This window comes from Pistacia vera, unplaced genomic scaffold (assembly GCF_008641045.1).
Source record: "Pistacia vera cultivar Batoury unplaced genomic scaffold, PisVer_v2 Contig581, whole genome shotgun sequence".
Lineage (NCBI taxonomy): Eukaryota > Viridiplantae > Streptophyta > Magnoliopsida > Sapindales > Anacardiaceae > Pistacia > Pistacia vera.
Window position 1 is genome coordinate 683,213 of NW_022196425.1, and position 69,024 is coordinate 752,236.

General features: G+C 33.9%; 9 protein-coding genes and 1 non-coding gene across 16 annotated transcripts; 4 read left to right on the plus strand and 6 right to left on the minus strand.

The window, feature by feature from the left end:
* Positions 1-7,957: 7,957 nt before the first annotated feature.
* On the minus strand, positions 7,958-8,689 carry LOC116109477. Its single transcript, XM_031395688.1, has 2 exons — positions 8,438-8,689; positions 7,958-8,354 (listed from the first exon to the last, which is right to left on the minus strand). The coding sequence occupies exons 1-2, from the start codon at positions 8,557-8,559 to the stop codon at positions 8,033-8,035; spliced, it is 444 nt and encodes a 147-aa protein (XP_031251548.1). The 5' UTR covers positions 8,560-8,689; the 3' UTR covers positions 7,958-8,032.
* Positions 8,690-17,795: 9,106 nt separating this feature from the next.
* LOC116109476 (11S globulin seed storage protein Jug r 4-like) lies at positions 17,796-19,700 on the minus strand. Its single transcript, XM_031395687.1, has 4 exons — positions 19,397-19,700; positions 19,056-19,309; positions 18,483-18,965; positions 17,796-18,409 (listed from the first exon to the last, which is right to left on the minus strand). The coding sequence occupies exons 1-4, from the start codon at positions 19,686-19,688 to the stop codon at positions 18,017-18,019; spliced, it is 1,422 nt and encodes a 473-aa protein (XP_031251547.1). The 5' UTR covers positions 19,689-19,700; the 3' UTR covers positions 17,796-18,016.
* A 760-nt stretch (positions 19,701-20,460) lies between these two features.
* TRNAR-CCG lies at positions 20,461-20,533 on the minus strand. Its single transcript has one exon. It is a non-coding gene; the product is annotated as a tRNA-Arg (tRNA).
* Positions 20,534-25,644: 5,111 nt separating this feature from the next.
* LOC116109484 (structural maintenance of chromosomes protein 1) lies at positions 25,645-35,806 on the minus strand. Its single transcript, XM_031395696.1, has 18 exons — positions 35,369-35,806; positions 34,717-34,953; positions 34,330-34,563; positions 33,596-33,834; positions 32,034-32,300; positions 31,588-31,858; positions 30,967-31,091; positions 30,429-30,538; positions 30,233-30,340; positions 30,029-30,168; positions 29,437-29,526; positions 29,137-29,345; positions 28,252-28,421; positions 27,818-27,927; positions 27,322-27,701; positions 26,638-26,889; positions 25,904-26,131; positions 25,645-25,810 (listed from the first exon to the last, which is right to left on the minus strand). The coding sequence occupies exons 1-18, from the start codon at positions 35,804-35,806 to the stop codon at positions 25,762-25,764; spliced, it is 3,657 nt and encodes a 1,218-aa protein (XP_031251556.1). The 3' UTR covers positions 25,645-25,761.
* Positions 35,807-37,391: 1,585 nt separating this feature from the next.
* LOC116109500 (TOM1-like protein 2) lies at positions 37,392-40,577 on the minus strand. The gene is made up of 4 exons (XM_031395715.1): positions 40,482-40,577; positions 39,604-40,136; positions 38,654-38,929; positions 37,392-38,147 (listed from the first exon to the last, which is right to left on the minus strand). Exons 2-4 carry the CDS (start codon positions 40,087-40,089, stop codon positions 37,593-37,595), a joined length of 1,317 nt encoding a protein of 438 aa, XP_031251575.1. The 5' UTR covers positions 40,090-40,136; positions 40,482-40,577; the 3' UTR covers positions 37,392-37,592.
* Positions 40,578-42,376: 1,799 nt separating this feature from the next.
* On the minus strand, positions 42,377-45,350 carry LOC116109544 (TOM1-like protein 2). Its single transcript, XM_031395771.1, has 4 exons — positions 45,266-45,350; positions 44,388-44,920; positions 43,438-43,713; positions 42,377-42,931 (listed from the first exon to the last, which is right to left on the minus strand). The coding sequence occupies exons 2-4, from the start codon at positions 44,871-44,873 to the stop codon at positions 42,377-42,379; spliced, it is 1,317 nt and encodes a 438-aa protein (XP_031251631.1). The 5' UTR covers positions 44,874-44,920; positions 45,266-45,350.
* Positions 45,351-49,471: 4,121 nt separating this feature from the next.
* LOC116109547 lies at positions 49,472-52,713 on the plus strand. 3 transcript variants are annotated; one of them, XM_031395775.1, is made up of 6 exons: positions 49,472-49,628; positions 50,917-51,089; positions 51,278-51,461; positions 52,067-52,173; positions 52,265-52,377; positions 52,463-52,713. In XM_031395775.1, exons 1-5 carry the CDS (start codon positions 49,557-49,559, stop codon positions 52,344-52,346), a joined length of 618 nt encoding a protein of 205 aa, XP_031251635.1. In that variant the 5' UTR covers positions 49,472-49,556; the 3' UTR covers positions 52,347-52,377; positions 52,463-52,713. The 3 variants fall into 3 exon arrangements, with proteins under 3 accessions (XP_031251635.1, XP_031251634.1, XP_031251636.1); XM_031395774.1 differs by having other exon boundaries at positions 52,265-52,713; XM_031395776.1 differs by having other exon boundaries at positions 49,476-49,628; positions 50,983-51,089; positions 52,265-52,713.
* A 3,421-nt stretch (positions 52,714-56,134) lies between these two features.
* Positions 56,135-58,810, plus strand: LOC116109502 (rho-N domain-containing protein 1, chloroplastic-like). The gene is made up of 2 exons (XM_031395717.1): positions 56,135-56,249; positions 57,380-58,810. Exons 1-2 carry the CDS (start codon positions 56,210-56,212, stop codon positions 58,573-58,575), a joined length of 1,236 nt encoding a protein of 411 aa, XP_031251577.1. The 5' UTR covers positions 56,135-56,209; the 3' UTR covers positions 58,576-58,810.
* Positions 58,811-59,363: 553 nt separating this feature from the next.
* On the plus strand, positions 59,364-63,280 carry LOC116109508 (putative E3 ubiquitin-protein ligase XBAT34). 4 transcript variants are annotated; one of them, XM_031395728.1, is made up of 9 exons: positions 59,364-59,665; positions 59,776-59,890; positions 59,989-60,069; positions 60,284-60,372; positions 60,486-60,577; positions 60,878-60,959; positions 61,670-61,772; positions 62,195-62,280; positions 62,391-63,279. In XM_031395728.1, exons 1-9 carry the CDS (start codon positions 59,528-59,530, stop codon positions 63,090-63,092), a joined length of 1,488 nt encoding a protein of 495 aa, XP_031251588.1. In that variant the 5' UTR covers positions 59,364-59,527; the 3' UTR covers positions 63,093-63,279. The 4 variants fall into 4 exon arrangements, with proteins under 4 accessions (XP_031251588.1, XP_031251589.1, XP_031251590.1 ...); XM_031395729.1 differs by having other exon boundaries at positions 59,365-59,665; positions 62,397-63,278; XM_031395730.1 differs by having other exon boundaries at positions 59,554-59,695.
* An 828-nt stretch (positions 63,281-64,108) lies between these two features.
* Positions 64,109-66,586, plus strand: LOC116109511 (probable E3 ubiquitin-protein ligase XBOS34). Of its 2 annotated transcripts, none has more exons than XM_031395733.1 (4): positions 64,109-64,267; positions 64,978-65,080; positions 65,503-65,588; positions 65,699-66,586. In XM_031395733.1, exons 1-4 carry the CDS (start codon positions 64,250-64,252, stop codon positions 66,398-66,400), a joined length of 909 nt encoding a protein of 302 aa, XP_031251593.1. In that variant the 5' UTR covers positions 64,109-64,249; the 3' UTR covers positions 66,401-66,586. The 2 variants fall into 2 exon arrangements, with proteins under 2 accessions (XP_031251593.1, XP_031251594.1); XM_031395734.1 differs by having other exon boundaries at positions 65,705-66,585.
* Positions 66,587-69,024: the final 2,438 nt, after the last annotated feature.

The following is a 69,024-nucleotide window of genomic DNA, read 5'->3' on the forward strand; positions in this document are numbered from 1 at the left end:
AAAATATTACAATTAAAAAAAACACAAATATATCAAAATTCAACTCATAAATTGGGTTTTTTAAACAATTTCTACTAACTCAATAGAATTCAACTCATAAATCAATGAAAACTCATCAAATTCAACTCTAAATATCAAACAATTAACCAATATTCAAAATTAAACCAAAACCCCAAATCTCTACAACTTAGAGTTTCATCAATTCTTTAAATCATTCAAAATTTATTCAATAACTAATCAAAATTTATCATATCCAACTTAAAACAACAACTAATTAACATATTCTTCAATATAAACAAAATTAAATCAAAACTCATATCAAAATTTTGAAATTTAATTTTCTAATTTCAAACCTATTTATGAAACTAAACAAAAACTCATAACTCATGATCTTTCATCAATTAAAAAAGCTACAATAAAATAATTTTAAGTAAAAAAAAATAAAAATAAAATGAGCATCATCTTATCTTGTAATCCAAAATAGTAGTCTTTCTTGAATATCCAACCAAATGAAAAATATAATATGAGAGGAAATGAAGAAGAGAAAAAAGTTAAAAAAATGTGAATTAATAATTTATTTTATAAGGTAAGCGTTAAGTTAAATAGAGTTAAAATTATAAAATTTATAAAACATAATGACTTTTTTGAAAATTTTAAAAAGTTAAGTGGGTTCTCTGTATGTCACTGGATATAAGGGTAAATAAAATAAAAAGAAAATCATGTGGAAAGAGTGTGAAGGTGAATTAACATGATTTTGAGGATGTTATGGTCCTTTCATGAGATGCATCATATGTATTTTGTTACCATTTACCAACACCTCACTCTTGATCGTGAATATTCATATGAAAGGATGGAAATAATTTCATTTAATTTAATGACCTATTATTAATACGAATTAATATGATATTCTTTTCAGACTTTTTTGGTATCAAATATATGTATGAATACGTATAACTAAAGAATTAATGTCTATTAGGATTTAATAATTATATACAGTATTTGATATTTGTAGAATTAATGTCGATGATATGTTATGAGAAAGTTTTCTAACATATTTGAAGCAATGAAGAGCAATGTTTTAAGACCCAACCTGGGATGAAACTCAACAAAGTTGCCCGATCCTAGGTTGTCCAATTTAACCGGTTTAGATGGTCAAACTGAGTGACAAAACTTTTAAAATTCAGCAAATACACCCCTAAAAATTATGGGTAAGTCCTTATAGGTTTGAAATTTAGTAAACACACTCAAAATACAAATCGGTCGGCGACTAGTTAGCGACAACAACACCCCAATCATTAGGGGTGGAAACAAAAATTCAAAAACTATACCGAACCAAAAATTCATTTTGTTTCGAAACTAGTTCAGTTTCGGTTTGGGGAATGGGAAAAACAAAATTTCCTATTCGGTTTCGATTCACCAGTTTTTGCAAACTGGTTTTCCAAGATCTAGCCGAAATCGATTCAATTTTGGTCAAATCTCACCGACGCCGGCATCAACAACCTTCCTCATCACCCCGAAAATACTTCTCTCTTCCTCCTTGCCAAAACCCACCTCACCCCACCCCCGTTAGCCTTGCTAATCGCCGGCAAAAGCCAGTTGTTGTTGTCACCGATTTTTTTCGATTTCTGGTCAATTCACTCATCGAAAATCAATCATGTTGCCACCATTGCACTCATCGGCACTTTCTCTTCAAAAGCCCCAATATCCCGGCCTTCAATTGTTCGTCGATCATCATCCCAAATTCTGAGGTTTTGGGTGAATAAGACAAATGTTAACCCGGGTCGATGAAGCTTCCAAGCTAGGTTTTTAAACAGTGATGAAGAGGCGAGGGTAGATAGATTTCACTCATAAATCACCACTGATTTAAAAGGGGGAAGGGGGGGTGGGAGGCGGCGTTTAAAAGCATCAATGTTTATAAAAAAGCAAACGTAGAGTAAATTATACGAACTCATCTCTACTTTTTCCGTAGAATTCTCATGAACTAAGAGGGGACATTAATTACAAAAACACCTTATAAAATCGGATACTCACTTTGCAAGAATCTAGCAAACTTGCCAAGACACAAACCAATGGTTTATGGACCCAAATCCAAAAAATAAGCTGAGGTGAAATGAGCATATATTGATGCCAGAAGCATTAGACCAGCAAATGTACATGATTCATATTGATGCCACATCTCATTTTTTTTCCAAGCATTTCTCAAGGCAAATAGCAAACATATCAAGTTCTCACATCTGGTTGAACTATATTTTGAGCTCCAAAACAACTTATTTGCTTGGCAACAAATAAAGCACCTTTCAAGAAAAAAAAAAAAAAATTGTAAAAAAGTATGAAATTAAAAAAAACATTTCAAGTTTCAAAAAACAAGTATCTTTCATTTGGAATAATTTCACAAAACAAAGAATATAACAAGAAAACAAAACAAAAAGACAAATCTTCACATTGCAATAAACCCAGAGATCTTTTCATACCAATCTTCACCATTTCAAATATTTTTTGTACAAATGATAGACAACAATATACAATGTTATGTAAAAAGAAAGATACTACAGATTAACAAATCATTCTACTGAAGTTGTTAGGGAATAATAAAGCTTAGCCTTCACTAGATGATAGTGTTGTCTATTATTACAAGGTATCAGAGTGAATCACAATAAATGTCTAAAAAGTTCAAATCGTTGTGATCTTTGGAACAAATAAAACTTAACCATCCCAAGAAAAATATTAAAAGAGCCACTCATAAATCACCACTGACAAAAAACAGAGCTTAAAAGCATCAACATTTATACAAAAGCATGCAGAGAGTAAATTATATGAACCCATCTCTACTTTTTCGTAGAATTCTCGTGAACTAAAAGGGGACATTAATTACAAAAGCACCTTATAGAATCGAGTACTCACATTGCAATAAACTAGAAAACTTGCCAAGACACAAAACCAAAATCCAAAAAACAAGGGGAGGTGAAATGGGTATATTTTGATGCCACAAGCATTTGACCAGTAAATATACATAATTCGTATTGATGCCATAGCTTAATTTTTTTTTCAGAGAATTTCTCAAGGCAAAATAGCAAACATAGCAAGTTTTCACATTTGGTTGAACTATATTTTGAGCTCCAAAACGACTCATTTGCTTGACATCAAATAAAGCATCTTCCTAGAAAAAAAAAATTAAAAATGGTATAAAAGTATGAGATTAAGAAACATTTCAAGTTCCGAAAACCATTACTTTCATTCGGACTAATTTCACAAACTAAAGAATATAATAAGAAAACAAAACAAAGGGACAAATTTTGACATTGCAATAAACCCAAAGGTCTCTTCATACCAATCTTCACCATTTCAAATACATTTCCACCAAAGTACCAAAAAAAAAAAAAAAAAACCATTTCAATCATTAACTTTGCTACTAACTTAACTTTTCACTCACAACTTAGCGTTTAGCAAAAAATATATATATATTTTCACGTAAGAAAGTAATAGGCATCAAAGTGAATCACAATAATGACTAAAAAAGTTCAAATCGTTGTGATCTTTAGAAAAAATCAAAAAGTTAACCATCCGAAGAAAAAATATTGAAAGAGCCGAGGGTAGATGGATTCTACTTATAAATCATCATTGACTAGAGGTGGGCAGGGACCGGTCCCTTGCGGGCTCAAGTTTATAATTAAATAAAGACTTTTCAATTCAATTGAAAAAACTATGGTCTTCAACTAATGTTGGAGTTGCCTATTATTTTAAGCATTAATGGGTCACAATTTAATGGGCGGTCCCTTGCGGGCCCAGGTTTATAATTAAATAAAAACTTTTCAATTCAATTGAAAAAACTATGGTCTTCAACCTAATGTTGGAGTTGCCTATTATTTTCAGTATTAATGGGTCACAATTTAATGGGCCCACAAGGGACCGGTCCCTGCCCACCTCTACCATTGACCAACAAAACAAGGCTTAAGAGCATCAATGCTTATAGAAAAGCAAGCCGAGAGTAAATTATATGAACCCATCTCTACTTTTCCGTAGAATTCTCATGAACTAAGAGGGGGCATTAATTACAAAAGAACCATATAGAATGCGAATACTCAATTTGCAATAAACTAGCAAACTTGCCAAGACACAAAACCAATGGTTTATGGATCCAAATCCAAAAAACAAGCTGAGGTGCAATGAATAAATTTTTACCAGCAAATACAGATGATTCATATTGATGCGGCAACTCATTTTTTTTCTGAGCATTTCTCAAAGCAAAATAGCAAACATAGCAAGTTCTCACATCTGGTTGAATTATATTTTGAGCTCCAAAGCAACTCATTTGCTTGGCATCAAATAAAGCATTTTTCAAGAAAACAAAAATAAAAACGTTATAAAAGTATGGAATTAAGAAACATTTCAAGTCCCAAAAAACAGTATCTTTCATTTGGAATAATTTCACAAACCTAAGAATATAATAAGAAAACAAAACAAATAGACAAATATTCACATTGTAATATACCCTAGAGGTCTTTTCATACCAATCTTCACCATTTCAAATACATCTCCAGCAAAATACAAAAAAATAGAAAAACCATTTAAATCATCAACTTTGTTGCTAACTTTACTTTTCTCCCACAGCTTAGCGCTCAACAAAAAATATATTTCCATGTAAGAAAGTAATAGACATCAAAGTGAATCACAATCAAGTCTAAAAGAATTCAAGTTGTTGTGATCTTTAGATGAAATAAAAAATTTAACCATCCCAAGAAAAATATTGAAAGAGCCGAAGATAGATAGATTTCACTCATAAATCACAACTGACCAATAAAACATGACTTAAGAGCATCAACACTTATAGAAAAGCAAGCCGAGAGTAAATTATATGTACCGATCTCTACTTTTTCGTAGAATTCTCATGAATTAAAAGGGGACATTAATTACAAAAGAACCATATAGAATGCGAAAACTCAATTTGCAATAAACTAGAAAACTTGCCAAGACACAAAACCAATGGTTTATGGATCCCGGATCCAAATCCAAAAAACAAGTTGAGGTGAAATGAATATATTTTTACCAGCAAATGCAGATTATCCATATTGACACGACAACTCATTTTTTTTCGAGCATTTCTCAAAGCAAAATAGCAAACATAGCAAGTTCTCACATCTAGTTGAACTATATTTTGAGCTCTAAAACAACTCATTTGCTTGGCATCAAATAAATCAGCTTTCAAGAAAATAAGAATAAAAAATGGTATAAAAGTATGAAATTAAGAAACATTTCAAGTTCCGAAAAACATTAAATTACATTTAGAATAATTTCACAAACCAAATAATAAAATAAGAAAACAAAACAAAAGGACAAATCTTCACATTGCAATAAACCTAGAGGTCTTTTCATACCAATCTTCACCATTTCAAATACATCTCTAGCAAAGTACAAAAAACAAAAAAAAACAAAATTCACTTCAATCATCAACTTTACTGCTAACTTTACTTTTCACCCACAACTTAGTGTTCGGCAAAAAAAACATTTCCACATAAGAAAGTAATAGGTATCAGAGTGAATCACAATCAATGTCTAAAAAATTTCTAATCGTTGTGATCCTTAGAACAAGTAAAAAACTTAACCATCCCATGAAAAATATTAAAAGATCTGTGGGTAGATAGATTCTACTCATAAATTACCACTAACCAACAAAACAAGGCTTAAAAGCATCAACGCTTATAGAAAAGCAAGCCTAGAGTAAATTATATGAACTCTTCTCTATTTTTTCTGTAGAATTCTCATGAATTAAGAGGGAATATTAATAACAAAAGCACCTTGTAGAATTGAATACTCACTTCGCAACAAACTAGAAAACTTGCCAAGATACAAACCAATGATTGATGGACCCAAATCCAAAAAACAAACTGAGATGAAATGAGTATATTCTGACCAGCAAATATAGATAATTCATATTGATGCCACAACTCATATTTTTTTTCGAGCATTTCTCAAGGCGAAATAGAAAACATAGCTAGTTCTCACATCTGGTTGAACTATATTTTGAGCTCCAAAACAACTCAATTGCTTAGCATCAAATAAAGCATCTTTCAAGAAAATAAAAATAAAAATGGTATAAAGTATGGAATTAAGAAACATTTCAAGTTCCAAAAAAATATATTAATACGAATTAATATGATATTCTTTCAGACTTTTTTGGTATCAAATTATGTATGAATAGGTATAGCTAAAGAATTAATGTCTATTAGGATTTAATAATTATATACAGTATTTGATATTTGTGAATTAATGTCGATGATATGTTATGAGAAAGTTTTCTAACATATATGAAGCGATGAAGAGCAATGTTTTAAGACCCAACCTAGGATGAAACTCAAAAAAGTTGCCAATCCCAGATTGTCGATTTACTGGGAATAATTTCACAAACCTAAGAAATTTCACAAACCTAAGAATATAATAAGAAAACAAACAAATGGACCAATATTCACATTGTAATATACCTAGAGGTCTTTTCATACCAATCTTCACCATTTCAAATACATCTCCAGCAAAATACAAAAAAATAGAAAACATTTAAATCATCAACTTTGTTGCTAACTTACTTTTCACCCACAGCTTAGCGTTCAACAAAAAAATATATTTTCACGTAAGAAATAATAGCATCAAAGTGAATCACAATCAAGTCTAAAGAATTCAAGTTGTTTGTACTTTAGATGAAATAAAAAACTTAACCATCCCAAGAAAAATATTGAAAGAGCCGAAGTAGATAGATTCTACTCATAAATCACAACTGACCACAAAACATGACTTAAGAGCATCACGCTTATAAAAAGCAAGCCGAGAGTAAATTATATGTACCGATCTCTACTTTTCTGTAGAATTCTCATGAATTAAAAGGGGACATTAATTACAAAAGAACCATAAGAATGCGAAAACTAATTTGCAATAAACTAGAAAAACTTGCCAAGAACACAAACCAATGGTTTATGGATCTCAGATCCAAATCCAAAAAACAAGCTGAGGTGAAGTGAATATATTTTTACCAGCAAATGCAGATTATCCATATTGACACGAAACATTTTTTTTCGAGCATTCTCAAAGCAAAATAGCAAACATAGCAAGTTCTCACATCTAGTTAACTATATTTTGAGCTCTAAACAAACTCATTTGCTTGGCATCAAATAAAGCAGCTTTCAAGAAAAAGAATAAAAAATGGTATAAAAGTATGAAATTAGAAACATTTCAAGTTCCGAAAACATTACATACATTTAGAATAATTTCACAAACCAAATATAAAATAGAAAACAAAACAAAAGGACAAATCTTCACATTGCAATAAACCTAGAGGTCTTTTCATACCAATCTTCACCATTTCAAATACATCTCTAGCAAGTACAAAAAAAAAAAAAAAAAAAAAAAAAAAAAAAAAAAAAAAAATTCACTTCAATCATCAACTTTGTGCTAACTTACTTTTCACCCACAACTTAGTGTTCAGCAAAAAAAACATTTTCACATAAGAAAGTAATAGGCATCAGAGTGAATCACAATCAATGTCTAAAAAAGTTCTAATGTTGTGATCTTTAGAATAAATAAAAAACTTAACCATCCCATGAAAAATATTAAAAGAGCTGCTAGTACAAGATTCACTTATAATTACACTAAACAAACAACATAAATTACCACTAACCAACAAAACAGGGTTAAAAGCATCAACGTTATAGAAAAGCAAGCCGAGAGTAAATTATATGAACCCATCTCTTCTTTTTCTGTAGAATTCTCATGATTAAGAGGGAATTGTAATGTTATACATTAGAAATTTTATTAGTTAACACATGAATGAGGTTGAAAATTTTGAAATAAAAATTGAGAGGTATAAGATTACTTAAGATATGCTTTTGCTTTTCATTAGTTTGAGAGCCTCTTAAGTCCAGAAATCTTTATATGATATACTGGGAAGTCTTTTGGAAATTTTGGCACGAATAAAAACACTAGTAAATCCATAACATAAACTTAAGTATTTCATATAGTTTTTGATATAAAAACTGAAGGGCACTAATTAATTACAAGCCTGATTGGCCATTGAAAACTTGAGAGCCAGTTGAGTTGCAGCCTCCTCTGAAACTAAAGCCTGAATAACCAAAGTCTTCACTTCCCAACCAGAATAAGGATACCCTTCTCTCGCATACGAGTTAAGCAACGCTGCACTCGCCTCCTTCACCAACCCACCAAACCCATTTTCATCATCGTTCCTACTCGTAGCTTCCAAAAGAGTCAGATCAGATCTGTACCGTTCGTAAACTCTTGATCCAAATACCTTCGATAAGGTTGATGTGTGTGGGACCATCCTCGGCCACGACTCTCTCCTACTACTCCAGTACCTGTAGATATAAAAGATCAAGAGAATCCTGGTTAAATCGGCTGAATAATGGAATTGACATTGTCAAAGAGATGTTAGTCTTACTGGGGAGTGCATCTTCCTCTGGTTCTTGTGTAGAGAAAGCCAGGCCTTGACGTTGTGGAGGGGGTTGCCGCAAAGCAAATAAGAAAGATTAGGAAAATGATGAAGAGTTGAGACCTTTCCATTGTTTTTAGGTTGCTTCTGGAACTAAACTATCATTTTCTGGGTGGGGTTAGTGATATCTGATTCTGAGATCTGAGTTGCCTTATGTCGGTTTTAAAATATAGCTGCTTCACTCTGAGTAGAGCAATGTCCTTTTTCTCTTCTTGACCTGGTTTAGATTTTCGAGCCAAGTGTTTTTGAATTGGAAGTATTTTAATTGGACATTATTACCCTTTAGTCAAAAATATTTTCAGAAAGATAATAATAATTATGATGTGCCTAAATCTAGTATAATTTAAGTTGTAAAAGATTATATATAGATATAAGGGCTTCGTTTGGTTGGATTTTGGGAATACTACTTTTAGTATTCTCAAAAAAGTTAAACAGTAAAACATCCAAAAACTCACAATATTATTCAATTTTATTCAACATTTTTTAAACTCCCTAAATTTGTTAATTCAATTAAATACCCCTAAATATTTTTAATATTTTTGTTACGGTGACTCCGGCCACCCTCCGGCGGTGGTGGCCGGCTGTCCGTATTTAAGGGTGGATTGGGGGTGTTTTAGTTAACTTTTAATGTTTTATTATAAGGGGTGTTTTGTAAAAAAATAAATATAGGGGGTATTTTATAATTTATAAATCCTACATCGTGCCCAATTCAACTTTTTTTTAACTTTTTTTCAAAAAACTTTTCCCAAAAACACAAAATTGTGAACCAAGCGGAGCCAAGGTAGTCAGGATTATGAGTCAGTGGTTTAAAATATCAAAATTGATAAATTTACAATACAATATATATATATAGTACTTATATTTAACGAATACAATTAAAATGAAACTTAAAAAAAACACAAATATATCAAAATTCAACTCATAAATTGAGTTTTTCAAACAATTTCCACTAACTCAATAGAATTCAACTCATAAATCAATGAAAACTCATCAAATTCAACTCTAAATATCAAAAAATTAACTAATAGTCAAAATTAAATCAAAACCCCAAATTTCTACAACTTAAAGTTTCATCAATTCTTTAAATCATTCAAAATTAATTCAATAACTAACCAAAATTTATCAGACCTAACTTAAAACAACAACTAATTAACCTATTCCTCAATATAAACAAGATTAAATCAAAACTCACATCAAAATTTAGGAATTTAATTTTCTAATTTCAAACCTATTTATAAAACTAAACAAAAACTCATAACTCATGATCTTTCATCAATTAAAAAAGCTAAAATAAAATAATTTTAAGTAAAAAAATAAAAATAAAATGAGCATCATCTTATCTTGTAATCCAAAATAGTAGTCTTTCTTGAATATCCAATCAAATAAAAAATATAACATGAGAGAAAATGAGAGGGAATGAAAAAGAGGAGAAAGTTAAAAAAATGTTAATTAATAATTTATTTTGTAAGGTAAACATTAAGTTAAATGGAGTTAAAATTATAAAATTTATAAAACATAATTACTTTTTTGAAAATTTTAAAAAGTTAAAAGTGGGTTCTCTCTATGTCACTGGATATAAGGGTAAATAAAATAAAAAGAAAATCACGTGGAAAGAGTGTGAGGGTGAATTAACATGATTTTGAGGATGTTATGGTCCTTTCATGAGATGCATCATATGTATTTTGTTACCATTTACCAACACCTCACTCTTGATCGTGAATATTCATATGGAAGGATGGAAATAATTTCATTTAATTTAATGACCTATTATTAATACGAATTAATATGATATTCTTTTCAGACTTTTTTGGTATCAAATATATGTATGAATAGGTATAGCTAAAGAATTAATGTCTATTAGGATTTAATAATTATATACAGTATTTGATATTTGTAGAATTAATGTCGATGATATGTTATGAGAAAGTTTTCTAACATATATGAAGCGATGAAGAGCAATGTTTTAAGACCCAACCTAGGATGAAACTCAACAAAGTTGCCCAATCCCAGATTGTCCGATTTAACTGGGAATAATTTCACAAACCTAAGAATAATTTCACAAACCTAAGAATATAATAAGAAAACAAAACAAATGGACAAATATTCACATTGTAATATACCCTAGAGGTCTTTTCATACCAATCTTCACCATTTCAAATACATCTCCAGCAAAATACAAAAAAATAGAAAAATCATTTAAATCATCAACTTTGTTGCTAACTTTACTTTTCACCCACAGCTTAGCGTTCAACAAAAAAATATATTTTCACGTAAGAAAATAATAGGCATCAAAGTGAATCACAATCAAGTCTAAAAGAATTCAAGTTGTTATGATCTTTAGATGAAATAAAAAACTTAACCATCCCAAGAAAAATATTGAAAGAGCCGAAGGTAGATAGATTCTACTCATAAATCACAACTGACCAACAAAACATGACTTAAGAGCATCAACGCTTATAAAAAAGCAAGCCGAGAGTAAATTATATGTACCGATCTCTACTTTTCTGTAGAATTCTCATGAATTAAAAGGGGACATTAATTACAAAAGAACCATAAAGAATGCGAAAACTTAATTTGCAATAAACTAGAAAACTTGCCAAGACACAAAACCAATGGTTTATGGATCTCAGATCCAAATCCAAAAAACAAGCTGAGGTGAAGTGAATATATTTTTACCAGCAAATGCAGATTATCCATATTGACACGACAACTCATTTTTTTTCGAGCATTTCTCAAAGCAAAATAGCAAACATAGCAAGTTCTCACATCTAGTTGAACTATATTTTGAGCTCTAAAACAACTCATTTGCTTGGCATCAAATAAAGCAGCTTTCAAGAAAATAAGAATAAAAAATGGTATAAAAGTATGAAATTAAGAAACATTTCAAGTTCCGAAAAACATTATATTTCATTTAGAATAATTTCACAAACCAAATAATAAAATAAGAAAACAAAACAAAAGGACAAATCTTCACATTGCAATAAACCTAGAGGTCTTTTCATACCAATCTTCACCATTTCAAATACATCTCTAGCAAAGTACAAAAAACAAAAAAAAACAAAATTCACTTCAATCATCAACTTTACTGCTAACTTTACTTTTCACCCACAACTTAGTGTTCGGCAAAAAAAACATTTCCACATAAGAAAGTAATAGGTATCAGAGTGAATCACAATCAATGTCTAAAAAATTTCTAATCGTTGTGATCCTTAGAACAAGTAAAAAACTTAACCATCCCATGAAAAATATTAAAAGATCTGTGGGTAGATAGATTCTACTCATAAATTACCACTAACCAACAAAACAAGGCTTAAAAGCATCAACGCTTATAGAAAAGCAAGCCTAGAGTAAATTATATGAACTCTTCTCTATTTTTTCTGTAGAATTCTCATGAATTAAGAGGGAATATTAATAACAAAAGCACCTTGTAGAATTGAATACTCACTTCGCAACAAACTAGAAAACTTGCCAAGAGACAAACCAATGATTGATGGACCCAAATCCAAAAAACAAACTGAGATGAAATGAGTATATTCTGACCAGCGAATATAGATAATTCATATTGATGCCACAACTCATTTTTTTCTGAGCATTTCTCAAGGCAAAATAGCAAACATAGCAAGTTCTCATATACTATATTTTGAGCTCCAAAACAACTAATTTGCTTGGCATCAAATAATGCAACTTTCAAGAAAATAAAAATAAAAAATGGTATAAAAGTATGAAATTAAGAAAATTTTCAAGTTTCGAAAAACATTATATTTCATTTAGAATAATTTCACAAACCAAAGAATATAATAAGAAAACAAAACAAAAAGACAAATCTTCACATTGCAATAAACCTAGAGGTCTTTTCATACCAATCTTCACCATTTCAAATACATCTCCAACAAAATACAAAAAACAAAAAAACAATTTCCATCATTAACTTTGCTACCGACTTTATGTTTCACTCACTACTTAGCATTCAACAAAAAATATATTTCCACGAAAGAAAGTAATAGGCATCAGAGTAAACACAATCAATGTCTAAAAACGTTCGAATCGTTGTGATATTTAGAACAAATAAAAAACTTAACCATCCCAAGAAAAATATTAAAAGAGCCACGGGTAGATAGATTTCACTTATAAATCACCACTTACCTACAAAACAAGGCTTAAGAGCATCAACACTTATAGAAAAGCCAGCCAAGAGTAAATTATATAAATTCATCTCTACTTTTCCATAGAATTCTCATGAACTAAGAGGGGGCATTAATTACAAAAGTACCTTATAGAATTGGATACTCACTTTGCAATAAAGTAGTAAACTTGCCAAGACACAAACAAATGGTTTATGGACCCAAAAAAAAAATAAGCTAGGGTGAAATGAGTATATTTTGATGCCACAAGCAATCGACCAACAAATATAGATGATTCATATTGATGCCACATCTCATTTTTTTCTGAACATTTCTCAAGGCAAAATAGCAAACATAGCTAGTTCTCACATCTGGTTGAATTATATTTTGAACTCCAAAAAAACTCATTTTGCTTGGCATCAAATAAAGCATCTTTCAAGAAAATAAAAATTAAAAATGGTATAAAAGTATGAAATTAAGAAACATTTCAAGTTTCGAAAAACATTATATTTCATTTAGAATAATTTCACAAACCAAAGAATAAAATAAGAAGACAAAACAAAAGGACAAATCTTCACATTGCAATAAACCTAGAGGTCTTTTCATACCAATCTTCACCATTTCAAATACATCTCTAGCAAAGTACAAAAAAAAAAAAAAAACAAAATTCACTTCAATCATCAACTTTACTGCTAACTTTACTTTTCACCCACAACTTAGTGTTCGGCAAAAAAAACATTTCCACATAAGAAAGTAATAGGTATCAGAGTGAATCACAATCAATGTCTAAAAAATTTCTAATCGTTGTGATCCTTAGAACAAGTAAAAAACTTAACCATCCCATGAAAAATATTAAAAGATCTGTGGGTAGATAGATTCTACTCATAAATTACCACTAACCAACAAAACAAGGCTTAAAAGCATCAACGCTTATAGAAAAGCAAGCCTAGAGTAAATTATATGAACTCTTCTCTATTTTTTCTGTAGAATTCTCATGAATTAAGAGGGAATATTAATAACAAAAGCACCTTGTAGAATTGAATACTCACTTCGCAACAAACTAGAAAACTTGCCAAGAGACAAACCAATGATTGATGGACCCAAATCCAAAAAACAAACTGAGATGAAATGAGTATATTCTGACCAGCAAATATAGATAATTCATATTGATGCCACAACTCATATTTTTTTTCGAGCATTTCTCAAGGCGAAATAGAAAACATAGCTAGTTCTCACATCTGGTTGAACTATATTTTGAGCTCCAAAACAACTCAATTGCTTAGCATCAAATAAAGCATCTTTCAAGAAAATAAAAATAAAAATGGTATAAAGTATGGAATTAAGAAACATTTCAAGTTCCAAAAAAACTGTATCTTTCATTTGGAATAATTTCACAAACCTAAGAATATAATAGGAAAACAAAACGAATGGACAAATCTTCACATTACAATACACCCAGAGGTCTTTTCATACCAATCTGCACAATTTCAAATACATCTCCAGCAAAATACAAAAAAAAAAAAAAAAAATAGAAAAATCATTTAAATCATCAACTTTGCTGCTAACTTTCCTTTTCACCAACAGTTTAGCGTTCAACAAAAAATATATTTCCACGTAAGAAAGTAATAGGCATCAAGTGAATCACAATCAATGTCTAAAAAAATTCAAGTTGTTGTGATCTTTAGATGAAATAAAAAACTTAACCATCCCAAGAAAAATATTAAAAAAGCCGAAGGTAGATAGATTCCACTCATAAATCACGACTGATCAACAAAACATGACTTAAGAGCATCAACGCTTATAGAAAAGCAAGCCGAGAGTAAATTATATGTACTAATCTCTACTTTCCTTAGAATTCTTATGAATTAAAAGGGGACATTAATTACAAAAACACCTTATAGAGCCGAATACTCACTTTGCAATAAACTAGAAAACATGCCAAGACACAAACCAATGGTTTATGGAACCAAATCCAAAAAACAAGCTAAGGTGAAATGAGTAGATTTTGATGCCACAAGCAATTGACCAGAAAATATACATGATTCATATTGATGCCATAACTCATTTTGTTCTGAGCATTTGTCTAAGCAAAATAGCAAACATAGCTTGGTCTCACATCTAGTTGAACTACATTTTGAGCTCCAAAACAACTCATATTCTTGGCATCAAATAAAGCACCTTTCAAGAAAATAAAAATAAAAAATGGTATAAAAGTATGAAATTAAGAAAAATTACAAGTTCCAAAAAATGGTATCTTTCATTTGGAATAATTTCACAAACCAAAGAATATAATAAGAAAATAAAACAAAGGGACAAATCTTCACATTGCAATAAACCCAGAGGTCTTTTCATACCAATCTTCACCATTTCAAATACTTGACTAACAAAATACAAAAAACAAAAAAACCAACTTTTCGCCCACAGCTTAACGTTAACCAAAAATATATTTTCACGTAAGAAAGTAATAGGCATCAGAGTGAATCACAATCAATGTATAAAAAAGTTCAAATCGTTGTGATCTTTAGAAGAAATAAAAAACTTAACTATCCCAAGAAAAATATTGAAAGAGTCGAGGGTAGATAGATTCCACTCATAAATCACCATTGACCAACAAAACAAGGCTTAGGAGCATCAATGCTTATAGAAAAGCAAGTCGAGAGTAAATTATATGAACCCGTCTCTACTTTTCTATAGAATTCTCATGAAATAAGAGGTGATATTAATTACAAAAGCACCTTATAGAATCGAATACTCACTTTGCAATAAACTATAAAACTTGCCAAGACACAAACCAATGGTTTATCGACCCAAATCCAAAAAACAAGTTGAGGTGAAATGGGTATATTTTGATGCCACAAGCAATAGACGAGCAAATATACATGATTCATATTGATGCCACAACTCATTTTTTTCCGAGCATTCCTCAAGACAAAATAGCAAACATAGCTAGTTCTCACATCTGGTTGAACTATATTTTCAGCACCAAAACAACTCATTTGGTTGGCATCAAATAAAGCATCTTTCATGAAAATAAAAATAAAAAATGTTATAAAAGTATGAAATTAAGAAACATTTCAAGTTCTAAAAAACAGTATCTTTCATTTGGAATATTTTCACAAACCAAAGAATATAATAAGAAAACAAAACAAAGCAAAGGGACAATGATTCACACACATTGCAATAAACCCAGAGGGCTTTTCATACCAAACTTCACTATTTCAAATACTTCTCCAGCAAAATACAAAAAACAGAAAAACCATTTCAATTTAGGAAAATTGAAGCGCAAAATTCAGAAAGATTGACACCCTAACACATTAAGATCCAAATTAAATTGCAAGAATAAACACTAATTTTATAAGTAGATACAATTAAAGTATGAAATGTTATAACTCAATAAAATGTATTCATTAGAGGAACTATCATATAAGATAGTTAAAAGAATCAGAAACCTTTTGTACCATTACGGTAAAAAATTACTTTTTGCTTTTCAAAAAAAATTAAAAGCAAAAAGAATCAAAAAGATGGAAACCCTAACAAATTGAAACCACCTTGAATTGCAAGAATAAACCCTAACTTTACCGAAGATATAATTAAAGCATTAAACAGTCATAACCCTAAAATAACCGTAAAGAGCGTTCTGCAATAAGTGAATATCATATAAAAGAGTATGAAGAAGAAAAAAAAATAGAACTTTCACTTTGGTACCATTACGATTCCAAATTACTTTTTGTTTTCAGAAAATCTGAAAACGCATATAAAAAAAGATTGAAACCAAGATTAAATTGCAAGAATAAACACTAACTTGATAAAAACAACGAATTGAAAATGATATCAATTCCTCCTTATCAATGCAAAGTTAGGCAGATTTGAATTGGGACAACGCGGGGTTGGAAAGTCAGGCAGATTTGAATTGGGATAGCGCGGGGTTGGAAAGTCGGGCAGATTTGAAATGGGAAAGAGCCGGATTGGAGGATGGGGCTTTTATAGATGGGTAATATTACATTTACAAAGAATTTTACAAAGATTTTTAGTACAAAAACTTTACAAAGATTTTTAGTACAAAGTGACAGGGAGATAGATGGAAGAATGAATATAATGAGTTTGACTTTTTGTATTCACTCTTCTATTCATCTCCTATCACCTCACTTTGTACAAGAAATCTTTATAAATTTGTTTGTACGTCTAGTATTATTGTTTATAGATTACATGAAACACGCTTCTAAAACGTTTATTAATTTGGCACGTTTTTGAAACGTATTTCTATTTTACGCGTTTTAATAGATTTTAAATTAGACAAATTCTAGGCCTCCTTGATGTTAATTTTGTATTTTGGCTTTGGTAAATTAATGCCATGCTTGATATAAACAATTAATTCAAATAATATTTTTTTAAAATATATGTGTAAGCAAAAGAGTGTAATTTAGTTTGCTTACGTAAAAATAACTAATTCTTAATTTTTATCTACATAAATACAATCAACTTAATAATTTTTAATTTTCTTACAACTTTAATATGTAATATTCCTTTTCTAGATTGATTAGAGAAATTGATTTAGATAACAATTTGGTGGTGCACATGACATAAACTCTCATAAACATTTTACCTTTTGTTTTATTATTCTGCAATTTTTAAAGACTATTTTTAACTGAATTACTGTATATTAAATCATCATATAATTGTTTGATTTACTAAGCTCCTCCTCCTTGATGTTATTCCTGTATTTCGGTATTAGTTAATTTAACCATGTTTGATTTTAAAAAATTAAATAAAAGTAACTAAAATTTTCTTTTAAATATGTTAAGCGAAAAAGTTAAAGTTGGTTGCTCCTAAGTAAATAAATGATCTAATCCTTAATTTTATTTTTTCATGATTGATTGATTTTATGTCATGACAAATTCCAATAAAGATTTTTTACTTCCGAATGCGTGTGCGAGGACTTCAAACAAACTTCAAGTCATGCGAAGTATAAATCATATCCAACAATTACATGCAACATTACAAACTTGATCTTAGATCTTGGTAATAAATATGTAATAGCAAAAATATGACGACACCTAAATGAGATTGACATATATTAGGAACTTGGTAATCTCTATTTGCTTGTTATCAAAATCATAATTTTTGAAGTAAATTTTATTTTCTGACATTTTGCAGACATTAAAAGAGAATTTATGAGAGGAGTAATAAGTAGGAACAGTAGTTTTATTAGACACAACTCATTAAAAGTTCATCCACATAGTAGTAGTAGTTATTTAACTGAACTACATACAAAAGCTCTCTCCTGTCTCCACCCATAGCAGAGATTATCTAAGCTCTCCTTTATTATGCACTACCTACCCCTTCAAAAACCAAAAAACACTAAGTACGTGCATGCATGTCGCTTAACATCACTAGCATTACATCAAATTTAAGCATCGTCCCTCATCTGTTGGCTTGATTGTCCAGATGACAAAGTTGGCTGCTCATTGTTGAACTTGATCTTCCTAGCATCTTCTCTTGAGATCTGGAATGCATTGGCCAGTACCTCCTCTGGCATGGCACGAAGCACCGAGGTGGATCCAGCAAGTGGGCTTATCATGGCCCGGTCATTTGTCTTAAATGAAATCCATTCGAATCTTTGTCCTCTTGCACGTTTCACGACCGCAAAGTTTTGTGGCACCACAAAGATCTGTCCCTCGCTGACTTCCCCGTCGAACACTGTGTTGCCAAAGTTGTCCACTACTTGAACCTGGGCGTTACCCTTGCAGCCGTAGACTATGCTGTGTGCGTTGAAGTTCCAGTGTGGCACCATCAGAGCATTCTGCATCAAAATCAACATATAAGTATGATTCAATTAAGTTAGGTTTGCTAATTCAATTAATTAATTTACTTACGTTTTGGAGCACACCCCTTTCAGCACTGAGTTGGAGCCATTTGAGGATTGGGAGGTTAAGGCTGTTGAGGGAGGTAATACGACCAACTTCTGGGGTGTAAATGTCAGAGCGAGAAGGATCATGAATGTTCTCTTTGAGTTTCATGGTGCAAATGGTCTCTTCAAGACCATTGTCACGTCCCCTTCGGCCTCTTTCATACTCACTTTCCTCTTCACTCTCGAATCCACGCTCGCTCTGTCTCCTTGGTGGCCTGATAACCTGAAGGTCGCCCTTCACTTTAACAATGGCACCTCTGTTGTCCTTCTCGTTTTGGAGCTGCTTTACAAGACGTTGTTCCACTTGGAAAACCTCAGCCAAGATCTTTGTGTCGAAGCCGCAGAAAATGTTGTTGCAAGATTTCTGTTGGCTTTGTCTACGCCCGCGAGATTGCTGTTGTTGCTGCTGCTGGAACTCATCTTCTGGGTTACCAGCCAGATTGAATTTCTACAATAAAGAAAAATCATGAATCCAGTCATTAAGATATTGGTTAGTAATTACTCATTATATATATATATATAAAAATTAATTTCTTACTCTTGGGTACATATCAAGCTGGTTTTGACTGTTTGAAACGTCTAAAAGAGTAACAGTGACGACTGGGGAATTGCCCTCGTTGTAGCACCAGTTTGCAACTCCTGCGGGCAATGCGATGATATCACCTTTACGGAAACGTTGAATCTTTTGGTGCTTATCCTGGAACCTACTACTCTGTCCGTGTTGTTGTCCCTGTTGGGGTGCCTGGTAAGTTTCAGGACATCCTGGAATTAAGGTTCCTGTCATACCCTCACCTGTACGCAAAATCAACAACATAATCATTAAACATCTTCTGAGCAACACAGCAAGTGTTATTAATTCTAGTGACCTGAGTACTTTACCCTCGACAATGTACATAAGTGTAGGAGCATTTGAATATTCTGGCAACCGAAGGCCATTAGGTTGGATGGTATGCCTAGCCACAGCAACACCAGCGCACCTGAATTGCTCATGGTTAGGGTCCCAGGTTTCAACCATACCGGCTTCATACTCAACGCGGTTATCGGGTTCAAGGGCATCGAGCTGATCGATTTGGCACTCATTTTGTTGTTGCCCTTGCTGGCGAGAAGCTAGGCAACCATGGAAGAGAATAAGAAGGCAAACAGAAAGAGAAAGAAGGGAAGGATTAGCCATAGTGAAGAGAAGAGTGAGATTGAATTGGTTGTGTTTGAGATGAAGTAGTCAGTAGGAAGCGTTGGTATTTATACGGAGGAAAAGGTGGTGAAGAAGTGACAAATAAGAGACGGTGTGTAAGGTATTCTCGAGCCATTTTCAGTTTGCATGGCTACATGACTCCCATTGCTTACACCTCACTATCTCAGGCCGGCAGGTGGCTTTTAGCTTTATAGAAGAATACAAAGTGCTCACCTGAAAGGTGAAGAATACAAAACTGATATATGTTTTTATTGGAGATTGTTTTGCTGTTGTTGCAGTGATCAGGTTCCTATTAATGGAGATGTTGATGAAATTCATTAAGTGAATATATGGGGGTGGAATTAATTGCAAATGTATGATTGATTATTAGTTTGTGTTGTTCCGAAGAAGAGATTTAAATGGATTAACTTTAGAAATTCATTGGAATTTAAATGTAGAATTGAAAAGAGGGGTGTAATAGAGTTTGCTTGTTAAAAGACAAAGATCATTTGGAAGTAAGGGGGAGACCCATGTGAATACGTAGAAGTGTGCGACGAACCCAGCATGTTAAATGATTTTGGCGAATTTAGGTTTAACAGTTTTTATATGACAACTGGGTCAATGCATGCACTTTCATTGACATCTGGTACTCAATTTGGCGAATTTAGGGTTTAACATCAATATTGTTGTGCAACAAGAAAGCGAGAGCAAGGGAAGGGTACATATAAATAAAAAAAGGTAATTGGTTTCATTAAAATTCATAACATGCTAACGTTCACGATGGGACTCGAACCCATAATCTCCCGCTCCGGAGGCGAGCGCCTTATCCATTAGGCCACGCGAACCAACCTGTACTTTATTCTCATTATATCAATTAATTGTTTTATCACGAACAAATAAGCAATGAGAAATTTACTGAGCTGAGAAACTCACATGTTTACAATGCTTTCCCTTATAGAAACGAAGTTCGTTATTTTAGCTGTTGCTAAACAGATTGAAAGAAGATCAAAAAAATAAAATAAAATGAAACTAATCCAATTCTCTCATTCTATCAAATCGACGTTTCCATTTTAGCTATAAACCCGTTTTAAATATATTGAATTTAAGACAGTTCCTACTGTTTCAAAAAATGCGTAAGGATGCAACGAAGAAGGCTAAGATATACAAGTGAGTGACAGTGATCATAATAATATGATACACACCTATTTAATTAAGAACCAGAGCTATACCGCAGTTGTGCAGTTTTAGTCTCTAGTCCGTTTCAACAAAAAAAGAAAAGACTATTTATTTAAATAGATGTACATTGGAACAGTAGGTTTGATCTTAAATCTATAGAAAACTCTTTTCTTCTTGAATGTTGCATTGTCAATGGTAATGACTATCTTTCCTGGTTCATTAATGTAAAATGAATTTCTAATACTCTCTTCTCTGTTCCTTTCCCTCCCCTCATGGAGCAGAACCCTGTATGAACCTTCATCATCCGGAATGAACTCCTCTCTATAGCTTACATCCCATCCCACTACCGTTAAATCCCAGATCATGGTCACCCGAGTCTGGAAAAAGAAAAAAATAAGTTTAATTAATCATGTTATGAAAATTGGCATATATAGTAACGTTTACATAGGCACCTCATGGACTGGAATTTGGATGATCCCGACAGAATTTTTTTTGACAATAAGCTCTGACGCTTTATCCTCGGGAAAGAACTCGTCGTCCTTTCTATTGAGACCGCCATATTCAACAGGAAGGTGTTCCGGGCCTATAAAACTGTTTTTTTTTTTTTTAATAATAGAGATAACAAGAAACAAAATTATATAAAATTCGGATGTTGAAAATATAATAGAAATAGTAATCTCACTTGAGAAGGGTCTTGGTAGCGTTTGATGGTGTGGCATATACAAATTTGGTTCTATGTCTTCGAGTTTTGAACGTGGAACTCATCGTATGACACACATAGCACCAAAAGGGTACATTTATGACCATCTGCAAGTGAAAATGGATAATATTATTACAAGCATAAACTTAGAAATAAAAATTTGTTATTACCGATTTCATTATCATCCAATTTGTTAACACTTACGTTTTTATGTATGACATCTGGGTAATTTTCACGAATCATCTTCAAAGCTTTCTTGTCCACTAAACATATCTTCTTGCCAGAACTAGGTGAGTTCTTCAAATCTGTAATATGAACCATAGAGTGTACTCCACCAGATTTGAAGCTTAATTCCTTGAGACCCTTTTCCATGAACTGAACTTTAAGCCTAAAGAACTTCTCATCCTTGTTTTCTGTCTTAAACAATTCAATGTTGTTCAAGGCCGCATAAACATTGAAATACAAAGGGTGACCTTGTCTGTCATGGCAATTCAAGTACATAATATTATCTATATCAGGACCAAAATCCTCTTCCAGGATTGAATCAACATTGTAATCTCTTCTCCATTTCAACGTCTTTCGAAGCATCTCAAATGCCTTTTGGACTTTGAAGCGTTTTGCTTTCAGGAATTTCATTAGGATAATATCTGTTCCTTGATGGCCTTTACTTGGCAACAGAGGCACACCCCAAAGAGTAATGTTTTCGAGTTGTTCTGTCTCCTTTATGGCTTCTATTGGACAAACATCTTTCGTTGATTTCCCAAAAAGAGAATTTCCAAGGATTGCATCTTCAAGTATGCGACGAAATTCGGATAATGCCTTCCTTTCTTTAGCTATTTTTACATCTACATGATTGGGATGAGAATTTTGTTGGTGTCTTACAAAGTAATTGGCTTCACTTTCATCATGGATCCTGTTGTTTCCGTTGTCCATTATGATCCTAGATAGGCATTGTTATTGATTTGGTGAAAGCTCTTCCCCGGTCAGAATTCCGACATATTTAGAGAGGAGATGCCGGAAAACTGAAACCAGGTGGGGAGAGAAACACACGAACAGAGGGAGGGAGAGATTTTCTATTGGGTTATATTTTATATAAGATATTAAGATTTGAGTTAAAAGGAAGCAAGTTATAACCATCAGTTGTTGAGAGCCAAATTTAGAATGAATTTTGTGATGGAAGCGAGTGATAGGTAGATATGAAACTGGTGGTTACTGTGAGGAGGAATATTAGGCAACATTAACTAGTGCTTTTTATTTAATGATATATTTGGTACTTTTATAATAATTCATAGATACATTTTTTAAAAATAGAGACCATTAATTATTTTAAGGGCTATGAGTGGCTATCTCTAGACGCAGGTTTGATCTTAGGGTCTCTAAAAAGTAATTAGAAAAAAAATATATTATTTTATGTATTTGTGGATATTATAATGAATTAATAATATTTATTTTCCCATCAGATGTATAGGTAATACATCATTGCTTTGAGCTTTATTATTTTACAGCACTGTTTTAAAACCCGTTCCGGCCCGACTAGTTTAATCGAGACCCGGAAGCTTCACCGGATCAAGTTTACATTTTTTCTATTCATCCAAAACCCTAGAATTTGGGATGATAATCGATGAACAATTGAAGGTCGGGATGTTAGGGCTTTTGAAGAGAAAGTGTCGGTGAGTGCAATGGTGGCAACAGAGTTGATTTCTAATAAGTAAATCGGCCGGATATCGAAAAAAACTAACAGTGGCAACAATCGCTTTTACCGACGATTGACGAGGCTAACGAGGGTGGGGTGAGGTGGGTTTTGATCAGGAGGAAGAGTGGAGTAGTTGCAGGGTGATGGGGAGGGTTGCCGACGCCAACGTCGGTGAGATCTGGCCTAAAATATCGATGTTGACGTCGATGAGATTTGACCGAAATTAAACTAATATTGACCATATCTTGGGTAGATTTTCAAAGGAATTGGCTCAAGAGACAATTGGGGTTCCATTTGGGGTGTCACCGTCACCAACCAATCATCGACCAATTTGTATTTAGAGTATGTTTGTGAAATTTCAAACCTATAAGGACTTTCTTGTAATTTTTAGGGGTGTATTTACTAAATTTTAAAATTTTTTGTCAGGTTAAACCGGTCAACCGGGTTGGATTTTTAAAACATTGTTTTACAACAACTAATTATGATTGGAATTAATATTGAAATGTTTAATAAAGATCAAATGACTTGCACCCACCCAAAATTTGCCGTAAAGACAATCTAGTATTCAAAAGGTTTGGAAACAACAATTACCCTCTTTTCTTAAGGTTATGTCAATGAAATCTATTAGATGACATGGTATTATTGATATTCTTTCATACTTAAAAGGGTAATTTTGACTTTTTATAGTTTATAAAATCCCTAAATTTTATCTCTCTTCTTTTTTTTTCCTCATCCTTTCTCCGTCTTTTCCCTTTATTTTTTGCTCTTATCTCTTTTGGAGGTATTTGTTTGAGCTTATGAAAATTAGCAAGTGTTTATAAGGCGCATTTGAAATTTTAAGCAATTACGTGTTTGGTTAAAATATTTATAAGTGACTAATAAATAGTTAACGTGTTTGGTAAAATGTGACTTATAAGTATATTTTATTATAAAATGACTAAAAAATATACTATATTAAATAAGGGTACACTATAAAATTTTAAAATTAAACAAAAATAACGTGGTAATATACTTGATCAAACTAATTTATAAGTAGAATGCTTATAAGAAAAAAAAAATACTTAATTTATAAGTTCAAAAAGTTATAAACAAATAATTTTTTTCTTATAAACTTAATTTATAATAAACAAACATATTAACTTAATTTTATCATTCATATGCTAGTTTTACAGCTTGTAAGCTTAGAAGCAACCCATCTCATCCCTTCTCCGCATTTTCTCTTTCTCTTACCTTCTTCTCTTCTTCTCTCCCTTTTCTTTCTTTCTTTCTTTTCTTCGCCCTCTTCTCCTTCCTCCCCTTCTCTCCACCATGTGCCAACCATTTGGCAGCTAGATCTGGTCAAGTGGCGCCCAGATCATGATGACCCGATATGACTGGTCACTAGGCAAGATCCCGACACCGGGATATGGACTAGAGGCTAGCCAGATCAAAGCCTCTCTCCCCTCTCTCTCTCTCCCCTACCTTTTTCTCTCTCCCTCTTCCTCCCAACTTCAAACCGCCAAGCATCCCACGCGGGTTATTTATTTTTTTTTTTTTTTTTGTGTGTGTGTGTGTGGTGTTCGCGGGAATGTTTGAGGAAATGAAACGAATCTGGTTTTTTTTGTTTTTTTTTTTAAGTTTAGAGTTGCGGTTGGTGAATACTCAATGAGGAAAAATTGTTGCTTGAGCCTTGAGGTGGTTTAGTTGACTTTTGGATAGGATCGAGTCAAGACCATTTGGGAGATTTGGTTTGTTGTAGTGTTTGTTTTGGCTTCTTGATTGCGTTATTGCGTAGATCAAGATTTGTTGTTTATTTTGATTTTGATTTTTCAAATTAGAAATGAAGACAAAACAGAGAAGAGAAGAATGAAGAAAGGTGAATAAGAAAAAACACATAAGGATAAGGAGACGAGAGGTGGCAAAGGCGGATCTGTTTGCTATTAGAGTTATTCTGTAATTTTAATTAAAATTAATTAATTATAAAAATAGAATAATGAAAATTCATATTAAAAATAGATGCAAGAATTTTAAATTGTAAGATTTTTTGGCTAAATCAAAATTTATCATTTTATCCTTTGACTAACAGATTTCAATATAAGCTAACAAAGATAATTATCATTTTCAAACAAAAAGCGGATAATTATCATTTTCAAACCTTTTACGTATGGCATTGCCTTTACAGCAAACTTTGGGTACGTGCAAGCTGTTCGGGCATTTAATAAATTAGGTTAGCTAGCAATATAAATAATTAATTACGTAATTAGGTTAGCTAGCATATTTTTAATTGAAAAGTAGATTTGAATTAATAGGGGTTAACAATATTGTATCTTCAAGTTAGAAAAAGCCAATGCAACACTGTCCAATCTAATCTATAATCTAACTAGAGATGGGGAAAGCAGGGGCAAACATTCAGCAATCAAATCCAGCTCCTCAATACTATTAAGAACATCAAATTATTTACATCTAAAGGGTGCAACAAACAGTGGTTATTTACATCAAAAGTCTACTTTCCCACGCCACAGCTCCTAAGATTCCCGGTATTTGGTCAGGTCAAATGTCAGGGTCCTCGAACAGCTGAAGAAAAAAAGACATAATTTTGTTAGCGTGTTAATTTAATCTCAGTAGAATAAGAAAACAATCCATATATGATAATGTGCAAAAGTTCACCTTCTGTCTGAGTCCCTGTAAACCCCAACCAAAGCTTCAGCCTTGTCATAAAAGCTATCTTTCAATGATATCACTATACTCTGAAAACCACTGCCTTCACCATCATCCTGATTGCTCTTCCCTCCTTCACATGATTTTGAACGGATGTATCCAGCTACTTTAGAAACGTTTAAATTATCCAAAGCTGCATCAACTTCATCCAATATAAAAAATGGCGAAGGCTTGTAGCTGAAAACCATCATGCATACAGAAAATAACATCAGATTACGAATAAACAGAGATCAAAATAGCTAATCTCCCCTCATCCTCAAAAATTATCTCATACTTGGCGTCTTTCAGTGATATCACAACACTGATGCAACGGAAATCTTATGGTTATAGATAAGATGCATTTGAGTGAGATGAGAGAGAAAGAGTGCTTAACCATAAAATAACTTGATAACAGCAGGAGAGCCGAAATTTTATTTTCCAAACTGCAGGTATCTCCAATGTTAAGCTAAATAGAAGGAAATAAGGTGATATTTTCCCTAAGTTTGACTAGTTCTTGATCTAGCACAGGCATCTCCTGAATTATTATTATTAGTTGTTTGACAACAGACAACTAGTCCAAACTCATAAACAGAACATAGAGTAGGATGCTAAAATCAGGTGATCCGCACTTCAGTCACAATCAATTGAATATATTCTGCAAATTTTTAAAGAAAAAAAATATTATATAATTATAAAGGACACACCTGTGGATAGAGAAGAGTAATGTAAGTGCTGCAACTGTCTTCTCCCCACCAGAGAGCTGATCCATTTCACGAAAGCGCTTTGTTGGTGGCATAACAGTGTATTTGATGCCATGCAAATAAGGATCATCCTCATTTTCTAAGTTCAAATATGCCATCCCACCCAATGGGTGTGTATTGCTCTTCGTTAGTTGTTTGTATATCCTGTCGATATTACTAGAAATATAGTTGAAAGCTTCCATAAACAATTCATATCTGCATCCACCAAAATGAAGCCATAGGCATTATTGTTCCAACATCACAATGTGATACGCTATTTCCATAGTTCTTGCATTCAAGGTATTGTACAAAGATTTAGTATACATGAACACAGAGATAAAGTTGGAAACACATTAAAGTGCAGATTTTGTTAATTCAGCTGCTTCAGTTGCCATGAACAGGGGCAGAAGTTGAGTTTCCCATGTTTTTTATGTAGAAGCTAATATAATCTACAAAGCTAGTCAAAGAAAGGAACCATAGATTGCATACCAAAATTTCTATCAAGTATTTGTTTCACTCTTTTTAAAACAATTCAAACTTAGAGATTAAAGTCAAACCCCTGCATAATAAAATCTTACTATGTAACTAAATTTTGCAAAGGTCATCATGGTATAGAAAGTTTGCAGCACTGTACTAATAAATTAGTACCTCTTCTGCTTAATTGAATTGTAATTTTCAGCTGCTAGCTTCTCCTCCTTTCTGGCAGCTTCAAACTCTTCACTTACAGCCTTTTCCTTCTCTAACAGAACCTCATATTGGTCCAGTGCCTTCAAATTTGGAGCAGTTCTTTCAATTTCTGTGATTAGGGCATCCATTTTTTGCTTGAATTCAGCCTCAAGCCTCTCACGCTCAGAAGGTCTCTTATTCTGCAGAAGCGACCTACTTAACTGACTAAAATCAAAAACAGGGCCTGGTATTGAAGAATCAGTTTCCATGGGGTCTGGAATAGTAGGAAGAATTATGTGTTCTAGTTCACAAGTCTCCACTATTTCCTGCCTCCGTGACATCAGCTGCTCAATCTGTGTCTCCTGTAAAATCAGTAAAGAGAAGTCGATTAACATTTGTTTCAACATCACAATTTACCTACTCTTGAAGAATTTTCAAGCAAATAATTAAATGGATTAAGGAGAAAAAATCTTGACACCTTAGAATTTATCTGACGGTTCAGCTTGGATAAGCTTGTAGTAGCAGCAGAAGCCTGCTTCTCCCATTCCTGGATCTCCTTCTCACACTCTTCCAACTTGGATTTCCACTCTGTCGAAATAGGATTAGAGGAAAACAACTTCTTCAAGAAGAAATAATCATCCATATCACAAAGACAAAATCACCGTAACATTTCAGCTAATTTACACCCAAAAAATGTAGTTGAAAACACTTGAAACAATTCCAAGCTGAGACAATACTTTTAGCCAATTTCTTTGACATGTCTACATATCTTGAATTCAAGTTAATTACATACGCAACTATATAAATGAATTCGCAATTATATTTTTATATTTGTTGACAAAATAACTTGACAAATTCTTAATTTACTTGGCCAACAATTGATCGTATAGAAACATGCTCAAAAATTCATACCACGGACTTCTTCCTTCCAACGATTGATCTCACTAGTAGCTTTCTCAGTTGATGACTTGACATCAGCTTCTTTGTTCTGGATCTCTTTCAAGTCATTTTCAAAGGTAACAAGAGAAGATTCCAGCCTTGAAATTCGTGATTCCACATCACGCTTCTGCTCATACTCCAACCTGGAAATTCGAAATAAAGCAAAATAAATGGTACACAACCAGACATATTTGTCAAATACTTAAGCATATGAACAGAAAATGTCCCACAAACAGCTCAAATGATGAAAGGGAAAATAGAACATGAAAACCTTGATTTAAAATATCAATATCCAACATGACTCCTTTTTTAGGCAAATTCTAGAAATTAATTTGGTCAAAGTCAATATAACTGCAAGACACAGTAACCCAAAAGGCACCAAATATGTAACTGCTAAAAAAATAAATTACAGACACCATAATTATAATTATATAAACAAGAAATCTGACATTTTCTAGAAGAGTCGGCTAATAAAATAGTTTTGAGGTGAAGTAAAACTATCCATTGAAGAACAGTGAACTTCTTCCAACTTGTTCTCTTCCAATACAGAAGCAAACATTAATCTACAATTCAAACAAAAATTGGGGTAAACCCCCCAACAGTCTCAGAAAATTTTACAAGTTTGAAATTTTCAACACTGACTCATCAAATAAGAAAAAACTAACAGCTTCATATAGAGGCTCATTATCATGCATCGCCATGAAGATATCACTCAGCAAATCACAGGTGCAACATGCATAAAAATATACATATTCCATAAAGCAGACATAACAATAACAATATGTAATTATCCATATCCTTCCATCTATCTGGATATGTAAAATAGGGATATTGACCAGGAGAAAATTAAAAACATACTGGTACTTCAACTTAGACAGCTGACTACTCAAGTTAAGCCTTTCTTCAGCAACATTTTGGGCAGCCTTCAGCTGGTTCTCTTCATACTCACGGATATTTGCAACCCCAACAGACCGACTGAAATCTTTGTAGAGACGATCAACAATCTCATTAATCCTCTTTTCCAGCTTCTTGATTTCTGTGGTTCTCCTATCAATTACATCCTTTAACTGCAAGTGTTATTTAAGAGCAATGACATCAGAAGGGTAAAGACATTTTACAAAATAATCTAAACAGAGGGCACCATACACATGAAATTACCTTACGAAGATCAGGATTTATCCGGCCAATTTCTTCCTTGATATTACGCTTTTCCTTCCTCAAGTTGGCAAGTTTGTCATCAATGCTCCGCTGCAATGCAACTTTTCAAGGTGAACCAACTAACAAAAAGCATTTCATTGGAACATGAGTGATCAAATTAGTCAAATACAGCCATTGAAACCTTATCCTACACACTTGGATTGTATCCAAACTGTTTCGAGTTGTTTTCCTACATCTAAGATAATATCTAAAGTTAAACCACAGGCCATAAAGAGACATGAGTGAATTTCACCAATCTTCAGTAGCTGCAATTTATAGAAATAATCATCCTGCTCTTTTCTCCAACCAATGAATTCGTTCCAAGGGCTAAGTCTGTTAAATAAGTGCCATCAAGAATGTTGGACACTTTGCTCATATTAATAAATATTCTGTAGCTGCAATTCATAAAGAGTTAATCGCACATGTAATCATAAAAAATATTGCAAAATCCAATACGTATTGATAACAGTTTATGTCACAGAAAGAACCTAGTACCCACTTGCAATAATATTCCTATTCAAACCTAAAAAAGGTAATACATCAGTCATTTTACCTTCTCAATTTCAGCATACTGAATCTTCTTTTCGAGTCCAGTAATTTTCCCAGACATTTCAGACTCTCTTAGCTGCATCTCCCTAATTGAACCAAGTTCTTCCAACTCTGATTCAAACTGCTCTTTGTTTTTTTTCAGTCCTGTAGAACAGCAACACTCAATCATACAGCAAAAGAACTTCAAAATTTCACTATGACAACCAACCTTCAATCTTTTTATCATCCCACTGTTTCGACCTTGCTTCCATCCCACCAGTTGTACCACCAGTCATTGTCCCAGACTTTGTGAGCAGAATTCCATCAGTAGTTACAACTGATACAAGCACGTGAAACTCAAAATTTAATATAATATCAATTAACGATACTGAACATTTACAACTAAAAGGACAGGAAGAATTTACCCCTAAACCTCTCCCCACTCCAGCTAAGAGCCTTGGCTTCATCAAGGTCATCACAAACTAGAGTATTCCCAACAGCAAAAAGAATTGCCTTCTCCAATGACGGATCGAATGTGCAACTGCTATGTTAAGTTAACAAATCTATGACATTTATTTAGACTTATTGGTCCTCTTTGATTAGTAATAAAAAGTAATTGTTTAGATTATCTGAAAACACATCTTTTCTGAATCTTTGATTTGAAAAACTCAGTAAAATATGAGCAACATCCTTTCAAGGAAAAAGAGTCTGGTAGAACTTCGTAAGTTGTGCTCAAGTGATTGTGATAGCCAGCAATAGTGAAGAATGAAGTAGCAATCAACTCATTACTTGCTTTAAACTCCATTAATAGTTACTAAAATGAAAGTAGGAAAACAAACCATGCACATATAAAGTGTTTCATGAGTCTAATAAAGATGATCCACAGTGATTCAGAACTGCACACATGAAATGTTTTACCCTCAAAATAAACAGACAACATAAGCCAACTTAGGTAAAGGATATTGGATAACATCAAAGATCAGCTTTGCAGTACCACCTAAAGTCCGTAGCCTCTCAACGATTGGCTTAACACGCACTGACTGCAGTGGTATAAACGTTTGGGGAGGAAGCCTTTGCTCTTTCAAATACTGTACAGAACTCAAGGAAGCAATACCATAAATATAATGTAAACTCACATGTTAATTGAGATGACTAACATTTTATATGAAAATTAAATACAGAAATAGAACTTCCATTAATATTATGCAAACAATCAAACAAATCTTCCCAACTACAGATATTTTCTGTACTACATTACCATATTGTGCATCTTTAACCACTAAAAGCTTGAAATATTTACAACTTTCAAACATTGTTTAATAACTAAGAAATGTGATCATCAGGTAAAGATATCTAATTCTTTCATCATTAAAAGAGAATGAAAACATCCGTAGCATCACAGACAAGCGTAGACAAATCTCTGTCAGGGATTACTTTTCAGTAGACAGAACTTATCAGCTACACGTAATTACTCATTTATTTTGGAAGTCATAATCTTTAAGGATGTAAATTGATCAAATCAAGAGCAAAAACAACGTGCTGATATCCATGAACTAACAGAAAGACAGAAAATTTAGAGATTACCTTGATGCATTCCTTTCCTGTACTCTCATCCTCGACCACTACTGCATCCATAAATTTACCCATGGCTACAGTAACAGCAAGGTTGTACTTCTTCTGGGTTGGCCTACACAGATCAGTCATACGTCCGTGAACTCCTTGAAATAGGCGCTTGAGAGTTTCCACAGCTTGAGACAGCTTAGCATCCCTCTCAGTTTCATGCCTATCAGCCTTCAGTTCACGTAATTGATTTTCTATTTCACCAATTTTAGTCTTCAGATTATCATATTTATTCCTGTATAAACAAAAGCAGGGCAGAGCTTTTATAATGACTTATTATTTCCCGAATTTAACAAGGCATATAATACATACAAAGACATGTGACAAAATAAATTTTGTGTGAACCTCGGAGAATATATTAATATAACGAAAGAACAAATTTCACAAAGTAAACCAACGAGTTTAATAACCTGCAATCACGGTGTTTATCTTGCATCAGTCGCAGCTCCTTCTTCAGCGCCATGAGCTCCTCTTTATGTCTAGCAGAAGTCTCTATAACATTTTTCTGTCGCATTCGCATTTGCTCCTCCTGCGCATTCAGTTCATGCTCCCTATTACTCAATTGTTGAAAATTTTCTTCCAAATTCTTTTGCGCTTCAATATCAGCATGTTGTTGCCTATCCAGAACCTCTTTCTCATCTCTTAGCTTTGCAGTTTTCATTCCAGCATCCTCTTTACTGAAACATGAAATTTCCAATTATGGCCGAAAAGATTGAACAAGTTTCGATTTGTGGTAGTGGGGCAGGTATAGAATCCTAATTAGTGAATTCAATTTCCATTCACAATTTTGCAACATAATAAGTTGTGATTCACATTTAAAAAACAAATAAAAAGGCATGACTGCCATCTACCAAAATGCCCATTTTAAAATGGTAAACCAAGAAACACAAGCCTGACTTTGGGGAACCATGAGAAAGGTCAAAATCAATCATTTGGAACAACAACTTTGGAATAGAAACATGCTAATAATTCGCTACATATATGTGGTAAATTCGGCAGCATAAATTGCATATGTCACAGCATAAGCCAAAAAAAAAGGCTGAAACACAAGTCATTTCAGTCAATAATCAACTTTCCCACTCAAACACAAAACAGTTATTTCCCACTCAAACCCACTTACAGTAGTAACTATTAATGACGGTCAGAGTTTGTTCATCTCTGACCATTTAAAAGACATAAATGCCCTCTCAAACACAAAACATGCTAATTGGCCTAAAATGTCTGAAAGCCTTGCATTTTTTAAAAGAAATTGCCAGCAGTGATGTTTCCATGGTTTGCATTTAGTAACATAAGTTCATCTGTACAACTATCTAATAAGCTTGTTCTTTTCAGGAGTTATGGTTTCTTCCTTCATGACTCCTAGTAACATTTCATGCATCAAATTCAAACTAAAGCTTACTCCCAAGCCCCAAATAATCCCTATCTTAATCCCGCGTATTGAATGCTCCCTCCTAACCCCAAGAATACCTCTAAGATGAAACTTTGCATGGCAGAACTCCTTAAACAAGCATTATGCCTCATGCAACCTACCCGTTGTCCCCCTTGCTTGGACCTTCCTCTAAGGGGTTGTTGGGTAACAAGTGCTGATCCAATTTGAGTACCTCAACAGGATAGACCTTATTTATTATTAATTAGATAAATTTAATATCATTTTATTCTATTCATTTTTATTTTTATTAGAATTCTATTTTAATCTATTTATTAAAATTATCTAATTTCGATTATTATTTTAGTATAATTTTTTTTTCATTCAAGTTCCAGAAGTTTGACCCCTCCATCTAATTTTTTTTGTTTTCTTTATGTGCATTTTGACCATAAAAGACAGTTATTAAAACTCAAACCAATTTTTTTGTTCCTAGGTTTCAACAGTTTTCACTACTGAACCTAGCTCCAAGGTAAACAAGGTTTTGTCATCACAGAATAAAGAATGCAGTGGTCATAATATTGTAAATTAGGGACTAAGAAAACCTACATTCGAAAATATTCTGTAAGTTGACTGTCAAGCAATGGAAGTTTCCCAGCAGCATCTCGACTTTTTTCATTTAAATCATCTAGTTTTGCTGTCAGATCTTGTACTCCTTTCTGCAGCTCTTCTATTTCATCAGCATGTTTCCTTCTCTCTTCTCTTTTTCTATCAAGTTCCTTTCGAGTACTCTTGATTTTTGAATTTATGCGAGATCTTTCTTCATTGAATTTGAGAAGCAGAGGTTGCTGCACACAAGAAAATAAAAAAGTAAATATACCATCTATTTTTCTTCACCGAAGACCAGATAAATAATTGATATGGTAGACCAAATGATCATAGTTAAGAGTACCAATTTAAGATAATCTAGTTAACCATTTCTCAGCCATTTGGCCAAATCATTAAACAATCATAGCAAGATCCACATCATTCAACGTACATTCCACCCTCTCCCCACATCCACAGAAAAGAAAACAAGAAATGGCTTTGATACAGGTGGTAGATTTAAAGTTTCATCTTAAAGAAGCATAAAACTAAAATTACCAACAAATGTGTTCAAAAGTGCACTTGAATGGAGAGCCATAGTTCCCAACTAAATTCAATAAATCATAAATTATATTCATCCTAACGTATGTGTAAGAAAGTGATCGGCAGTTGTTGTAACTAATCAAAAAATATATATTCTAGCACAGATCAACAATGGAAATCAAAATAAATCAACAAAAAGACTTCAAACAACTCACATATTTATCGAGTCTACTTCTTTTGTCAGAAATCTTCTTCTCACACAGTGCAACCTCTTTCGAATATCTGTGTAGTTCCTTATTCTTTTCACGTTTTTTATCATTCAGATGATCTAAATCTTGCAATATATCTTGACGGCTTCTCTTATCAGCTTCAAGATCATCACTCATCTTGGTAATATCTTGTTCTATAGTATACAATTGCCATAAAAAGTGTTCTTTCTTCAAAGATTTCTGCAGAGAAGAACAGGAGAAAAATTGGGAAATAAATTCATGACAGGGCAAACAAGGCACTATATAATGAATGACAGCAGAAAAAACACGTATGCAGATATCTTAATGCAAGGCATCCCAGCAAGACAGACAGAGAAACCTTCCAGTCCATACCAGTTGATCTTGCAGGCGAAGATGCTTCTCTGCTTCTTCCTTTTGTTCTTTCTTCTGCTTCCTCTCCAACACTATTGTTTTCTTTTTCTGATAAACAAGAGCTGACTTTTCTTCAGCTCTCGCTTTTTCCTCTTCCAGAACCTCATAATTTCTCCTGAGTTCATCAGACCCAGAAATCTGCTCAAGAAGTCCAGTAAGTTCCTTGGGATTCTTTGAAGCAATGGACTCCACATCACCCTACATTTGAAAAAATATAAAAATAAAAATAATAAGATAGAGAGACCAATATATTCATTAAAAGTAACCTCTAACTTCCAAGAAACCAGCTGCACCATAATAACATAATTTAGGAGGTATAGGCAATCAGTTAAAAATAAGTTTAACTCGATCACTCTTCCTTTCTTTATCGGTCCAATTCCCCATTGCAATAACATGTGTCCATTTCTTAATGTAAAGAGAAAAGACCATTATACAAATCCAAGCACATTTCAATTTCTGACCAACCACAAGCAATTAAAAAAAAAACACATAATGGCATAACCAGATAATAATAACATTTAAATGGATAACTTTAAAAATGCATGAACTTGAACTATACTGAGAATTCTTCAACATTTAAATTTATAAATTTCACATAAAACAAGTGAATAACCTGGAAGACGAGAAAATTTCTGGCTTTAACAAGAATCCCAAGCGACCTCAACTTGCCATTATACTCATCCCAGTTAACGACTTTACCATCAATTCGATACTCGCTTGCACCTGCACTCGTAATAATTCTAGTAAACTGGAGCTCCAAACCGTTTCCCAGCAGATACACCAGTCTCACAAACGCTCTCCTACCTTTCTGCTCCTTCTCTTTATCATCGTAAGCATAAATGAGATCTTTCAACTGAGCCCCACGGAGCTGGCCAGTACGGACACCGAGAACGAAGCTTATGGCATCCATTAGGTTGGATTTCCCAGCTCCATTCGGCCCGATTATTGCGGTGAAGTCGGAGAACGGGCCGATAGTTTGGAGTCCCTTGTAGGACTTGAAGTTTTCGAGTTCCAAACGGTGGATTCTGCCTGGTGAGAGTAAGGAGGGCATCGTTTTAGGGTTTTACAAGTGTGTGGAAGTGAGAATTAGGGTTACGTGGGAACTGGGAGTGGGAATTCCACTGAACAAAGAAGAATATTTCCGTTCAAGGGTTTCTTAAAAGAGAAGGGGAAAAAATTTGGGGGAAAATTTTATGGAGGCATAGTGAGAGTAAACATTCCCAACTGCACGATAGGAAATGGCGCTTCTTTTTGGTGTCTTTGATTCTTTTTTGCAATAAATATCCTGATGCGTTCCGTCTGTCTTAGCGCTTACTTTTGACTTTTCTAATACTGTTCTATGGTATGTAAATATAAAATAATAAATAAAAAAATTTCTATATAATTACAAATCCGAAAAAAAAAAATCTTATTTCATAATTATAGTAAAATTTCTTTATAGTCATAATGGTGCTTTATAGTCATAATGGTACGAACTAATTAATTTTATTACCATAAAAAAGTTAAAATTTAATAGAGGTATAATTATAAAAATTTCTTATTTTATAATTCATTTTTTAGTAGTACAGTATTAGGATTTCAATTTATGTTTTAGTAGTATTATGATTTTAATTCAATACTTCAATTGTCTACTATTTAAACGAATAAAAGATCTTGTCTTATAATTGACAAAGATAAGTGTTCTTGATAAAATTGTAAATACAATTGCTGCATGGTTAAACTGATATGAAGCCACAGACAATTGCTAATTGTTTTAAGAATTACAAAATTAAGATCCCTATGTCGATAAATTACAAGTTATAAATAAAATAGATAAAAATAATCAAAGAGTCATTGTAGAATTGAGTGATCAGATTTAACAATTTCACTACACTAATTGAATGGATATTAATGTCTTGCTCAATCATTCAAATGAGCAATAAGTCATGTATACTTTAACTGAAGAAGAAATTATTACTACAATTACACAAAAAAAAAAAAAATCTTGAGGATGATAATACAGAAATATAAAAAGTTTCGTGCCAAGAAGCTCCGATCATACTTGAGAAGCTATAAATATTTTGGCTTCAATAAGAACATATTCATGCTAGCGAGTACATTACTCGCAAGTTAAAAGATGTGGTAACAATTCTAAAGCATAAATCATTCTCCAAAACAATTTTAAATAAATATTTTATTTCATCTTAAATCTTGAATGTAACAAATAATTTTTTTTTTGTAATATGCATATAATTATTACTATGTGGAGACAATTTTTCTTAAGACAAGAATTAAAAATATTATAACTTATTACAATGTGGAGTTTATTCTTATTTATAATTATCCCAAATTAAGAATATAATTTTTTATCCTTATATAGAATATTAATACGGAGAGATTTGACTGTATAATCCTTTTTCTTATTATAAAACGTATACTTTTCGGATAATTACTGAAAAAAAAAAAAATCGAAGTACAGTTTAAGAAATCATATTTTTCACGGTATTCATAACACTCTCAGCTCTCAAGCCGTAAGTAAATGACTTGAAAATTGTTTTTTCAGTAGTAGCAAGAAGTTGAAATTTTCCAAATTTGTCCGCTACTTGATGTGATAATATTCACAGACAGAGTCGGAAGAATATAATTATACTAGCATGTAATAATATCCAGTAATTGATAAACTAAAAGTCGTTTAAGAGGAGGATACATAGACACCGTAATCTTAATTACATGAAATTCTATTAACTAAAACAATCTCATAACTAATGATTAGTTATGTCATTACAAGGCAACCAGAGTTAATCAAACAAGTACACTGTAAAGCTTACACCAAAGCATCCCTCTTATCACCCGCTTTGTTATTCAACACCTCTCTTAACTGTGCTGGATTCGGTACTCTCCCCTTTTGAGGACTCCGCTGCCTTGGTCTTGTTTTCATTCACTGCCGCTCTGGTCTTGTTTTCATTCACTGCCGCTCTGGTCTCGTTTTCATTCACTACTGCCTTGGTCTTGTTTTCATTCACAGCAGCTCTGGTCTCGTTTTCATTCAACGCTGCCTTGGACTCGTTTTCATAAACCGCTGCTCTGGTCTCGTGTTCATTCACTGCTGCCTTGCTCTCGTGTTCATTCACTGCTGCCTTGCTCTCGTGTTCATTCACCGCTGCCTTGGTCTCATTTTGAGCTCCGACATGAGGAGGCAATTTGATGTCAGTGAGAACAGAGCTTTCAGGTTGTTCTCCAGATTTGAGAGCAGCTTCTAGTTCCTCATATCTGGAAATGGTTTGTAGCAGCTGATCATGAAGATTAAGCGCCTCAAAGAGCATACCTTCATCGTCAGTAGTGCTTTCTATAATCCTCTGAATGCCAGGCTGAGACTCCTTGCACTTCTCAAGCATGCTCACAGTCAGGTCATCCTGCAACCATATAAAAAGTTTTCTTGGCTGATGATTTTACAATTTCTTGGAGTGACAAGAGAACCTTCCGCTAGGTAGATGAGAAGTCTACACGCCAACTAGATCCCAGGGAAATAATAAACTACTTTCTGATGTGGCTATAAACATACATTTTGTCTGAAACATAATTTCACATGCATGCACACAGAACATGTTTGGGGAAAAAGATTGAGAATATAAAGTTGTGAATCCCTATTTTTACACACTTCAACCAGGCATATACTTATTTGTTTGGTAGAATTCAAAAACATTTACAGAAATATTATAAAAACATGGCTTTATATGTAAGATGCCAAAACGATCTTTCTGGAAAGGATGCAAATTACTGATTCGTAGACAACAAACTCTAAAAATAATGAGAGTAAAATACTATCCAAAGTGTGTAGAATCATTGGATATTAAGCTATAACAGAAAAGCTGATGAAGGTGAATGAGTAATACTTCAATGTAAAAAGTTAAGTGATTACCTTAATGGGTTTTGGCTCCGTTTCACTATTCAACAAACTGGAGAGCAGATCAAGGCTATTCTGAGTTATAACAAGAAATTCCTTCTTCTCATCAACTGAGAGGCTCCCAAAATTATAGGTCAAACCACCATGATCTCCACTCTGCAATCCAGTGTCAGGAACAGGATAGCTTTCAGGAGACAGTGGCTCTTGATGAACATATGACTCCAAGGAGTACTGCATGGGCGGCATATTCCCATCTTCTACTGGTGGAGGCACACTTCTTTCTTTCAAGCTCTGCCATATCCCCAAAATAAGATAAACAATTGAGTTACTAACGTAATGGCAACACCAATATCTTTCAAATGCATATAAACCATGCGCACAATGGTAACTGACTATGACTAAAAAATGTAGACATCTCTGAGGTGAACAAAAAAAGGATATCCTGAATAGGGCACCATGGATGAACTAAAATTGGAAGTCAATATGACATTCAGCAAGTTCTATTGAAATCCACAATTTTGCTCAGTAAAGTTCTTAAAGTGAAGTTTCCAAGTTTATTCACACAAGTTGACAACAGTTAGGAGTGTCCCTGAACTACAACTAGGGAATGCAACCGTATGAAGTGGGGTTATCTGAAAACAACCTTGCAAGTTGCAAATGCTCAACAAAATCTGCCTAATAGTATAAAAGAAAGTGTTTAATTTATCCACTCCCACCAATACTGAGATAAAACTTCAAAGACAAGCCAAGCACTATGCATATTGAAGGTTGCATCCATCGGAATCGATCTTTAAATATAACAAGGAGGTAATAAAAATAAAATAAAAAAACTAAATGGTCAATGTACTAAGTACATATCTATAAGTAAACCTACATTTAGAACTTGAACCTTGAGTACCAACAAGTGTTGCATATAATATGTAACAATAACAAGACAAGTAATCAAGTTTAGGAAGAGGACTCACCATATAAGTCTGGCGAAACACTGGAAGATATGCCACATCCTCGGACTCTCCCCAAGCCCTAATCAACTGCAAAGCTCGATTTCTATTCCCCTGATCCGTCTCTGGATTCTGTATCATCCTAACCATCTCATCCAACACCTTCTCAGACGCGACCTCAGAGAAAACCTTTTCACAGTTCATAGTACATGCCTCCAACAAATCAAGACTCAATCTCAGGCTCACAACACTCTTACCCGATATCTTTCTCTTTATTGTCCTAACAATCTCTGACCCACTAAACTCCTCACTGTTGATCATCGCGCATATCCTCATATTCATGCCCCAGTTAGGCTCTTCCAAAGTTTCTAACGTGGCCTCATCAACCATCTTTGATTCCGGTGTCGGGGTTTGTAAAATTTCCTTCACTTTTCCACTAACAATTCGTCCCATTTGAGCCCCACCAGTCTTAATTCTTTCCCCTAATTGAGCTAGTTTAAGCTTGTCCATCACTTTCTAAAGCTCTCAAAACTCGAAATCAGCAACAATAATAAAACCTATATTTGATTAAATCAAACTTTAGCAAAGTATGAGCATCTCCAAGCCAAACATTATTAAAAATATACATTCAACATATCAGATAAAAATCAATAAGAAAAAATATTTTTTTTCCTTTTGGCCGCTGAGAAAATGAATCAATGAATAAAATACAATTCTTCCTTTTGGCTGCTGAGAAAATGAATCGATGAATAACAATTTATCGAAACCCCACACCCGCTGTTTTGTTGTTATAAAAAAAAACGAAAACACAACAACTTTATTCCACTACTTTCTCGGCAACCAAACAGACAAAAACGAAATACAATTACTTAGCGGAACAAAATTTGAGCATTTAGACAAACCTCCGTTTAGCTCCAATTTGTAGATTTGTGAAAACGACGAAGTTTAGTTTATTTAATTAGGGCTTCGAATTGAACTGGCCTTTTCATTTTGTTAGCCAGCGAGAGATGAGAATGGTCCAATTTTATGATACTCGTGGCGTTTGCATGCCCCCACGTGGTTCTTGTGGGCTCCACTGCTAATTTGATACCGGAATAAATAAAGAATTTCTCTACTTGCTAAAAAAATCTTGTTGTATAACTATACACCAAATACTGCTTCATCTACGTTAAATATATACAAATTTGGAATTAATTCCTTATATAGCCCTCAAATTAAAAAATAACTCATCTCTAATTATCATTGTAAATAAGACTTTTTATGCTTACGATTTTACCCTGCTAAAAATTGACTTCACTTTTCTCTTTCTTCTTTTCTAATTTTTCTGTTATTATGCTTACAACTAAATTATATAAACATACAAAAAACAAATAATAGAGTAATTATTTTCAATGTTTTAAAACCCAACTCGGGGTGAAACCCGGCAAAGCTTCCGGGTCCCAGGTTGACCGGTTGACAAAAATTTTTAAAATTTAGCAAATATACCCCTAAAAATTTTTAAGTCCCTATAGGTTTGAAATTTATCAAGCATACCCCAACTGCAAATCGACCGGTGACTGATTAGCAGCAGCGACACCCTAGATGCAACCCCAATCGTCCCTTGAGCCCATTTCCATCAAAATATACCCAAGATCTGGCCGAAATAGATTTGATTTCGGCCAAATCTCACCGACGTCGACGTCGGCATTCCAGGCCAGATCCCATCAATTCCGACAACAACAACCCTCCCCATCACCCCATAATTACTCCCTTTTCCCTCCCGACCAAAACCCACCTCACCCCACCCCCATTAGCCTCGTCAATCGCCGGAAAAATCTCATCATTGCCGCTGCTAGTTTTGTTCGATTTTCGGTCGATTTACTACCAGAAATCAAATCTTTCACCACCATTACAGTCACCGAAAATTTCTTTTCAAAAGCCCCAACATTCTGACAGTTAATTGTTCCCCAATCATCACCGAAAATCCTAGGGTATTGGGTGAATAGGAAAAAATTAAACTCAGCCCATTGAAGCTTTCGGGTCCCGGTTCAACCGGCCGAGCCGGGCCGGGTTTTAAAACATTGGTTATTTTACATAAATTTTGTGTAATTTTTATTTATTTGAATGACTCAGTTGTAAACAAAACATTATAGATGCTTAAAATATTGTTAGATATATGTTTTTTATTGTTTATATATCATATCATGATTGAGAGAGTGAAATTGACTTTAGTTTATATATATTTTAACATTAAATTCTTAATTAAAAAAAAAAAAGACCACAATATTCTGCATTTCAATTTTAAATCTTTTTATAGGTTTTGTTTACGAAGTCATTTATAAATTGATTCTTTTACTTTGATTTTTTAAAATGATCAATAAAGTAAATTTCTCAAAATTTGGTTGATGTTGACATTTTCCAATTTATAATGGTAAAATTTTAAATCACGTACATTTTTCACGGTATTCATAACACTCTCAGCTCTCAAGCCGTAAGTAAATGACTTGAAAATTGTTTTTTCAGTAGTAGCAAGAAGTTGAAATTTTTCAAATTTGTCCGCTACTTGATGTGATAATATTCACAGACAGAGTCGGAAGAATATAATTATACTAGCATGTAATAATATCCAGTAATTGATAAACTAAAATTCGTTTAAGAGGAGGATATATAGATACCGTAATCTTAATTACATGAAATTCTATTAACTAAAACAATCTCATAACTAATGATTAGTTATGTCATTACAAGGCAACCAGAGTTAATCAAACAAGTACACTCTAAAGCTTACACCAAAGCATCACTCTTAACACCCGCTTTGTTATTCAACACTTCTCTTAACTGTGCTGGATTCGGTACTCTCCCCTTTCGGGGACTCCGCTGCCTTGGTCTTGTTTTCATTCACTGCCGCTCTGGTCTTGTTTTCATTCACTGCCGCTCTGGTCTCGTTTTCATTCACTACTGTCTTGGTCTTGTTTTCATTCACAGCGGCTCTGGTCTCGTTTTCATTCACTGCTGCCTTGGTCTCGTTTTCATAAACCGCTGCTCTGGTCTCGTGTTCATTCACTGCTGCCTTGCTCTCGTGTTCATTCACTGCTGCCTTGCTCTCGTGTTCATTCACCACTGCCTTGGTCTCATTTTGAGCTCCGACATGAGGAGGCAATTTGATGTCAGTGAGAACAGAGCTTTCAGGTTGTTCTCCAGATTTTAGAGCAGCTTCTAGTTCCTCATATCTGGAAATGGTTTGTAGCAGCTGATCATGAAGATTAAGCGCCTCAAAGAGCATACCTTCATCGTCAGTAGTGCTTTCTATAATCCTCTGAATGCCAGGCTGAGACTCCTTGCACTTCTCAAGCATGCTCACAGTCAGGTCATCCTGCAACCATATAAAAAGTTTTCTTGGCTGATGATTTTACAATTTCTTGGAGTGACAAGAGAACCTTCCGCTAGGTAGATGAGAAGTCTACACGCCAACTAGATCCCAGGGAAATAATAAACTACTTTCTGATGTGGCTATAAACATACATTTTGTCTGAAACATAATTTCACATGCATGCACACAGAACATGTTTGGGGAAAAAGATTGAGAATATAAAGTTGTGAATCCCTATTTTTACACACTTCAACCAGGCATATACTTATTTGTTTGGTAGAATTCAAAAACATTTACAGAAATATTATAAAAACATGGCTTTATATGTAAGATGCCAAAACGATCTTTCTGGAAAGGATGCAAATTACTGATTCGTAGACAACAAACTCTAAAAATAATGAGAGTAAAATACTATCCAAAGTGTGTAGAATCATTGGATATTAAGCTATAACAGAAAAGCTGATGAAGGTGAATGAGTAATACTTCAATGTAAAAAGTTAAGTGATTACCTTAATGGGTTTTGGCTCCGTTTCACTATTCAACAAACTGGAGAGCAGATCAAGGCTATTCTGAGTTATAACAAGAAATTCCTTCTTCTCATCAACTGAGAGGCTCCCAAAATTATAGGTCAAACCACCATGATCTCCACTCTGCAATCCAGTGTCAGGAACAGGATAGCTTTCAGGAGACAGTGGCTCTTGATGAACATATGACTCCAAGGAGTACTGCATGGGCGGCATATTCCCATCTTCTACTGGTGGAGGCACACTTCTTTCTTTCAAGCTCTGCCATATCCCCAAAATAAGATAAACAATTGAGTTACTAACGTAATGGCAACACCAATATCTTTCAAATGCATATAAACCATGCGCACAATGGTAACTGACTATGACTAAAAAATGTAGACATCTCTGAGGTGAACAAAAAAAGGATATCCTGAATAGGGCACCATGGATGAACTAAAATTGGAAGTCAATATGACATTCAGCAAGTTCTATTGAAATCCACAATTTTGCTCAGTAAAGTTCTTAAAGTGAAGTTTCCAAGTTTATTCACACAAGTTGACAACAGTTAGGAGTGTCCCTGAACTACAACTAGGGAATGCAACCGTATGAAGTGGGGTTATCTGAAAACAACCTTGCAAGTTGCAAATGCTCAACAAAATCTGCCTAATAGTATAAAAGAAAGTGTTTAATTTATCCACTCCCACCAATACTGAGATAAAACTTCAAAGACAAGCCAAGCACTATGCATATTGAAGGTTGCATCCATCGGAATCGATCTTTAAATATAACAAGGAGGTAATAAAAATAAAATAAAAAAACTAAATGGTCAATGTACTAAGTACATATCTATAAGTAAACCTACATTTAGAACTTGAACCTTGAGTACCAACAAGTGTTGCATATAATATGTAACAATAACAAGACAAGTAATCAAGTTTAGGAAGAGGACTCACCATATAAGTCTGGCGAAACACTGGAAGATATGCCACATCCTCGGACTCTCCCCAAGCCCTAATCAACTGCAAAGCTCGATTTCTATTCCCCTGATCCGTCTCTGGATTCTGTATCATCCTAACCATCTCATCCAACACCTTCTCAGACGCGACCTCAGAGAAAACCTTTTCACAGTTCATAGTACATGCCTCCAACAAATCAAGACTCAATCTCAGGCTCACAACACTCTTACCCGATATCTTTCTCTTTATTGTCCTAACAATCTCTGACCCACTAAACTCCTCACTGTTGATCATCGCGCATATCCTCATATTCATGCCCCAGTTAGGCTCTTCCAAAGTTTCTAACGTGGCCTCATCAACCATCTTTGATTCCGGTGTCGGGGTTTGTAAAATTTCCTTCACTTTTCCACTAACAATTCGTCCCATTTGAGCCCCACCAGTCTTAATTCTTTCCCCTAATTGAGCTAGTTTAAGCTTGTCCATCACTTTCTAAAGCTCTCAAAACTCGAAATCAGCAACAATAATAAAACCTATATTTGATTAAATCAAACTTTAGCAAAGTATGAGCATCTCCAAGCCAAACATTATTAAAAATATACATTCAACATATCAGATAAAAATCAATAAGAAAAAATATTTTTTTTCCTTTTGGCCGCTGAGAAAATGAATCAATGAATAAAATACAATTCTTCCTTTTGGCTGCTGAGAAAATGAATCGATGAATAACAATTTATCGAAACCCCACACCCGCTGTTTTGTTGTTATAAAAAAAAACGAAAACACAACAACTTTATTCCACTACTTTCTTGGCAACCAAACAGACGAAAACGAAATACAATTACTTAGCGGAACAAAATTTGAGCATTTAGACAAACCTCCGTTTAGCTCCAATTTGTAGATTTGTGAAAACGACGAAGTTCAGTTTATTTAATTAGGGCTTCGAATTGAACTGGCCTTTTCATTTTGTTAGCCAGCGAGAGATGAGAATGGTCCAATTTTATGATACTCGTGGCGTTTGCATGCCCCCACGTGGTTCTTGTGGGCTCCACTGCTAATTTGATACCGAAATAAATAAAGAATTTCTCCACTTGCTAAAAAAATCTTGTTGTATAACTATACACCAGATACTGCTTTATCTACATTAAATATATACAAATTTGGAATTAATTCCTTATATAGCCCTCAAATTAAAAAATAACTCATCTCTAATTATCATTATAAATGAGGCTTTTTATGCTTACGATTTTACCCTTCTAAAAATTCACTTCACTTTTCTCTTTCTTCTTTTCTAATTTTTTTTTTTTTTGTCTTCGTCCTTCCTTAAAAGCAAAATTATGTTTATAACTAAATCGTACTAACATACCAAAAACAAATAATAGAGTAGTCATTTTATATCAATTTTACGCAATTTTTATCTATTTGAATGACTCGGTTATAAACAAAATATTATTGCTTCTTAAAATATTTTTACAGATACATTTTTTTATTGTTTGTATATACACCCCTAAGTGTATATTATGTTAATACAAATACAATCTTATAGGAAAAGAAAAATTGTCTTTTATAGATAAATAACAATAAAATTACACTTACAATTTTTTCATACAATTTTGAGGTGATAACTCGCGATTGATCAGTTTGTATTTAGACAGATAAGACCCATTGTAAGCTGACTAATCACGAGCTACCACATCCAAGGTTGTATGTAAAAGTTGTAAATGTAGTGCTGCTCAAAGAATATACAGTAGAACCTCACTATAGTGATACTCTATATAAGAATAACCTCAATGTAGTTATAAAAAGATATGGTCCCAACTTGAGTTAGTTATAAATAAGAATAAATTTCACATTGTAATAAGTTATAATTTATTTGCCTCTACATATATATATATATATATATATATATATATATTGTTACCATATCTTTTATCTTGCAGATACATAATAAGTCACTAGCATGGATACCTTTTTGTTGAAGCCAAAATAATTATAATTTCTCAAGCATGTTTAAAACTTCTTGGCATGAAACTTTTGGTATTTCTAGACTATCATCATCGGGATTATCTTCTTTCTCTTATTGTCTAATTCCAGTAATGATTTATTTTTCAATTAAAGCATAAACGAATTATTGCTCATTTCGATTATTGAAGAAGACATTAATATCAATTTGATTAGTGTTGTGAAGTTGTCAAATTTGATTACTAAAACACATGAATTATCAAAACAATAATTTTTGAATCAAAACAATTAGTCTAACTATACCTCTATTAAATTATAACCTTCTCATGACAATAAATTTAATTGGTTCCAACATTATGATTATAAAGAGATTCTATTGTATTACATTTACGAAGTTCATGTACAAAAATATATGTATAAAGTGATGTTTCATATCAATCATGATATATAAAGTGATATGTCATATCAATTATGATACAGGTATTTTTTTCTACCAGGACTTTGTAATTGTAATATTCCTTTTTAGTCTTTATAAAATATTGAAAATATCTACTTTGATGAGATTAATATTATTATACTCTACTCAGGCGATTGAACTTGACCCTATTAAACTAGACAACTCGAGTTTATTCAATTATTTTTGGGTTTGTTTATCAGTTCTCCAAAAAGTTAATTTTCAACCTAATTTGAATGGACGCAATTTTTTATCTTTCTTTATGCATTAAACATACCTTTGACAGTTCATATATATTTTAACACTAAATTCTTAAAAAAAAAAAAAAAAAAACCACAATATTCTGCATTTCAATTTAAAATCTTCTTATAGGTCTTGTTTACGAAGTCATTTGTAAATTGATTATCTTTTACTTTGATTTTTTAAAACGATCAATAAAGTAAATTTCTCAAAATTTGGTTGATGTTGACATTTTCCAATTTATAATGGTAAAATTTTAAATCACATTGCCAATTTATAATGTAATATATAATATTGATTTCCATGACATTCTTTTATACATTAGAATGTTATTTTAAAACTTTGAGTAATGTTACATTTATACCACTCTTTTACATAATTTTTATTACATCATGATGTAGCATATATCACAATCACATAAATTTTTAATTATTTTAATTTTTTAATGTTATAATAGAATTTGTGTGGTTATAACATATACCACATCATGATGTAATAAAAATTGTATAAAAGAACGGTGTAAACGTAACATTACTCTAAAACTTTTTTGGTGAGAACTTGTGTTAGGCCAAACATTGGGTGGGAACATGTCGGTTGCCCTACAATAAAATAATAATCAACTTATGGTGATCATATTTAAAAAACAGGAAAAGAATACTTAACCATTTTGATGATTTTTTTTTTTTTTTTTTTCAAAGACTAATATCTACCTAAATCTAATATAAAATATTTTTTCCGTGAAATTATCAATAATATCTCATGCCAATGCCAGTCTACTTGTCAATAATGTATATGTATTCCAAATGTTATGTACTAATTAATATTTGTTCTAATATATGAAAGGACGTGGATAAATAAATAAATACGAAGATAATCTATTTCCTTTATTAATAAATACACATAATCGTAATTACCATGTTGTGGAAAATACAATCTCGTTTAACCTTATAAAATGTAACAATAATACGAGACGTTAAATTGTAACATCCAATACCATATTAAAAATAAACCATAATCTTTTATAAACAAATCTTACACTGTTTAATAACATGTGTCATCAATTGTCTGACAGGGACTATCGTGACATTTTATGATTTTATTGGATGAACTAATTAATACTTTCACCGAACCTTGGGGACGAAAAATTATTAACTCTAAAATTGGAACAATATTCTCTGAGAATTTTAACTTATATATGTAAAGTTATATGTATCCCTAAATTATTGTCACACTTTTTTTTTTTTTTTTGAGTGTATCCTGTATTCAAAAATAAAAGAACAATAATTTGTACTCAGACATATTTTTTATAACTATTTTTAATTCTGAAAATAGATTAACTTTGATTGGATAAAAAAAATAAAATCTGTCAACAGATGAGTCATGCCTTATTAATGGAATTACTTTATAGGTCTAACGACCTACACATACCCAAGGTTTGCTGTAACGACAAAGTAGTATCCAAAAGGTTTTGAAACGATAAATAGGTACCTTCCGTCATATACTGCTAGTGATTTTTGTTTGGTAATAGTGAAAAGACTAGAATACCTTTAAAAGTTTGATATTTTAGTTTTTTATAAATATAAAAATTTCTAAAAAACCTCATAATTTTGCTAATTTAACTAAACACCCAATATATAATTTTTTTGTAAAATAACAAAAACACCCCCACCACCCGCAGTGCCAGATTCTGGCCACCATCGCCGGAATCTGACTGGCAAATTGCGTTACGACATAAACCCGTCAGATCAGTGTCATAATGCGTCGATCTGGCCGTTTCCGGCAAGATCCGCCATGGATCTAGCCGGAAAAGGCTAGATCGACCGTCGACGCGTTACGACATAGATCCGACGGGTCTGTGTCGTAACGCAATTTTCTGGCCAGATTCTAGCGATGGTGGCTGGAATCTGGCACTGTGGGTGGTGGGGGTATTTTTGTCATTTTACAAAAATTTTATATATTGGGGTGTTTAGTTAAATTAGTAAACCTATGGAGTTTTTTTAGAAATTTTTAAATTTACAAAAAGAAATTTTTAAATTTACAAAAAACTAAAATATCAAACTTTCAAGGGCATTCTAGTTTTTTCACTATTACCAAACAGAAATCACTAATAGCACATGATGGAGGGTATCTATTTGTCATTTCAAAACCTTTTGGGTACTAATTTATCGTTACGATAAACCTTGGATATGTGTAAGTCATTCGGCCTTACTTTATAAATCACCATTAATTTTCAGTATACCCTTTAAAAACATTTCATATGTAAAATATGTATCGTTATACGCTCAAATTCATAAAATTAAATAAAAGTTCAATGAACGTTTTTAGAAGGAGAGTATAGATTAAATATTTTATTTTTTCATAAGAATGATTTATTATGGTATAAAATTACAGAAGTGACAGACCAAATTAATTAATAAATACAAAAAGAAGTTTTAAGGGTTTAACAGTAGTGAATGCGGAGAGTCCAAAACACCACAGCCAGTCTAAATTCAAAGCCGTAGCTTCGATAGGCAATGGTTTCTCTATCGACTTGGTTTCGATACGTGTCGCACAAGCTCGAGTATTCCGTCTCTATCAGCTGGAAGGTCTTTCTGAATCTTTTCCCTTCGATTTTCCCATTTTAGTTTTTGTTGTTGTTGTAACTCTCCATTCTGGATTTTCAAGTTGCTATCTGTAGTTTGTTGTGTTTTCGGGCCAGTTTCTGAATTAAATTATTTTAGATCTAGTTTTTGCTTTTCTTATCTCTGTTAAATTTTCTCTTTTTATGTTTGAGATTGACATGGTGATGTGGTTACTTGACATTCTAGGGCTTATTATTGAATGTGTTTCATAGCTCGTTTTATAATTGTGAAGGGTATTTATATTGTCAAGTTTTATGGGAGATTGTTAGACTGCTAATGTAAAGATTGCAACGTAGCTTCAGATTTGACTAGTTCACTGTGTGATTATTAGAGCTTTGTATGAAACTGGGTTTGTAGTTAAAATGATAAAATTGATATTGGAATAAGAGTTTTCTGGCTAAATGGAAGGACTGAAATGCCTTTGTGTGTGGATACTAATTTTTCAATCCCTTCGGATAGTTTTGCACTTAGCACATTCTTTAGCGGGGAAGACTGTTATTGTCAAAAACATTATATAGTGTATTTAGAATAACTTTGGCATCAAAAGCAGATATAATTAAATTGATGCTAGGAGACAAGCAAGGGATACATTTCTTTTATGGTTTGATTAATTCAGCTTGTAGAATTTGGGTTGAATAATTAATGTTTTTTATTCCAATATCAATCTTCTGGCTTGCTATAATTGACTAAATTTGTAGTTTGATATGATCATTGGAGAATACATGGTATTTAAGAAGGTAGAAATAATTATTACTGTAGTCTGTTAAGGTGAACTTGGTCACCCGAATTATTCTAATGTATGCAAAATTTGTAAGTTGCATAAAAACAAATTGATCAATATATATCAATAACATAGTTGTGTACAGTGAAAGGTGAGCCTGAGGATGGGAAAATGAGGACCAAGCCTACATTTTGTTCTCCTCATGTAGTGGATTGCTATAAAATTGTAACTTTTTAGAGTTTTGTCAGAAGCTTGGTAGTATAACATTTTAGCAGAAAAAATTCAAACTTTTGGGTCTAGAAATGGAAAAAAAAAAAAAAAAGAACAAGAAAAAAGAAAAATGCTTATAGAACCGGATATTCAAGGTCAACAGGTGGTTTGTATGCTTTCTGTCATGCTTTCCAGCTGGTTCTTCTGCCTCTGAATTTTAGCTTGCTTCTCTATATGCACAGCTTTGGTTAAAACTTCAGATAGTGGTTCTTAGAATTATTTTTATTAGATTTTCCTAACATATTCTTCCATGTGAAGCAGAACTATAAGCAAGGTCATATCAGAGACATAGAATATCTTGATTCTATTGGGAAATATTTATTTCAGGGAAAGTTGACCTATTTACACTGGAATAAAGGAGAGGAGATGGCCCCAGTTATAGGGGGGCAAGGTGGAACTCTTCTCGTACGGAAGTTACCATTTGTAGATCCAAAGTAATGCGAGTTATCTTTCCCTTTTCCCTAATAATTTTAGGAATGTGTTTTATTTTATTCTTTGTGTGTGAGTGGCATATTTATACCTTGGTATCTTATTCTCCAACAGAATCTCTACATTTATTATATAAAGACTTCAGTTTTATTTTTTGAAAGATTTTCATCTCCCTATTCTTTTTGTTTGACAGTCGTGTTTATATTGGAGATGTTGTGGTGTTGAAGGACCCGGAGAAATCAGACAACTACCTAGTAAGACGGTTAGCTGCTGTTGAAGGGTATGAAATGGTGTCTACTGATGAGAAAGATGAGCCTTTTGTTCTTGAAAAGGATCAATGCTGGGTGTTGGCTGACAATGAAAACATAAAGCCGAAGGTATTTGCCCTTTTTATTTGAATTCTTAATTAATTGTATTCTACCATATTTCTGCTATGCTTTTTGGATTACCTCGTTTCTGTCTACTATGTAGACGTTACATAACTCTTGGTCTTGACATCAGAAAGAAAATTCACCAGGGTGAAATTATTATGTTTTTCAGCAATATGTAGAATACTAGGGAATAATATCATCAGTAATTGGAAGTAAGTAGCATGGTTCAGAATCTGGAAGCTATGGTTTATAGCACTCCTTCCCTAAATAGAAAGGCAAAAGAACTAAATACGCAGGTTGTATTGCTAGGAAACAACATTTGGATAGAATTAAATCCCAGAACCAAACTTTGCATTTGCGCTTTCCTCTGCTTGAACTTTGTTAAATCAAGAGATGGGATATGCATGGAAATGTCAGCAGGGGTGCAAACCAAATAAGTAGGTCACTTTGCTGGGGAGCACAAGAGGGTAAACTTAAAAAAGAAAATAGAAACTAGTGCTTTGTGCCATTACCATATTGCTTGACTTTTAAATGCTTGAATAGAACCTGATTAACTTCTCTTTCTCATTTGGATTATTTGGATTTGTTTTCCTTTATTGTCTGAGTGACAGGAAGCCAATGACAGTCGAACCTTTGGTCCAGTTCCCATGACAAATATAGTTGGAAGAGTTCTTTATTGCCTTCGGACAGCTGTGGATCATGGCCCTGTCCTGAACAGGTGAGCTGCTCAGTCCATTTTACTACAAACTTGGTTCAAGTACACCAGGCTAATTTTTGTGATCTTTGAATATTTTGTGTTCCTGGACCAGTCATTTGAGCATGCGACAGGATTCACCAGTGATGGAGGTGGAACTGGATGTGGAAGATATGGTGAAAAATCACAAAGCATAGACTCTGCCCTCACAGAGCACTGACTCCTTTGGTTTGTATTGATTGTCTTTTCTTGCTTGTTGTACTCATTAGACATCTGATTAAGTACCAAGGGAATAATAAAAGGCCATCTTTAGGTTCATCTCTTATGGGAGGTGCTGTATTTATGGTTATCCTCGACCAGGTGTGGCTGTTGGGTAATCTGAGTCTTTCCTTCAGATTGGCGAATACAAAGAGACATGTCTTCTTGAGTTTCATCTATGTTTAACATTGTGTTAGAACATTATGTAGTTTCAAAGGCTAGCCAAGGAACAGGAAAAAAAAAAACAATTGAAGAAAAACCAATGCGTTAACATCAGAGAAAAAACATCGATTTCTTGATTGATTATTTTGTCAGTAGAAGCTTTTGATGAATCTATTTCACTTAAAGCACGTATTACATCTTGCAAAATAAGTGCATAATTTTTATAGCTTAGTCTGTTCTCTTTTTCAAAATAATGTAAATCTGAAGCCTCAAGGTATGGTTCTCAAGTCTCAACGGGTGTCTGTTTGAAGTCCTTTACATATAACATCGTTGAGATTATCATGCATTCTTTAAAACTTGGCACAGGAGAGAGAGAGAATGCCGCAAAATAAACGCGGTCAAGTTACCTTTCAGGCTTTCACCAGTATCAGGTATTCAGGTGATCAATTAACACTTTTGGACCAAGTGTAAACCATATTATAAACAAGATAATGTCGAGCCTCTTAAATTTAAAATAAGAATAATGCTACAGTCATCGGGAGTAGTGTACTGAATTTGTGCATCAAATGATGTGGCGAAATTTTGACCGTTGATTAATATTAAGTTATAATTAATCAACGGTTAGGATTTTGTCACGTTATTCGGTGCACTATTCACCGTGTCTATTATTTTCCTTAAAATAAAAAATGGGTATTACAAATGAATTAATTTCTTTAAAAAAAAAAAAGATAATGTGTTTGGTTAGTTGGAATAAATTGGTAGGTATGTTGTATTAATATGTTTGGTTATGAAGAATAAATTGGTAAGTATGTTATTTAAATTATTAAATTGTCATTTTTTTAAATATTAATATAATATTATTTTTATTCTTAATTTTTAAATAATTTCATTTAACCCCTAATATTTTAAATTTAGCTAAAACACTCTAGTTTTATNGAAAGTTTTCTTTTTGGAGAGCTTTTGAAAGTTTACATCAAAAGAGAATGAAAGAGAAAGTTTTAAAATTGGCTTGGCAAAGCTTGGTTCACATTACACGAATGCTTCTAATTTATAGAAAACCTTATCTCACTATAGCATCACATGAATACTATTGAGTGAATATTTTAATATATTAATCAACGATCAGGATTTTGTCACGTCATTCGGTGCACTACTACCGATGTCTATTATTTTCCTTAAATAAAAAACGGGTATTACAAATGAATCAAATGATATAAACTACTAAGCCTGTAATTTGTTTAAAAATATATATGTATAATGTGTTTGGTTAGTTGGAATAAATTGGTAGGTATGTTATATTAATATGTTTGGTTACGAGGAATAAATTGGTAAATATGTTATTTAAATTACTAAATTGCCCTCTTTTTAAATATTAATATAATATTATTTTTATTATTAATTTTTAAATAATTTCTTTTAACCCCTAATATTTCAAATTTAGCTAAAACACCCCCGCTTATATAAAACTTTAATTTATAACAAACTCACCACCACCACCTTACCGCTGCCACCACAAACCACCGTCGGAAGTCGCTGTGAGCAGCCCACCGTGACCGGAAAGCCCCGATATGGCTGTTTTTGGCCATATTGATGGTCGAAAAGGCCATATCGGGAGCAGATCTTGTCGGAAATGGCAAAATCTATTTTGGTTATTTCCAACCAGATTGATGGGTCTTACCCGACCCTTGGCCTTTATCAGCCATATCTGGGCATAGGGCTGGTTAACGAACTGAGCCGCTCGCGAGCCGGATCGGCTCAGCTCGAGTTCGGCTCGTTAATGGCTCGGTTCGTCTGATAACGAGCCGGCTTGACTCGGCTCGTGAGACAAAACAAGCCGAGTTCGAGCCATACAAGGCTCGACTCGCTCGGCTCGCGAGCCGCGTCTGGCTTGAAAAAGCGGGAGGGTTTTTGAGAATTTCTGAAACATTGGGACTTAATTAAATAATGCAAACAAGTTTTGAAAAATAATAAACTGGCCCCCATTATTAAAATCCCCAAATCGCGAAAAATCCGTCAGACTCGAACCCTTGCCGTAAAATTTGAATCAAATCCTCCCAAAGTGTTGATTTGCAGCTAGATCTTGTTCATCTTCGTCGGACCTTCGGCAGCCGTTGGATCTTCGTCATCTTCATCGGATTTTCGTCCGATCTGAACTGGATATTGTCGGTTCATCATCAGTCCTGCCTGGTCGATTGAGATTTAATTGTTTGTTTGGGGTTTGGGGTTTCTTCAATTTTTGTCAAATTTTAACTTGTTTTTCGTGATTTGTTCGTCTGTAACTGGGGGCTTTTTCCGGTGAAAGATTTCAGGAAGAGCTGTCTATGAAGAGTAGTGCCATGGTGGTGTTGTGCCGTAAAAGTTATCCCCAGTCGTGATTTTCATCGCCATCATTAGGATAACTCCCAGTCGAAATTTCGTCGGTTTTCGTCATCAGATTCTTCCACCGTGCTGTTCATCGGATTTTTTATCGCATTTGGAAGTTCGTTGCGATTTTTCTGTTCGCTGTGAAACAGATCTGGGAGGCAAAAAAAAAAAAAAAGAAAAAGAAAGAGCTTCGCTTAGTGGGCCTTCCTACGCTGACAAATGCCTCCTTTCTCTTCTCTAAAGTCTACAATATTCAGAGTTTCAGACCTGTCGCCTGCATGCTGCCAAGAAATTTATGAAAAAAAATTTGAATTTTGAAAAAAAAAAAACTGAATTTTTGGAGGTTGGCTCGCGAGCCGGCTTGAAATCGGCTCGATAAACCGGCTCGAAATATACTTAAATTTCTTTTGAGCCGAGCCGAGCCATAAAATCTAAGGCTCGACTCGGCTCAATATTTAATCTTCTTTCACGAGCCGAGCTCGTTAAGCCGAAAACTCGGCTCGGCTCGGCTCGTTAACACCCCTATCTGGGCGAGATCTGGCTGTTAATGGTCAGATCCATGGCCGTTAACGGCCACATCTCACCCAGATATGGCTGATAAAGGCCAAGGGTCTGGCCAGATCTACTCCCGATATGGACTTTTTGGCCATTAATATGACCATAAATGGCCATATCGAGGCCTCTCGGTCACGATGGGTTGCTCACAATGACTCTAGGTGACTTTCGACGACTTCTTGCAGCGGCCGGCGACATGCGGCAACAGGTGGGTGGGGGTGGTGGCTTGGGTAAACTGAAATTTGTTTTGATTTCATGGGTAATTTTTTCCAAAAAGTTATTTAATTGGGGTGAAATGGTAAAAACAATATTCATGTAAATAAATTAAAAAAAAAGGCATTATTGTCCTAAAGTTTTATTAATAAGGGATATAATTGTAATAAAAAAAATTACCCAAATAATCTTACAATACCTAAGAAAATGAAGGTAATCAGATTACCTACAATATTACAAACAGTAACCACTATTGGTATTTGAAGATTATCGGTATCTTATATTATTTGACAACTAAATATAATAATCAAATAATATAAGATGACTTAATCCCACGTAACCCCCAACCAAACGCCCCTAAGGAAACTAGGAATTGCCTAAAAGGTCCCTTATCAGTGGCTATATAATTTGGCAAACTAGGGCGGCATAAGCTCGGCATTAGAAAAACAGTATAAAAATGCAAAAGCAGAGCCACTCTCTAATCTTGTAAAGAGTAGAGTAGCGAGTGATGTCGCAAGCAGTTCATCCCATATCTAACAATTTCCCAGGTAACTTCAACTTTTACTTCAAAATTAAGACTGAAACGACCGTTTTAATATTTTAGTTTTCGTTATCCTTTTTCAATTTTTGTCCATTGCAGTTTTTGAACAATAACGCGAAGCTTTAGGGTTTTACTCATTTCGATGCTGCTGTTGTTCTGTTTATTGTAGATTTTGTATCTATTTAAATTCTAGCTATTCGTTTTTTTAGTAAACAAACCAACTGGCAACTGGATGTCTGAACTTTGTCTTGTCAAATTTAATTAATCCTTTTGCCACGCAGACCGTAGAGGGTTTTGTTTATTATTAGCATTTTAGCAGGGATGAGAGGCGGAGTTTAGGGGCTTTTCTTTAGTTAATGTGTACTATTTCGTTTACATGATGGATTTTTCAGGATGTGGGTCTTGCAAATTCGTTGCCTACTCCTCCCCTATAAGATTTAGGTACATAAGAGAATTTTGGTGATTCTGACGAAAAGGTTGGTTGTGGTTATGGTCTGCTTTGTTCAGATAGTTTTTTGGTGGCAAGTTGTGGCAGCTATGGTGCTGTTGTTTTAAGGGTTATGGGAGTGCTAATGTGCTGTTGCCAATGTGAATATTGCCATCAATCCTCCCACTGATATTTTAGTTTTGAAGCAATTTTCAATGGGTTCATTTTGATATGTAATATTACTATCAAAGTTCCCATCATAAACACCAGAAAACGTATATAAATATCTAGTTTATAGGACAACTCAATCATGTATCTTGAAGGAATGATGAGAAATTCTGGAGCATATGCTTATGCCCACCTCACATTGTAACTTCATCCTTATCAAGTGGCAGACTGTGCACTAGATCCGTTCTGCGTTTCATATTGATCCAGGTTCCAGTTAATAGAGGTTTATATATTGTAATAGTTAGACTATTTTGATTTGGTACCCCTATATTTCAGTCTTCCTCTTTTATCTTCTTGAAGAGAAAATATCCATAAATGAATTATAGGTAAAATAAAGTGTAAACCTATTTGATATTTTAGGAATCCTTGCTGTGAATATATAGGGTAAGACCATGAATTGTGAGTCATTCTTTTTCTTGCCAAATTGTACATGGGTTTTTGTATTATAGTTAAGTTCTTAAATTAAAAATATCTTATTGTAGGTTATGGGTCATCTGAAGGAAGGTGTCTCCCGTGCTTGGGTATTTCTGGAAGAGCGGTGGCTCTGTCTTCCTGCTCTTCTCGTGGTGATCTGAGAATTCGTTCACAGGTAAAGATTGGAGCAGTTAAATGTGATGCCAAAGGAACATCATTTGTGTGCAAGGCTGGTTCTGGGAGTTATAGGAGAAATCCTGACATGAGACAAAACAGAAATGGATTCCGAGGCAGGAACAGGCAAAACGAAGAGAGGGATAGTTTTGATGATGAATCTGAACTGTTATCTTCAAAAAATGGGCCATTACTCTCCCTCTCCAGTTCCCCAAAATTTCAAGCAACGTCAGCCCCAGGACCAAGAGAGAAGGAGATTGTTGAACTATTCAGAAAGGTCCAGTCTCAGCTTCGAGAAAGAGCAGCAGCTAAAGAAGACAACAAGATTGAAGTGACACAGGGACAACGTAAAGAGAGTGAAACAGTAGATTCTCTCCTCAAGTTGTTGAGGAAACACTCAATTGAGCAAGGTAAGAGGAAAAGCAGCAGTGGCAGCAGCAAAAACGAGACTGAACAGAATGCTGTTTATGATGAGGATAAAAGCACAAGCTTCTTTGATTCAAGTAGTAGAGTTGGGGCTGAGGCCCGAGAACCTAAGGAACCTAATGCCTCTTCTTTAACAAGACCAGCATCAAATTTCAGACGTAGGTCTCCGGTTAATCAATTCAAATACCAGCCCATTTATCCCAGTGAGGAAACTATGAATTCTGTCTCACAATTAAATCCTAGTGGGAAGAGGAAGAAGAGTTCAGTTGAGATAAGCACGGACTCCAGATATCAGCCTGAACCAGAACTTCAGCTGGGGTCAGAGCCTGAGCATGATGCCAGCTTTGTGGATGGGGATGTCTATGATGAGGTATCTGACAGTGAACCAAATATTCTAGTTGGCAATGTGTATGATGAGGTATCAGACAATGAGTCCGATGTTGTAGAAGGCAGTGTATACGAGGCATCAGAGGGCGAGTCTTCAGATATTGATAATGCTGATAATGATGAAGATGGAGGAAAAGAGGAGGATATTGAACATCCAGATTTTACTGCTTTGAAGCTCCCTGAACTAAGGGCAATTGCCAAGTCTCGAGGAGTGAAAGGGTTTTCAAAGATGAAGAAAGGCGAGTTGGTGGAGTTGTTAAGTGGTAGCTCAGTCTGATTACTGATCAGGGTTTAAAAATAAAAAAATAAAAAAAGCAAAAAGGCAAGAGGCCGTTTACAATTTTGAGACTAGTTGTGACATTCTCTTTTTTGTTATCTTATATTTGCTTCTGTTGTCTTCAGTTGATTGCATTTGCTTCTATGTAATGTTTTAGGCCCTTCGACATCTTTTGAGACTTAGTAGCTGTGAATCAACAGAGATAGTTATTTAAGCTAGGCTCAGCAATTTTTTTATTTTTTAGCCACTTTCAATCCCCAGAGTATTCATCTGATTTTTCTTTAAACTAATTTATCTTGTTTTCTATTTGAAAAGTGGAATGAATATTCGACAAACTTATATATTACATTGGGGAAAAAAAAAAAAAACACCTTGATTTGTAATGGCAAAGTGAGCCCTCGTCTAGTTTATTCATTTTCGCTCAGTCTTCGTAGGCGCATGCTATCTTTGATTGATTCATTTTGACAGAAAAAGGTTATGAATTTCTTGTTTTTATTGCAGAAGAAAAGATCAAAAAATCGAAATAAATCGCCACTGTATTTAAAAAAAAAAACTATTGGTGCAGAGGTTTTACCGGGCGTCCGAAGCATGCATGAAAAGATGAAAACTGTCCATTTCACTTCTCTAAATTTGGCACATATAACCCTGATCTCCCATTTTTATTTTTGAAATTAAAAAAAAAAAAAAAAAAAAAAAGAAGAAGAAGAAAAAAGAATGGCCCATATCAAATAAAAATGATATGATTTATGAAAAATGTCAACCTTATTTGTGTGCGTCACTCACACCATATAACAACCGTAAACTCGGACAAAATCTCTATCTTCTATTCTTCTTCCCTATTTCTCTCTCAGTTTAGTTTGAAGAAATAACTCACAAACACCCATCTCTTAGTTGCTAAGTGTTCTTTCAGAATCCCGTCAAAATTCTCATCAACTTATCTTAAAAAAAACTTATGGGGCAAAGTCTGAATTCAATGACCCACCACCAACTTCATCAACAAAAATCCAAAGACGAACTCCTCTTTCAATGTGTCAGTACCGGCAACGTTGACGCCATCAAAGCCCTTCATCTCCAAGGCGCCAATCTTGAGGTAAATAACTAACTTGCGAACAATCTTGAGGTAAATAACTAACTTGCGAACAATCTTTCAACTGTCATAATTTGTTTTAATTATAATCTGGGGTTTTGTATTTAATGCAGTGGATTGACAGAGAAGGCAAGACCCCACTGATTGTGGCATGCATGGACTCTGGCCTTATCAATGTTGCAAAGACTCTTATTGAACTTGGTGCCAATGTCAACGCTTACCGTCCTGGTAAAGTTTCTTTTTGTTACTGTTAGTTACCAAGTGATGAATGTTGTGTACGAGTTGAATTTAACATTTAATTAAGCTGATTCATTAGTTTCTGGTAGGTCGTCATGCTGGAAACCCTTTGCATCATGCAGCCAAAAGGGGATTGGAACCAACTGTTAGGTTACTTCTCTTTCACCAAGGTCTGTGTTGTTTTATCTGTTTATTATGGTTTTAAGATTCTGCTGCTCTAATGGACAGTGGACTGTAACTTAATTATTGTTTTGTATGAAACAATTTGAACAACAGAAAAATAATAATAATAATCACAATCTTAAGTTATATGAACGCATGAGCTTTGTTTCTGTGTGCAGAAATGAAGTGTGATGGTTTTTAGTGATTTTGCAAATTTTTCAGCAAATGCTCTTGTGAGGAATGACGACTGTCATACTCCACTCGATGTTGCAAGAATTAAGGGGCATACAATTGTCATTCGTACAATTGAGGTGTGCTTGATAATTGTTTATTTTGTCATTTATCTGAAATTATTTATGTTTCATTACAATATTGTTTTATTGCCTAAGCTTTTATATTAATTTTGTTGCTTTTTTGTTTCTAGAGTCATATTTCCTATTTCTCTGGCTGGCTGCGGGAGCTTTATGGTCCAGGTTTTCTTGAAGCATTAGCTCCTCAGTTGTTGTCGAGGAAAATGTTTGTATCATACTGATTTTCTTTATTTTTGCAAACTTCATTTATGCTTTTTATTAGAATGATTTCTTTTATATAATATTATGTTGTCAAAATGCTGAATGCTGTAGCAGCACTTACGTGGATTAATAGGCTTATATAAGGTGACGGGCCTTTTTGTTTTTTTTTTTTTGAAAAAAAATTATTTTGGATGAACACCCTGAGAAGTAACAATGCACTACAGCAAATATTTTCAAAGGCTTTTAAGCTTTGCTCTTACTATTTGACCTGGCACTGTATTTAACTAAGGTTCGTTACTTGTAGTTGGGCTGTTGTTATACCTTGTGGTTCTGGTAATCCCACGAAGCCTCATAGATTTGAGCTTGCCATGTATCCTACTTTGCAGGTATGCTCATTTTAAATTTTTGAGTTGCTTCCAGATAATCATTTTAATTTCTAAAATAAAATAACATAGAACTATTTGTGTGTCCTGTGAAGGATTATTTTGCACTTTTCTAAAGACATGTTAGTGATCTTGTCCAGTTGGCTCTATGTTTCTTGATCTTATTCTAAGTTTCGTTGTTTATACAGACATAGTTTATACTCTGTAATCTTTGAGATATCCCACAGATATTTATCTTTTACCATTTATGGTGTGTTCACTACTCTTACATCTACCTTATTTTCTTTTGCCTTAAGCTACACATAGTTAAGCAGTTACTTAAAAGTAAACATCATAAAGCTGAACTTTTATTGTTGTTGTTTCAATTGGCATGGCTCTGTTTGGCTCATGCAACAAAGTAGTTGTATAATGGGCATGTTGATACTCATTAGTTCTTTGTAATCACAGCTTGCTGTGTATCATAAATTGGGTAGACTAATAGGTCTTTTTGCCTAATGTTGGTGAGGAAACTAGAATTTATCCTCACCTATACAGTAGCCAGGGATACTGGTTGCCCATTGCTAGACCTAGTATAATAAACCCTTACTAAAATTTGGTTGTATAACTTATAGTTTTAGCTTTAAACTTAAAGATTTGATTTCTTTACATAGTTATCTATGATATTTACTCTTGTTCTATAGGTCTTTCAAATTGCTTTCTTAATTGGCAAACAGGATGGTCAGCCTTGTACAGTCATCGCCCTTTGCAATGCCAAAGTTGATGAACCTAAATTTCATCAACGGGATCCTGCACTCACTATATTTGACAAGTCTACTAGTAAGTTCATATTAATTTGTTAATCAAGTGATATTATGAGCGTTTGGTTAGGAAAGGGTGACTTAACTGTGAATGAACTAAATGATAATTGAACAAGTAGCATATCTTTACATCGTAGTGAATGGCACTACATTTTTTACACAAAATTTAGCATCGTTGTAAATGGGTAGATCAAAGTTCTTTGAATAGTTTAAATTGTATCTAATCTATGTTATTCCCAGTGATCTTTACTTTTACATATTAGATTTAATCTAAACGTTTGAAAGTGCATTTGATTCATGGTTCACAATTGGTTTCACATTTTTTGTCAAAATTTCTGGTGCCATATTATATGTGGCCTTAGAAACAATGGTGCATTGTAAGAAATTTCTGTTAGCCTCACTTTATCAGGTCTATTCTTTGATCTCATACTTTTTCACTAGGTATTCGTTATAAGCTTGCATCTGCGGATGAGGGTGACAAACAGCAGCTTCAGTGGTTATATAATGCATGCAGAGGAATTCTCCAGGTATAGAATCAGACTGCATAAGATTGTAGTTTTACATGATGATGTTTTCTTATAGCCTGGATTCTGTTGTCATGCAATCACCAGCTAGTATACTATTTTAATTTCTGCAGTTTCAGGTTAAGCCCTCCACAGTGTCTCATAGCCCTCTACCCTCTGTTCCAATGAATGCGCATCAAACCACCACAGAAGCTATACAACCAGCAATTGCTAATGGCCAGCAGAAGGCCGAAGCAATTAATGCAAATGGTTGGGACAATCCTACAAGTTCTGACACTCACAATGGGTGGGACCTAGCTTCACAGTCAGGCGCTAGCTGTAGTGGATGGACGGATGAACCTGCTAAACAAGAATACAATGGGTGGGATTTGCCTGATTCTGGGTCAACTTGTAAACAAAGTCAAGCTGTCCAAACCCATACTAACCCTGCCCCTTCCGTCCAAACAAGCGGCGGAATTTCCGCATCAGTTCCGTCAGCTCCACCATTCCCTGAGGATATATCAAATGAAGGGCCAATCCACTATCCATCAGTTGAAAGCAGTCCCGTGCACCTGTATACTCCTACCATAGAGGGCTGCGCTTCTGTAACAAGTAACTTAAAAAATGAAGGCGTATTGGTAACAGATGACATGAAAGATGAAGGCACATCTTCCTTATGTGTAATATGTTGGGAAGCTCCAATAGAAGGGGCATGCATACCCTGTGGTCATATGGCTGGTTGTATGACATGTTTAAATGACATAAAAGCCAAGAAGGGTGTTTGCCCTGTTTGCAGAACCAAGATTAATCAGATTATAAGAGTCTATGCTGTCTAATAAGGCAACTCAAAAAAATGGATCTGGAGTTTGTTTGTAAAGATTGGATTTATTTGTTGAACTCTGATACCGAAGCTTTTACTGATCAATTTATAGGACTGTAATTGATTAATTTGAAGTGTACAAATACAAATAGTCTGCTATTATGAAAAATTCATTCAGTTACGTAGGAGTATTTTTGCTCCATACAACTTCGTGGATTCTACATTAAAATCAATTGATGAAATCCACTTTTATCTAAGGAGCAATCCTCGAGGAATTTGAATGGTTAGATACCTCTCTCCTCTAAATTTCAACGCTTATATATGGTGCATGTTTGTGATACTGAACAATGTCTGTTCGGGCTTTAAGGCAACCTTGATATTTGTCAAGTACTCTAAGTAGCTGAGCTTAAAAGATCTCTCAGCTTAACAGGTTCAGTTTTGTGACATATTTCCAAATCAAAATTTTTAGTTTGATTACTAAACATTTCTTGTATTGAAGGTTACTGACAATATCCACGTTCCAGAGCGCCTGTACCGCGACAACTTGATAGAATCACTGCTGTGTTTTTTCATGATGATCTGGAATCTGAATGATGATATCAATAAAGAGACAAAAATGAAAATCTGTTGGCCTTGGATACTGGGATTGAAAACATTAAGGGTATCATGGATAGGGAAATTACAGAGTTCCTCAGTTGGATGTCTACAACTACAGGTGGGTGTCTTATAGTGAATTGGTAAGGAGATTGGGACCTCTTATCAATTAAGGTCAAAATGTGGTCTAACGTTTTAATAAAGTGAATGTTTTTAAGTCTTACAAATGAGCCCACCATTCCAACATCGATGACCCTACCTTCCAAATGGTAAAAAAACCAGCACATGCCATGCTTAACCAAAACCACATCTCAATTTCTTTGAAGTTGTTTTTACTACAGAAAGTGAATAGCAACATTTGACACAATTTATTGTTTTCCCAAATGTAAAAAGCTTGACTGAAAGCTTAAATTGTAAGTGATTAATGCACTACAGCAAATATTTTCAAAGGCTTTTAAGCTTTGCTCTTACTATTTGACCTGGCACTGTATTTAACTAAGGTTCGTTACTTGTAGTTGGGCTGTTGTTATACCTTGTGGTTCTGGTAATCCCACGAAGCCTCATAGATTTGAGCTTGCCATGTATCCTACTTTGCAGGTATGCTCATTTTAAATTTTTGAGTTGCTTCCAGATAATCATTTTAATTTCTAAAATAAAATAACATAGAACTATTTGTGTGTCCTGTGAAGGATTATTTTGCACTTTTCTAAAGACATGTTAGTGATCTTGTCCAGTTGGCTCTATGTTTCTTGATCTTATTCTAAGTTTCGTTGTTTATACAGACATAGTTTATACTCTGTAATCTTTGAGATATCCCACAGATATTTATCTTTTACCATTTATGGTGTGTTCACTACTCTTACATCTACCTTATTTTCTTTTGCCTTAAGCTACACATAGTTAAGCAGTTACTTAAAAGTAAACATCATAAAGCTGAACTTTTATTGTTGTTGTTTCAATTGGCATGGCTCTGTTTGGCTCATGCAACAAAGTAGTTGTATAATGGGCATGTTGATACTCATTAGTTCTTTGTAATCACAGCTTGCTGTGTATCATAAATTGGGTAGACTAATAGGTCTTTTTGCCTAATGTTGGTGAGGAAACTAGAATTTATCCTCACCTATACAGTAGCCAGGGATACTGGTTGCCCATTGCTAGACCTAGTATAATAAACCCTTACTAAAATTTGGTTGTATAACTTATAGTTTTAGCTTTAAACTTAAAGATTTGATTTCTTTACATAGTTATCTATGATATTTACTCTTGTTCTATAGGTCTTTCAAATTGCTTTCTTAATTGGCAAACAGGATGGTCAGCCTTGTACAGTCATCGCCCTTTGCAATGCCAAAGTTGATGAACCTAAATTTCATCAACGGGATCCTGCACTCACTATATTTGACAAGTCTACTAGTAAGTTCATATTAATTTGTTAATCAAGTGATATTATGAGCGTTTGGTTAGGAAAGGGTGACTTAACTGTGAATGAACTAAATGATAATTGAACAAGTAGCATATCTTTACATCGTAGTGAATGGCACTACATTTTTTACACAAAATTTAGCATCGTTGTAAATGGGTAGATCAAAGTTCTTTGAATAGTTTAAATTGTATCTAATCTATGTTATTCCCAGTGATCTTTACTTTTACATATTAGATTTAATCTAAACGTTTGAAAGTGCATTTGATTCATGGTTCACAATTGGTTTCACATTTTTTGTCAAAATTTCTGGTGCCATATTATATGTGGCCTTAGAAACAATGGTGCATTGTAAGAAATTTCTGTTAGCCTCACTTTATCAGGTCTATTCTTTGATCTCATACTTTTTCACTAGGTATTCGTTATAAGCTTGCATCTGCGGATGAGGGTGACAAACAGCAGCTTCAGTGGTTATATAATGCATGCAGAGGAATTCTCCAGGTATAGAATCAGACTGCATAAGATTGTAGTTTTACATGATGATGTTTTCTTATAGCCTGGATTCTGTTGTCATGCAATCACCAGCTAGTATACTATTTTAATTTCTGCAGTTTCAGGTTAAGCCCTCCACAGTGTCTCATAGCCCTCTACCCTCTGTTCCAATGAATGCGCATCAAACCACCACAGAAGCTATACAACCAGCAATTGCTAATGGCCAGCAGAAGGCCGAAGCAATTAATGCAAATGGTTGGGACAATCCTACAAGTTCTGACACTCACAATGGGTGGGACCTAGCTTCACAGTCAGGCGCTAGCTGTAGTGGATGGACGGATGAACCTGCTAAACAAGAATACAATGGGTGGGATTTGCCTGATTCTGGGTCAACTTGTAAACAAAGTCAAGCTGTCCAAACCCATACTAACCCTGCCCCTTCCGTCCAAACAAGCGGCGGAATTTCCGCATCAGTTCCGTCAGCTCCACCATTCCCTGAGGATATATCAAATGAAGGGCCAATCCACTATCCATCAGTTGAAAGCAGTCCCGTGCACCTGTATACTCCTACCATAGAGGGCTGCGCTTCTGTAACAAGTAACTTAAAAAATGAAGGCGTATTGGTAACAGATGACATGAAAGATGAAGGCACATCTTCCTTATGTGTAATATGTTGGGAAGCTCCAATAGAAGGGGCATGCATACCCTGTGGTCATATGGCTGGTTGTATGACATGTTTAAATGACATAAAAGCCAAGAAGGGTGTTTGCCCTGTTTGCAGAACCAAGATTAATCAGATTATAAGAGTCTATGCTGTCTAATAAGGCAACTCAAAAAAATGGATCTGGAGTTTGTTTGTAAAGATTGGATTTATTTGTTGAACTCTGATACCGAAGCTTTTACTGATCAATTTATAGGACTGTAATTGATTAATTTGAAGTGTACAAATACAAATAGTCTGCTATTATGAAAAATTCATTCAGTTACGTAGGAGTATTTTTGCTCCATACAACTTCGTGGATTCTACATTAAAATCAATTGATGAAATCCACTTTTATCTAAGGAGCAATCCTCGAGGAATTTGAATGGTTAGATACCTCTCTCCTCTAAATTTCAACGCTTATATATGGTGCATGTTTGTGATACTGAACAATGTCTGTTCGGGCTTTAAGGCAACCTTGATATTTGTCAAGTACTCTAAGTAGCTGAGCTTAAAAGATCTCTCAGCTTAACAGGTTCAGTTTTGTGACATATTTCCAAATCAAAATTTTTAGTTTGATTACTAAACATTTCTTGTATTGAAGGTTACTGACAATATCCACGTTCCAGAGCGCCTGTACCGCGACAACTTGATAGAATCACTGCTGTGTTTTTTCATGATGATCTGGAATCTGAATGATGATATCAATAAAGAGACAAAAATGAAAATCTGTTGGCCTTGGATACTGGGATTGAAAACATTAAGGGTATCATGGATAGGGAAATTACAGAGTTCCTCAGTTGGATGTCTACAACTACAGGTGGGTGTCTTATAGTGAATTGGTAAGGAGATTGGGACCTCTTATCAATTAAGGTCAAAATGTGGTCTAACGTTTTAATAAAGTGAATGTTTTTAAGTCTTACAAATGAGCCCACCATTCCAACATCGATGACCCTACCTTCCAAATGGTAAAAAAACCAGCACATGCCATGCTTAACCAAAACCACATCTCAATTTCTTTGAAGTTGTTTTTACTACAGAAAGTGAATAGCAACATTTGACACAATTTATTGTTTTCCCAAATGTAAAAAGCTTGACTGAAAGCTTAAATTGTAAGTGATTAGACACCAAGCCTTGGTTTTTTAGATGTATTATCATTTATTTAAGTACATCCCCCCATATGGGGAACCAGGATCCTTCATAAATCTGACCTTTGAAACTAGCAACATGACGTGTACGGCAAATATAGACAATAGAAAAGATGTTGTGCATTTAATATGTTTACTGTTTGACCCTTTCTAATCCATTAGAAATATTAACAACTCATTAAAGCTGGGAGTTGCAAGCATGTGAATCGTAACCAGAGCCAGAGGTCAAACCCCTCACTAGTTAAGATTATAATTTAGTTTTAAGGTTATTAAATTCATAGATCTAATGGAACGTTATACAGAATTTGTAATGCAATTAAAAAAGATCAAATTTCTTTTGGGTTTGGTTTAGCCTTCCCAGTTTTAACTAGTACTTTGGGGAAGGTGGGAAAAGTTGTATATGCACTCACTGGGCATCTACTTGAGTGGTGACCAAGAAAAACTTGGAGTCATGCAGACTCTTCCATCAAAAAGTTGAAGGCATTATAATGATGCTAGGTGCTTTACTGAGTTAACTTTTAATTCAAATGTGATGTGGTGAAAAGAGCCATGATGTAACTGGGGCTGGCTGGCTCATCCAAAACCAAGATTATAACAACTAGCTAGCTGGCGATGAATCATTCTCATTTCTCAAAGAGATTAAAAAACAATAACAAGGAAGTTGCTTTCATTAAACATTACTATCAAGGTATAGTGTTTGAAACCCGATTGCTTAAGCCTCTTTATTTCATCATTTCCTATATACATATATATTAGCAACATCATGCTTAAGTTTTTAGTATTTCTCCACCCAGTTGTAGAAAATTAAGAATTTTTATTTGGGATCTGAATTCTGAAATTTGAGAATATTGGGTTATGTAATATAAGAATATTATATAATAGTTCCCATAGGAGCATTTACTCCAATACAACTTCTCATTCTTCCATAATAAATCTTCATTAAACATAAATATGTATTTTGCTTGTGGGTCTTCTCCTTTCCCTTTTGCCCTTTTATTTATTTATTGTCCACTCTTTTCTGAAAAAAAGAGAAGCTGATAATGGCTTGACCTTGATATGGAAGATAAGTTGATGACATTTATTTGTCAAATGGCATTATCCATGCAATCGTCATGTTTAGTATAAAGATTTGACTCTATCAGGATTAGGTAGCATCAAAAGTATACAATTTTTAATGCTAAAAAGAAATCTTGATTCGTGAACACAGCTACTATAATTGGTGCTGCTCATCAAAGCCAGTTTATCAAATTCTTCATCACCAATTTAAATGTATTTTGTGAAAAATCAATTATGAATCATTCATGATATAGATGTACGACTGCAACACCTCCACTACAATAGTTTCAAGATGGATGTTTCTTATTTCTGGTAGACAATCAATTAATCAGGAAGAAATGACAAATTGTTTATATAAGATTCAGGCTGAGGAAATTGTTTATATAAGATTCAGGCTGAGGACTGAGGAATATACCTCTACTATAAATCAATTGTGGGTTTAATGAATTTTACCTCTTTCTCATAAATAAGAAAATTCAAGGGTAAATTAGTCATTTCCATTGTCTTTAACACCATTAAGACTAGATTAATCATGTACTTC

Bases quoted from the DNA above. Each gene is read 5' to 3' on its own strand.
- LOC116109484 (XM_031395696.1), bottom strand. From the start codon at position 35,806: ATGCCCTCCTTACTCTCACCAGGCAGAATCCACCGTTTGGAACTCGAA. The intron at 30,169-30,232 runs GTTGGTTGTCAT...GCTGTTCTACAG, and splicing joins GGATGATAAAAAGATTGAAG to GACTGAAAAAAAACAAAGAG. The intron at 26,890-27,321 runs GTACTAATTTAT...TGGTGGATGCAG, and splicing joins AATTCAATTAAGCAGAAGAG to ATATGAATTGTTTATGGAAG.
- LOC116109511 (XM_031395733.1), top strand. The intron at 65,081-65,502 runs GTAAGTTCATAT...CTTTTTCACTAG, and splicing joins TATATTTGACAAGTCTACTA to GTATTCGTTATAAGCTTGCA. The intron at 65,589-65,698 runs GTATAGAATCAG...TAATTTCTGCAG, and splicing joins CATGCAGAGGAATTCTCCAG to TTTCAGGTTAAGCCCTCCAC.
- LOC116109502 (XM_031395717.1), top strand. From the start codon at position 56,210: ATGTCGCAAGCAGTTCATCCCATATCTAACAATTTCCCAG. The intron at 56,250-57,379 runs GTAACTTCAACT...ATCTTATTGTAG, and splicing joins CATATCTAACAATTTCCCAG to GTTATGGGTCATCTGAAGGA.
- LOC116109547 (XM_031395774.1), top strand. From the start codon at position 49,557: ATGGTTTCTCTATCGACTTGGTTTCGATACGTGTCGCACAAGCTCGAG. The intron at 49,629-50,916 runs GTCTTTCTGAAT...CATGTGAAGCAG, and splicing joins CCGTCTCTATCAGCTGGAAG to AACTATAAGCAAGGTCATAT. The intron at 52,174-52,264 runs GTGAGCTGCTCA...TTCCTGGACCAG, and splicing joins CATGGCCCTGTCCTGAACAG to TCATTTGAGCATGCGACAGG.
- LOC116109476 (XM_031395687.1), bottom strand. From the start codon at position 19,688: ATGGCTAATCCTTCCCTTCTTTCTCTTTCTGTTTGCCTTCTTATTCTC. The intron at 19,310-19,396 runs GTAAAGTACTCA...TTTTGCGTACAG, and splicing joins ACTTATGTACATTGTCGAGG to GTGAGGGTATGACAGGAACC. The intron at 18,410-18,482 runs GTAAGTAAATTA...ATTTTGATGCAG, and splicing joins AAAGGGGTGTGCTCCAAAAC to AATGCTCTGATGGTGCCACA.
- LOC116109500 (XM_031395715.1), bottom strand. From the start codon at position 40,089: ATGGACAAGCTTAAACTAGCTCAATTAGGGGAAAGAATTAAGACTGGT. The intron at 38,930-39,603 runs GTGAGTCCTCTT...GGGATATGGCAG, and splicing joins TGTTTCGCCAGACTTATATG to AGCTTGAAAGAAAGAAGTGT. The intron at 38,148-38,653 runs GTAATCACTTAA...ATATGGTTGCAG, and splicing joins CGGAGCCAAAACCCATTAAG to GATGACCTGACTGTGAGCAT.
- LOC116109477 (XM_031395688.1), bottom strand. From the start codon at position 8,559: ATGGAAAGGTCTCAACTCTTCATCATTTTCCTAATCTTTCTTATTTGC. The intron at 8,355-8,437 runs GTAAGACTAACA...TTATATCTACAG, and splicing joins AGAGGAAGATGCACTCCCCA to GTACTGGAGTAGTAGGAGAG.
- LOC116109544 (XM_031395771.1), bottom strand. From the start codon at position 44,873: ATGGACAAGCTTAAACTAGCTCAATTAGGGGAAAGAATTAAGACTGGT. The intron at 43,714-44,387 runs GTGAGTCCTCTT...GGGATATGGCAG, and splicing joins TGTTTCGCCAGACTTATATG to AGCTTGAAAGAAAGAAGTGT. The intron at 42,932-43,437 runs GTAATCACTTAA...ATATGGTTGCAG, and splicing joins CGGAGCCAAAACCCATTAAG to GATGACCTGACTGTGAGCAT.
- LOC116109508 (XM_031395728.1), top strand. From the start codon at position 59,528: ATGGGGCAAAGTCTGAATTCAATGACCCACCACCAACTTCATCAACAA. The intron at 60,070-60,283 runs GTCTGTGTTGTT...CAAATTTTTCAG, and splicing joins GTTACTTCTCTTTCACCAAG to CAAATGCTCTTGTGAGGAAT. The intron at 60,578-60,877 runs GTTTGTATCATA...CGTTACTTGTAG, and splicing joins CAGTTGTTGTCGAGGAAAAT to TTGGGCTGTTGTTATACCTT.